The following is a 72,089-nucleotide window of genomic DNA, read 5'->3' as shown; positions in this document are numbered from 1 at the left end:
CTGTCCCTGACAGCAGGCAGACTGTCGCTGACAGCAGGCAGACAGCCAGACAACAGGCAGGCTGTCCCTGACAACAGGCAGTCTGTCCCTGACAGCAGGCAGACAGCCAGACAACAGGCAGGCTGTCCCTGACAGCAGGCAGACTGTCCCTGACAACAGGCAGACTGTCCCTGACAACAGGTAGTCTGTCCCTGACAGCAGGAAGACACCCAGACAACAGACAGACTGTCCCTGACAGCAGGCAGACACCCAGACAACAGGCAGACTGTCCCTGACAGCAGGCAGACTGTCCCTGACAACAGGCAGTCTGTCCCTGACAGCAGGCAGTCTGTCCCTGACAGCAGGCAGACTATCCTGACAACAGGCAGACACCCTGACAGCAGGCAGACTGTCCCTGATAACAGGCAGACTGTCCCTGACAGCAGGCAGACACCCAGACAGCAGGCAGACTGTCCCTGACAACAGGCAGACACCCTGACAGCAGGCAGCCTGTCCCTGACAGCAGGCAGACTGTCCCTGACAACAGGCAGTCTGTCCCAGACAACAGGCAGACTGTCCCTGACAGCAGATAGACACCCAGACAGCAGGCAGAATGTCCCTGACAGCAGGCAGTCTGTCCCTGACAGCAGGCAGACTGTCCCTGACAACAGGCAGACTGTCCCTGACAACAGGCAGACTGTCCCTGACAGCAGGCAGACACCCAAACAGCAGGCAGTCTGTCCCTGACAGCAGGCAGACTGTCCCTGACAACAGGCAGACACCCGGACAGCAGGCAGTCTGTCACTGACAGCAGGCAGACTGTCCCTGACAATAGGCAAGCTGTCCCTGACAGCAGGCAGACAGCCAGACAACAGGCAGGCTGTCCCTGACAGCAGGAAGACTGTCGCTGAGAACAGGCAGACTGTCCCTGACAGCAGGCAGACAGCCAGGCAACAGGCAGGCTGTCCCTGACAGCAGGCAGACTGTCCCTGAGAACAGGCAGATTATCCCTGACTGCAGGCAGACACCCAGACATCAGGCAGTCTGTCCCTGACATCAGGCCGACTGTCCCTGACAACAGGCAGACTGTCCCTGACAGCAGGCAGACACCCAGATAGCAGGCAGTCTGTCCCTGACAGCAGGCAGACTGTCCCTGACAACAGGCAGACACCCAGACAGCAGGCAGTCTGTCACTGACAGCAGGCAGACTGTACCTGACAACAGGCAAGCTGTCCCTAACAGCAGGCAGACAGCCAGACAACAGGCAGGCTGTCCCTGAGAGCAGGCAGACTGTCCCTGACAACAGGCAGACTGTCCCTGACAGCAGGCAGACAGCCAGACAACAGGCAGGCTGTCCCTGACAGCAGGCAGACTGTCCCTGACAAAAGGCAGACTGTCCCTGACAGCAGGCATACACCCGGACAGCAGGGAGTCTTTGCCTGACAGCAGGCAGACTGTCCCTGACAACAGGCAGACTGTCCCTGACAGCAGGCAGACACCCAGACAGCAGGCAGACTGTCCCTGACAACAGGCAAGCTGTCCCTGACAGCAGGCAGACACCCAGACAGCAGGCAGTCTGTCCCTGACAGCAGGCAGACTGTCCCTGACAACAGGCAGTCTGTCCCTGACAGCATGCAGACAGCCAGACAACAGGCAGGCTGTCCCTGACAGCAGGCAGACTGTCCCTGACAGCAGGCAGACACCCGGACAGCAGGCAGTCTGTCCCTGACAGCAAGCAGACTGTCCCTGACAACAGGCAGACTGACCCTGACAGCAGGCAGACACCCAGACTGCAGGCAGTCTGTCCCTGACAGCAGGCAGACTGTCCCTGACAACAGGCAAGCTGTCCCTGACAGCAGGCAGACACCCAGACAGCAGGCAGACTGTCCCTGACAGCAGGCAGTCTGTCCCTGACAGCAGGCAGTCTGTCCCTGACAGCAGGCAGACTGTCCCTGACAACAGGCAGTCTGTCCCTGACAGCAGGCAGACAGCCAGACAACAGGCAGGCTGTCCCTGACAGCAGGCAGACTGTCCCTGACAACAGGCAGACTGTCCCTGACAACAGGCAGTCTGTCCCTGACAGCAGGCAGACTGTCCCTGACAGCAGGTAGACTGTCCCTGACAGAAGGCAGTCTGTCCCTGACAGCAGGCAGACTGTCCCTGACAGCAGGTAGACTGTCGCTGGCAGCAGGCGGACAGCCAGACAACAGGCAGGCTGTCCCTGACAACAGGCAGTCTGTCCCTGACAGCAGGCAGACACCCAGGCAACAGGCAGACTGTCCCTGACAGCAGGCAGACACCCAGACAACAGGCAGACTGTCCCTGACAGCAGGCAGACTGTCCCTGACAACAGGCAGTCTGTCCCTGACAGCAGGCAGACACCCAGGCAACAGGCAGACTGTCCCTGACAGCAGGCAGACTGTCCCTGACAGCAGGCAGTCTTTCCCTGACAGCAGGCAGACTGTCCCTGACAACAGACAAGCTGTCCCTGACAGCAGGCAGACAGCCAGACAACAGGCAGGCTGTCCCTGACAGCAGGAAGACTGTCCCTGAGAACAGGCAGACACCCTGACAGCAGGCAGATTGTCCCTGATAACAGGCAGACTGTCCCTGACAGCAGGCAGACACCCAGACAGCAGACAGACTGTCCCTGACAACAGGCAGACACCCTGACAGCAGGCAGCCTGTCCCTGACAGCAGGCAGACTGTCCCTGACAACAGGCAGTCTGACACAGACAACAGGCAGACTGTCCCTGACAGCAGATAGACACCCAGACAGCAGGCAGACTGTCCCTGACAGCAGGCAGTCTATCCCTGACAGCAGGCAGACACCCCGACAGCAGGCAGACTGTCCCTGACAACAGGCAGTCTGTCCCTGTCAACAGGCAGTCTGTCCCTGACAGCAGGCAGTCTGTCCCTGACACCAGGCAGTCTGTCCCTGACAACAGGCAGACACCCTGACAGCAGGCAGTCTGTCCCTGACAACAGGCAGACACCCTGACAGCAGGCAGTCTGTCCCTGACAACTGGCAGTCTGTCCCTGACAACAGGCAGTCTGTCCCTGACAGCAGGCAGCCTGTCCCTGACAGCAGGCAGTCTGTCCCTGACAACAGGCAGACTGTCCCTGACAGCAGGCAGCCACCCAGACAGCAGGCAGACACCCTGACAGCAGGCAGTCTGTCCCTGACAGCAGGCAGTCTGTCCCTGACAGCAGGCAGTCTGTCCCTGTCAGCAGGCAGCCACCCAGACAGTAGGGAGACACGCGGACAGCAGGCAGACTGTCCCTGACAACAGGCAGACAACAGGCAGTCTGTCCCTGACAGCAGGCAGTCTGCCCCTGACAACAGGCAGTCTGTCCCTGACAACAGTCAGTCACCCTGACAGCAGGCAGTCTGTCCCTGACAACAGGCAGACTGTCTCTGACAGCAGGCAGCCACCCAGACAGCAGGCAGATACCCTGACAGCAGGCAGTCTGTCCCTGACAGCAGGCAGTCTGTCCCTGACAGCAGGCAGACTGTCCCAGACAGCAGGCAGGCACCCAGACAGCAGGCAGACACCCTGACAGCAGGCAGTCTGTCCCTGACAGCAGGCAGTCTGTCCCTGACAGCAGGCAGCCACCCAGACAGCAGGCAATCACCCTGACAGCAGGCAGTCTGTCCGTGACAGCAGGCAGTCTGTCCCTGACAGCAGGCAGTCTGTCCCTGACAACAGGCAAACTGTCCCTGACAGCAGGCAGACACCCAGACAGCAGGCAGACTGTCCCTGACAGCAGGCAGTATGTCCCTGACAGCAGGCAGACACCCAGACAGCAGGCAGTCTGTCCCTGACAGCAGGCAGACTGTCCCTGACAACAGGCAGACTGTCCCTGACAGCAGGCAGACACCCAGACAGCAGGCAGTCTGTCCCTGACAGCAGGCAGACTGTCCCTGACAACAGGCAGACAGTCCCTGACAGCAGGCAGACACCCAGACAGCAGGCAGTCTGTCCATGACAGCAGGCAGACTGTCCCTGACAACAGGCAGACTGTCCCTGACAGCAGGCAGACACCCAGACAGCAGGCTGTCTGTCCCTGACAGCAGGCAGACTGTCCCTGACAACAGCCAAGCTGTCCCTGACAGCAGGCAGACACCCAGACAGCAGGCAGTCTGTCCCTGACAGCAGGCAGTCTGTCCCTGACAGCAGGCAGTCTGTCCCTGACAGCAGGCAGACAGGCAGGCTGTCCCTGACAGCAGGCAGACTGTCCCTGAAAACAGGCAGACTGTCCCTGACAGCAGGCAGACACCCAGACAACCGGCAGGCTGTCCCTGACAGCAGGCAGACTGTCCCTGACAACAGGCAGACTGTCCCTGACAGCAGGCAGACACCCAGACAGCAGGCAGTCTGTCCCTGACAGCAGGCAGACTGTCCTTGACAACAGGCAAGCTGTCCCTGACAGCAGGCAGACAGCCAGACAACAGGCAGGATGTCCCTGACAGCAGGCAGACTGTCCCTGACAACAGGCAGTCTGTCCCTGACAGCAGGCAGACAGCCAGACAACAGGCAGGCTGTCCCTGACAGCAGGCAGACAGTCCCTGACAACAGGAAGACTGTCCCTGACAGAAGGCAGACAGCCAGACAGCAGGCAGTCTGTCCCTGACAGCAGGCAGACTGTCTCTGACAACAGGCAAGCTGTCCCTGACAGCAGGCAGGCACCCAGGCAGCAGGCAGTCTGTTACTGACAGCAGGCAGTCTGTCCCTGACAGCAGGCAGACTGTCCCTGACAACAGGCAAGCTGTCCCTGACAGCAGGCAGACACCCAGACAGCAGACAATCTGTCCCTGACAGCAAGCAGTCGGTCCCTGACAGCAGGCAGACTGTCCCTGACAACAGGCAGTCTGTCCCTGACAGCAGGCAGACAGCCAGACAACAGGCAGGCTGTCCCTGACAGCAGGCAGACTGTCCCTGACAACAGGCAGACTGTCCCTGACAACAGGCAGTCTGTCCATGACAGCAGGCAGACACCCAGACAACAGGCAGACTGTCCCTGACAGCAGGAAGACACCCAGACAACAGGCAGACTGTCCCTGACAGCAGGCAGACTGTCCATGACAACAGGCAGACTGTCCCTGACAGCAGGCAGACGCCCAGACAGCAGGCAGACTGTCCCTGACAACAGACAGACACCGTGACAGCAGGCAGACTGTCCCTGACAACAGGCAGACTGTCCCTGACAACAGGCAGACTGTCCCTGACTGCAGGCAGACACCCAGACAGCAGGCAGACTGTCCCTGACAACAGGCAGACACCGTGACAGCAGGCAGACTGTCCCTGACAACAGGCAGACTGTCCCTGACAGCAGGCAGTCTGTCCCTGACAGCAGGCAGTCTGTCCCTGACAGCAGGCAGACTGTCCCTGACAGCAGGCAGTCTGTCCCTGACAGCAGGCAGACTGTCCCTGACAGCAGACAGACTGTCCCTGACAGCAGGCAGACAGCCAGACAACAGGCAGGCTGTCCCTGTCAACAGGCAGTCTGTCCCTGACAGCAGGCAGACAGCCAGACAACAGGCAGACTGTCCCTGACAACAGGCAGTCTGTCCCTGACAGCAGGCAGACACCCAGGCAACAGGCAGACTGTCCCTGACAGCAGGCAGACTGTCCCTGACAGCAGGCAGTCTTTCCCTGACAGCAGGCAGACTGTCCCTGACAACAGGCAAGCTGTCCCTGACAGCAGGCAGACAGCCAGACAACAGGCAGGCTGTCCCTGACAGCAGGAAGACTGTCCCTGAGAACAGGCAGACACCCTGACAGCAGGCAGACTGTCCCTGATAACAGGCAGACTGTCCCTGACAGCAGGCAGACTCCCTGACAGCAGACAGACTGTCCCTGACAACAGGCAGACACCCTGACAGCAGGCAGCCTGTCCCTGACAGCAGGCAGACTGTCCCTGACAACAGGCAGTCTGACCCAGACAACAGGCAGACTGTCCCTGACAGCAGATAGACACCCAGACAGCAGGCAGACTGTCCCTGACAGCAGGCAGTCTGTCCCTGACAGCAGGCAGACACCCAGATAGCAGGCAGTCTGTCCCTGACAGCAGGCAGTCTGTCCCTGACAGCAGGCAGTCTGTCCCTGACAGCAGGCAGACACCCAGACAGCAAGCAGACTCTCCCTGACAGCAGTCTATCCCTGACAGCAGGCAGACACCCCGACAGCAGGCAGACTATCCCTGACAGCAGGCAGTCTGTCCCTGTCAACAGGCAGACACCCTGACAGCAGGCAGTCTGTCCCTGACAACAGGCAGTCTGTCCCTGACAACAGGCAGTCTGTCCCTGACAGCGGGCAGTCTGTCCCTGACAGCAGGCAGTCTGTCCCTGACAACAGGCAGTCGGTCCCTGACAACAGGCAGACACCCTGACAGCAGGCAGTCTGTCCCTGACAACAGGCAGACACCCTGACAGCAGGCAGTCTGTCCCTGACAACAGGCAGTCTGTCCCTGACAATAGGCAGTCTGTCCCTGACAGCAGGCAGCCTGTCCCTGACAGCAGGCAGTCTGTCCCTGACAACAGGCAGACAGTCCCTGACAGCAGGCAGCCACCCAGACAGCAGGCAGACACCGTGACAGCAGGCAGTCTGTCCCTGACAGCAGGCAGTCTGTCCCTGACAGCAGGCAGTCTGTCCCTGACAGCAGGCAGCCACCCAGACAGCAGGCAGACACGCGGACAGCAGGCAGACTGGCCCTGACAACAGGCAGACAAGAGGCAGTCTGTCCCTGACAGCAGTCAGTCACCCTGACAGCAGGCAGTCTGTCCCTGACAGCAGGCAGTCTGTCCCTGACAACAGGCAGACTGTCTCTGACAGCAGGCAGCCACCCAGACAGCAGGCAGACACCCTGACAGCAGGCAGTCTGTCCCTGACAGCAGGCAGTCTCTCCCTGACAGCAGGCAGACTTTCCCAGACAGCAGGCAGGCACCCAGACAGCAGGCAGACACCCTGACAGCAGGCAGTCTGTCCCTGACAGCAGGCAGTCTGTCCCTGACAGCAGGCAGCCACCCAGACAGCAGGCAGACACCCTGACAGCAGGCAGTCTGTCCGTGACAGCAGGCAAACTGTCCCTGACAGCAGGCAGACACCCAGACAGCAGGCAGACTGTCCCTGACAGCAGGCAGTATGTCCCTGACAGCAGGCAGACACCCAGACAGCAGGCAGTCTGTCCCTGACAGCAGGCAGACTGTCCCTGACAACAGGCAGACTGTCCCTGACAGCAGGCAGACACCCAGACAGCAGGCAGTCTGTCCCTGACAGCAGGCAGTCTGTCCCTGACAGCAGTCAGACAGTCCCTGACAGCAGGCAGACACCCAGACAGCAGGCAGTCTGTCCATGACAGCAGGCAGACTGTCCCTGACAACAGGCAGACTGTCCCTGACAGCAGGCAGACACCCAGAAAGCAGGCTGTCTGTCCCTGACAGCAGGCAGACTGTCCCTGACAACAGGCAAGCTGTCCCTGACAGCAGGCAGACACCCAGACAGCAGGCAGTCTGTCCCTGACAGCAGGCAGTCTGTCCCTGACAGCAGGCAGACAGGCAGGCTGTCCCTGACAGCAGGCAGACTGTCCCTGACAACAGGCAGACTGTCCCTGACAGCAGGCAGACACCCAGACAACCGGCAGGCTGTCCCTGACAGCAGGCAGACTGTCCCTGACAACAGGCAGACTGTCCCTGACAGCAGGCAGACACCCAGACAGCAGGCAGTCTGTCCCTGACAGCAGGCAGACTGTCCCTGACAACAGGCAGACACCCAGACAGAAGGCAGTCTGTCCCTGACAGCAGGCAGAATGTCCTTGACAACAGGCAAGCTGTCCCTGACAGCAGGCAGACAGCCAGACAACAGGCAGGATGTCCCTGACAGCAGGCAGACTGTCCCTGACAACAGGCAAGCTGTCCCTGACAGCAGGCAGACAGCCAGACAACAGGCAGGCTGTCCCTGAGAACAGGCAGACTGTCCCTGACAACAGGCAGACTGTCCCTGACAGCAGGCAGACAGCCAGACAACAGGCAGGCTGTCCCTGACAGCAGGCAGACTGTCCCTGACAAAAGGCAGACTGTCCCTGACAGCAGGCATACACCCGGACAGCAGGGAGTCTTTGCCTGACAGCAGGCAGACTGTCCCTGACAACAGGCAGACTGTACCTGACAGCAGGCAGACACCCAGACAGCAGGCAGACTGTCCCTGACAACAGGCAAGCTGTCCCTGACAGCAGGCAGACACCCAGACAGCAGGCAGTCTGTCCCTGACAGCAGGCAGACTGTCCCTGACAACAGATAGTCTGTCCCTGACAGCATGCAGACAGCCAGACAACAGGCAGGCTGTCCCTGACAGCAGGCAGACTGTCCGTGACAGCAGGCAGACACCCGGACAGCAGGCAGTCTGTCCCTGACAGCAAGCAGACTGTCCCTGACAACAGGCAGACTGACCCTGACAGCAGGCAGACACCCAGACTGCAGGCAGTCTGTCCCTGGCAGCAGGCAGACTGTCCCTGACAACAGGCAAGCTGTCCCTGACAGCGGGCAGTCTGTCCCTGACAGCAGGCAGTCTGTCCCTGACAACAGGCAGTCGGTCCCTGACAACAGGCAGACACCCTGACAGCAGGCAGTCTGTCCCTGACAACAGGCAGACACCCTGACAGCAGGCAGTCTGTCCCTGACAACAGGCAGTCTGTCCCTGACAACAGGCAGTCTGTCCCTGACAGCAGGCAGCCTGTCCCTGACAGCAGGCAGTCTGTCCCTGACAACAGGCAGACAGTCCCTGACAGCAGGCAGCCACCCAGACAGCAGGCAGACACCGTGACAGCAGGCAGTCTGTCCCTGACAGCAGGCAGACTGTCCCTGACAGCAGGCAGTCTGTCCCTGACAGCAGGCAGCCACCCAGACAGCAGGCAGACACGCGGACAGCAGGCAGACTGGCCCTGACAACAGGCAGACAACAGGCAGTCTGTCCCTGACAGCAGTCAGTCACCCTGACAGCAGGCAGTCTGTCCCTGACAGCAGGCAGTCTGTCCCTGACAACAGGCAGACTGTCTCTGACAGCAGGCAGCCACCCAGACAGCAGGCAGACACCCTGACAGCAGGCAGTCTGTCCCTGACAGCAGGCAGTCTCTCCCTGACAGCAGGCAGACTTTCCCAGACAGCAGGCAGGCACCCAGACAGCAGGCAGACACCCTGACAGCAGGCAGTCTGTCCCTGACAGCAGGCAGTCTGTCCCTGACAGCAGGCAGCCACCCAGACAGCAGGCAGACACCCTGACAGCAGGCAGTCTGTCCGTGACAACAGGCAAGCTGTCCCTGACAGCAGGCAGACAGCCAGACAACAGGCAGGCTGTCCCTGAGAACAGGCAGACTGTCCCTGACAACAGGCAGACTGTCCCTGACAGCAGGCAGACAGCCAGACAACAGGCAGGCTGTCCCTGACAGCAGGCAGACTGTCCCTGACAAAAGGCAGACTGTCCCTGACAGCAGGCATACACCCGGACAGCAGGGAGTCTTTGCCTGACAGCAGGCAGACTGTCCCTGACAACAGGCAGACTGTCCCTGACAGCAGGCAGACACCCAGACAGCAGGCAGACTGTCCCTGACAACAGGCAAGCTGTCCCTGACAGCAGGCAGACACCCAGACAGCAGGCAGTCTGTCCCTGACAGCAGGCAGACTGTCCCTGACAACAGATAGTCTGTCCCTGACAGCATGCAGACAGCCAGACAACAGGCAGGCTGTCCCTGACAGCAGGCAGACTGTCCGTGACAGCAGGCAGACACCCGGACAGCAGGCAGTCTGTCCCTGACAGCAAGCAGACTGTCCCTGACAACAGGCAGACTGACCCTGACAGCAGGCAGACACCCAGACTGCAGGCAGTCTGTCCCTGGCAGCAGGCAGACTGTCCCTGACAACAGGCAAGCTGTCCCTGACAGCAGGCAGACACCCAGACAGCAGGCAGTCTCTCCCTGACAGCAGGAAGTCTGTCCCTGACAGCAGGCAGTCTGTCCCTGACAGCAGGCAGACTGTCCCTGACAACAGGCAGTCTGTCCCTGACAGCAGGCAGACAGCCAGACAACAGGCAGGCTGTCCCTGACAGCAGGCAGACTGTCCCTGACAACAGGCAGACTGTCCCTGACAACAGGCAGTCTGTCCCTGACAGCAGGCAGACTGTCCCTGACAGCAGGTAGACTGTCCCTGACAGAAGGCAGTCTGTCCCTGACAGCAGGCAGACTGTCCCTGACAGCAGGTAGACTGTCGCTGGCAGCAGGCGGACAGCCAGACAACAGGCAGGCTGTCCCTGACAACAGGCAGTCTGTCCCTGACAGCAGGCAGACAGCCAGACAACAGGCTGGCTGTCCCTGACAGCAGGCAGACTGTCCCTGACAACAGGCAGACTGTCCCTGACAACAGGCAGTCTGTCCCTGACAGCAGGCAGACACCCAGACAACAGACAGACTGTCCCTGACAGCAGGCAGACACCCAGACAACAGGCAGACTGTCCCTGACAGCAGGCAGACTGTCCCTGACAACAGGCAGTCTGTCCCTGACAGCAGGCAGACACCCAGGCAACAGGCAGACTGTCCCTGACAGCAGGCAGACTGTCCCTGACAGCAGGCAGTCTTTCCCTGACAGCAGGCAGACTGTCCCTGACAACAGGCAAGCTGTCCCTGACAGCAGGCAGACAGCCAGACAACAGGCAGGCTGTCCCTGACAGCAGGAAGACTGTCCATGAGAACAGGCAGACACCCTGACAGCAGGCAGACTGTCCCTGATAACAGGCAGACTGTCCCTTACAGCAGGCAGACACCCTGACAGCAGACAGACTGTCCCTGACAACAGGCAGACACCCTGACAGCAGGCAGCCTGTCCCTGACAGCAGGCAGACTGTCCCTGACAACAGGCAGTCTGACACAGACAACAGGCAGACTGTCCCTGACAGCAGATAGACACCCAGACAGCAGGCAGACTGTCCCTGACAGCAGGCAGTCTATCCCTGACAGCAGGCAGACACCCCGACAGCAGGCAGACTGTCCCTGACAGCAGACAGTCTGTCCCTGACAACAGGCAGTCTGTCCCTGACAACAGGCAGTCTGTCCCTGACAGCGGGCAGTCTGTCCCTGACAGCAGGCAGTCTGTCCCTGACACCAGGCAGTCTGTCCCTGACAACAGGCAGACACCCTGACAGCAGGCAGTCTGTCCCTGACAACAGGCAGACACCCTGACAGCAGGCAGTCTGTCCCTGACAACAGGCAGTCTGTCCCTGACAACAGGCAGTCTGTCCCTGACAGCAGGCAGCCTGTCCCTGACAGCAGGCAGTCTGTCCCTGACAACAGGCAGACTGTCCCTGACAGCAGGCAGCCACCCAGACAGCAGGCAGACACCCTGACAGCAGGCAGTCTGTCCCTGACAGCAGGCAGTCTGTCCCTGACAGCAGGCAGTCTGTCCCTGTCAGCAGGCAGCCACCCAGACAGTAGGCAGACACGCGGACAGAAGGCAGACTGTCCCTGACAACAGGCAGACAACAGGCAGTCTGTCCCTGACAGCAGGCAGTCTGCCCCTGACAACAGGCAGTCTGTCCCTGACAACAGTCAGTCACCCTGACAGCAGGCAGTCTGTCCCTGACAGCAGGCAGTCTGTCCCTGACAACAGGCAGACTGTCTCTGACAGCAGGCAGCCACCCAGACAGCAGGCAGACACCCTGACAGCAGGCAGTCTGTCCCTGACAGCAGGCAGTCTGTCCCTGACAGCAGGCAGACTGTCCCAGACAGCAGGCAGGCACCCAGACAGCAGGCAGACACCCTGACAGCAGGCAGTCTGTCCCTGACAGCAGGCAGTCTGTCCCTGACAGCAGGCAGCCACCCAGACAGCAGGCAGACACCCTGACAGCAGGCAGTCTGTCCGTGACAGCAGGCAGTCTGTCCCTGACAGCAGGCAGTCTGTCCCTGACAGCAGGCAGTCTGTCCCTGACAACAGGCAAACTGTCCCTGACAGCAGGCAGACACCCAGACAGCAGTCAGACTGTCCCTGACAGCAGGCAGTATGTCCCTGACAGCAGGCAGACACCCAGACAGCAGGCAGTCTGTCCCTGACAGCAGGCAGACTGTCCCTGACAACAGGCAGACTGTCCCTGACAGCAGGCAGACACCCAGACAGCAGGCAGTCTGTCCCTGACAGCAGGCAGACTGTCCCTGACAGCAGGCAGACAGTCCCTGACAGCAGGGAGACACCCAGACAGCAGGCAGTCTGTCCATGACAGCAGGCAGACTGTCCCTGACAACAGGCAGACTGTCCCTGACAGCAGGCAGACACCCAGACAGCAGGCTGTCTGTCCCTGACAGCAGGCAGACTGTCCCTGACAACAGGCAAGCTGCCCCTGACAGCAGGCAGACACCCAGACAGCAGGCAGTCTGTCCCTGACAGCAGGCAGTCTGTCCCTGACAGCAGGCAGTCTGTCCCTGACAGCAGGCAGACAGGCAGGCTGTCCCTGACAGCAGGCAGACTGTCCCTGAAAACAGGCAGACTGTCCCTGACAGCAGGCAGACACCCAGACAACCGGCAGGCTGTCCCTGACAGCAGGCAGACTGTCCCTGACAACAGGCAGACTGTCCCTGACAGCAGGCAGACACCCAGACAGCAGGCAGTCTGTCCCTGACAGCAGGCAGACTGTCCTTGACAACAGGCAAGCTGTCCCTGACAGCAGGCAGACAGCCAGACAACAGGCAGGATGTCCCTGACAGCAGGCAGACTGTCCCTGACAACAGGCAGACTGTCCCTGACAGCAGGCAGACAGCCAGACAACAGGCAGGCTGTCCCTGACAGCAGGCAGACAGTCCCTGACAACAGGAAGACTGTCCCTGACAGAAGGCAGACAGCCAGACAGCAGGCAGTCTGTCCCTGACAGCAGGCAGACTGTCTCTGACAACAGGCAAGCTGTCCCTGACAGCAGGCAGGCACCCAGGCAGCAGGCAGTCTGTTACTGACAGCAGGCAGTCTGTCCCTGACAGCAGGCAGACTGTCCCTGACAACAGGCAAGCTGTCCCTGACAGCAGGCAGACACCCAGACAGCAGACAATCTGTCCCTGACAGCAAGCAGTCGGTCCCTGACAGCAGGCAGACTGTCCCTGACAACAGGCAGTCTGTCCCTGACAGCAGGCAGACAGCCAGACAACAGGCAGGCTGTCCCTGACAGCAGGCAGACTGTCCCTGACAACACGCAGTCTGTCCCTGACAGCAGGCAGACACCCAGACAACAGGCAGACTGTTCCTGACAGCAGGAAGACACCCAGACAACAGGCAGACTGTCCCTGACAGCAGGCAGACTGTCCATGACAACAGGCAGTCTGTCCCTGACAGCAGGCAGACACCCAGACAACAGGCAGACTGTCCCTGACAGCAGGCAGACTGTCCCTGACAACAGGCAGACTGTCCCTGACAGCAGGCAGACGCCCAGACAGCAGGCAGACTGTCCCTGACAACAGGCAGACACCGTGACAGCAGGCAGACTGTCCCTGACAACAGGCAGACTGTCCCTGACAACAGGCAGACTGTCCCTGACAGCAGGCAGACACCCAGACAGCAGGCAGACTGTCCCTGACAACAGGCAGACACCGTGACAGCAGGCAGACTGTCCCTGACAACAGGCAGACTGTCCCTGACAGAAGGCAGACTGTCCCTGACAACAGGCAGTCTGTCCCAGACAACAGGCAGACTGTTCCTGACAGCAGGCAGACACCCAGACAGCAGGCAGTCTGTCCCTGACAGCAGGCAGTCTGTCCCTGACAGCAGGCAGACTGTCACTGACAGCAGGCAGACTGTCCCTGACAGCAGGCAGACTGTCCCTGACAGCAGGCAGTCTGTCCCTGACAGCAGGCAGACTGTCCCTGACAGCAGACAGACTGTCCCTGACAGCAGGCAGACAGCCAGACAACAGGCAGGCTGTCCCTGTCAACAAGCAGTCTGTCCCTGACAGCAGGCAGACAGCCAGACAACAGGCAGACTGTCCCTGACAACAGGCAGTCTGTCCCTGACAGCAGGCAGACACCCAGGCAACAGGCAGACTGTCCCTGACAGCAGGCAGACTGTCCCTGACAGCAGGCAGTCTTTCCCTGACAGCAGGCAGACTGTCCCTGACAACAGGCAAGCTGTCCCTGACAGCAGGCAGACAGCCAGACAACAGGCAGGCTGTCCCTGACAGCAGGAAGACTGTCCCTGAGAACAGGCAGACACCCTGACAGCAGGCAGACTGTCCCTGATAACAGGCAGACTGTCCCTGACAGCAGGCAGACTCCCTGACAGCAGACAGACTGTCCCTGACAACAGGCAGACACCCTGACAGCAGGCAGCCTGTCCCTGACAGCAGGCAGACTGTCCCTGACAACAGGCAGTCTGACCCAGACAACAGGCAGACTGTCCCTGACAGCAGATAGACACCCAGACAGCAGGCAGACTGTCCCTGACAGCAGGCAGTCTGTCCCTGACAGCAGGCAGACACCCAGATAGCAGGCAGTCTGTCCCTGACAGCAGGCAGACAGGCAGGCTGTCCCTGACAGCAGGCAGACTGTCCCTGAAAACAGGCAGACTGTCCCTGACAGCAGGCAGACACCCAGACAACCGGCAGGCTGTCCCTGACAGCAGGCAGACTGTCCCTGACAACAGGCAGACTGTCCCTGACAGCAGGCAGACACCCAGACAGCAGGCAGTCTGTCCCTGACAGCAGGCAGACTGTCCTTGACAACAGGCAAGCTGTCCCTGACAGCAGGCAGACAGCCAGACAACAGGCAGGATGTCCCTGACAGCAGGCAGACTGTCCCTGACAACAGGCAGACTGTCCCTGACAGCAGGCAGACAGCCAGACAACAGGCAGGCTGTCCCTGACAGCAGGCAGACAGTCCCTGACAACAGGAAGACTGTCCCTGACAGAAGGCAGACAGCCAGACAGCAGGCAGTCTGTCCCTGACAGCAGGCAGACTGTCCCTGACAACAGGCAAGCTGTCCCTGACAGCAGGCAGACACCCAGACAGCAGACAATCTGTCCCTGACAGCAAGCAGTCGGTCCCTGACAGCAGGCAGACTGTCCCTGACAACAGGCAGTCTGTCCCTGACAGCAGGCAGACAGCCAGACAACAGGCAGGCTGTCCCTGACAGCAGGCAGACTGTCCCTGACAACACGCAGTCTGTCCCTGACAGCAGGCAGACACCCAGACAACAGGCAGACTGTTCCTGACAGCAGGAAGACACCCAGACAACAGGCAGACTGTCCCTGACAGCAGGCAGACTGTCCATGACAACAGGCAGTCTGTCCCTGACAGCAGGCAGACACCCAGACAACAGGCAGACTGTCCCTGACAGCAGGCAGACTGTCCCTGACAACAGGCAGACTGTCCCTGACAGCAGGCAGACGCCCAGACAGCAGGCAGACTGTCCCTGACAACAGGCAGACACCGTGACAGCAGGCAGACTGTCCCTGACAACAGGCAGACTGTCCCTGACAACAGGCAGACTGTCCCTGACAGCAGGCAGACACCCAGACAGCAGGCAGACTGTCCCTGACAACAGGCAGACACCGTGACAGCAGGCAGACTGTCCCTGACAACAGGCAGACTGTCCCTGACAGAAGGCAGACTGTCCCTGACAACAGGCAGTCTGTCCCAGACAACAGGCAGACTGTTCCTGACAGCAGGCAGACACCCAGACAGCAGGCAGTCTGTCCCTGACAGCAGGCAGTCTGTCCCTGACAGCAGGCAGACTGTCACTGACAGCAGGCAGACTGTCCCTGACAGCAGGCAGACTGTCCCTGACAGCAGGCAGTCTGTCCCTGACAGCAGGCAGACTGTCCCTGACAGCAGACAGACTGTCCCTGACAGCAGGCAGACAGCCAGACAACAGGCAGGCTGTCCCTGTCAACAGGCAGTCTGTCCCTGACAGCAGGCAGACAGCCAGACAACAGGCAGACTGTCCCTGACAACAGGCAGTCTGTCCCTGACAGCAGGCAGACACCCAGGCAACAGGCAGACTGTCCCTGACAGCAGGCAGACTGTCCCTGACAGCAGGCAGTCTTTCCCTGACAGCAGGCAGACTGTCCCTGACAACAGGCAAGCTGTCCCTGACAGCAGGCAGACAGCCAGACAACAGGCAGGCTGTCCCTGACAGCAGGAAGACTGTCCCTGAGAACAGGCAGACACCCTGACAGCAGGCAGACTGTCCCTGATAACAGGCAGACTGTCCCTGACAGCAGGCAGACTCCCTGACAGCAGACAGACTGTCCCTGACAACAGGCAGACACCCTGACAGCAGGCAGCCTGTCCCTGACAGCAGGCAGACTGTCCCTGACAACAGGCAGTCTGACCCAGACAACAGGCAGACTGTCCCTGACAGCAGATAGACACCCAGACAGCAGGCAGACTGTCCCTGACAGCAGGCAGTCTGTCCCTGACAGCAGGCAGACACCCAGATAGCAGGCAGTCTGTCCCTGACAGCAGGCAGTCTGTCCCTGACAGCAGGCAGTCTGTCCCTGACAGCAGGCAGACACCCAGACAGCAAGCAGACTGTCCCTGACAGCAGTCTATCCCTGACAGCAGGCAGACACCCCGACAGCAGGCAGACTATCCCTGACAGCAGGCAGTCTGTCCCTGTCAACAGGCAGACACCCTGACAGCAGGCAGTCTGTCCCTGACAACAGGCAGTCTGTCCCTGACAACAGGCAGTCTGTCCCTGACAGCGGGCAGTCTGTCCCTGACAGCAGGCAGTCTGTCCCTGACAACAGGCAGTCTGTCCCTGACAACAGGCAGACACCCTGACAGCAGGCAGACACGCGGACAGCAGGCAGACTGGCCCTGACAACAGGCAGACAACAGGCAGTCTGTCCCTGACAGCAGTCAGTCACCCTGACAGCAGGCAGTCTGTCCCTGACAGCAGGCAGTCTGTCCCTGACAACAGGCAGACTGTCTCTGACAGCAGGCAGCCACCCAGACAGCAGGCAGACACCCTGACAGCAGGCAGTCTGTCCCTGACAGCAGTCAGTCTCTCCCTGACAGCAGGCAGACTTTTCCAGACAGCAGGCAGGCACCCAGACAGCAGGCAGACACCCTGACAGCAGGCAGTCTGTCCCTGACAGCAGGCAGTCTGTCCCTGACAGCAGGCAGCCACCCAGACAGCAGGCAGACACCCTGACAGCAGGCAGTCTGTCCGTGACAGCAGGCAAACTGTCCCTGACAGCAGGCAGACACCCAGACAGCAGGCAGACTGTCCCTGACAGCAGGCAGTATGTCCCTGACAGCAGGCAGACACCCAGACAGCAGGCAGTCTGTCCCTGACAGCAGGCAGACTGTCCCTGACAACAGGCAGACTGTCCCTGACAGCAGGCAGACACCCAGACAGCAGGCAGTCTGTCCCTGACAGCAGGCAGTCTGTCCCTGACAGCAGTCAGACAGTCCCTGACAGCAGGCAGACACCCAGACAGCAGGCAGTCTGTCCATGACAGCAGGCAGACTGTCCCTGACAACAGGCAGACTGTCCCTGACAGCAGGCAGACACCCAGAAAGCAGGCTGTCTGTCCCTGACAGCAGGCAGACTGTCGCTGACAACAGGCAAGCTGTCCCTGACAGCAGGCAGACACCCAGACAGCAGGCAGTCTGTCCCTGACAGCAGGCAGTCTGTCCCTGACAGCAGGCAGTCTGTCCCTGACAGCAGGCAGACAGGCAGGCTGTCCCTGACAGCAGGCAGACTGTCCCTGACAACAGGCAGACACCCAGACAACCGGCAGGCTGTCCCTGACAGCAGGCAGACTGTCCCTGACAACAGGCAGACTGTCCCTGACAGCAGGCAGACACCCAGACAGCAGGCAGTCTGTCCCTGACAGCAGGCAGACTGTCCCTGACAACAGGCAGACACCCTGACAGCAGGCAGACTGTCCCTGAAAACAGGCAGACTGTCCCTGACAGCAGGCAGACACCCAGACAACCGGCAGGCTGTCCCTGACAGCAGGCAGACTGTCCCTGACAACAGGCAGACTGTCCCTGACAGCAGGCAGACACCCAGACAGCAGGCAGTCTGTCCCTGACAGCAGGCAGACTGTCCTTGACAACAGGCAGTCTGTCCCTGACAGCAGGCAGACACCCAGACAGCAAGCAGACTGTCCCTGACAGCAGTCTATCCCTGACAGCAGGCAGACACCCCGACAGCAGGCAGACTATCCCTGACAGCAGGCAGTCTGTCCCTGTCAACAGGCAGACACCCTGACAGCAGGCAGTCTGCCCCTGACAACAGGCAGTCTGTCCCTGACAACAGGCAGTCTGTCCCTGACAGCGGGCAGTCTGTCCCTGACAGCAGGCAGTCTGTCCCTGACAACAGGCAGTCTGTCCCTGACAACAGGCAGACACCCTGACAGCAGGCAGTCTGTCCCTGACAACAGGCAGACACCCTGACAGCAGGCAGTCTGTCCCTGACAACAGGCAGTCTGTCCCTGACAACAGGCAGTCTGTCCCTGACAGCTGGCAGCCTGTTCCTGACAGCAGGCAGTCTGTCCCTGACAACAGGCAGACAGTCCCTGACAGCAGGCAGCCACCCAGACAGCAGGCAGACACCGTGACAGCAGGCAGTCTGTCCCTGACAGCAGGCAGTCTGTCCCTGACAGCAGGCAGTCTGTCCCTGACAGCAGGCAGCCGCCCAGACAGCAGGCAGACACGCGGACAGCATGCAGACTGGCCCTGACAACAGGCAGACAACAGGCAGTCTGTCCCTGACAGCAGTCAGTCACCCTGACAGCAGGCAGTCTGTCCCTGACAGCAGGCAGTCTGTCCCTGACAACAGGCAGACTGTCTCTGACAGCAGGCAGCCACCCAGACAGCAGGCAGACACCCTGACAGCAGGCAGTCTGTCCCTGACAGCAGGCAGTCTCTCCCTGACAGCAGGCAGACTTTCCCAGACAGCAGGCAGGCACCCAGACAGCAGGCAGACACCCTGACAGCAGGCAGTCTGTCCCTGACAGCAGGCAGTCTGTCCCTGACAGCAGGCAGCCACCCAGACAGCAGGCAGACACCCTGACAGCAGGCAGTCTGTCCGTGACAGCAGGCAAACTGTCCCTGACAGCAGGCAGACACCCAGACAGCAGGCAGACTGTCCCTGACAGCAGGCAGTATGTCCCTGACAGCAGGCAGACACCCAGACAGCAGGCAGTCTGTCCCTGACAGCAGGCAGGCTGTCCCTGACAACAGGCAGACTGTCCCTGACAGCAGGCAGACACCCAGACAGCAGGCAGTCTGTCCCTGACAGCAGGCAGTCTGTCCCTGACAGCAGTCAGACAGTCCCTGACAGCAGGCAGACACCCAGACAGCAGGCAGTCTGTCCATGACAGCAGGCAGACTGTCCCTGACAACAGGCAGACTGTCCCTGACAGCAGGCAGACACCCAGAAAGCAGGCTGTCTGTCCCTGACAGCAGGCAGACTGTCCCTGACAACAGGCAAGCTGTCCCTGACAGCAGGCAGACACCCAGACAGCAGGCAGTCTGTCCTTGACAGCAGGCAGTCTGTCCCTGACAGCAGGCAATCTGTCCCTGACAGCAGGCAGACAGGCAGGCTGTCCCTGACAGCAGGCAGACTGTCCCTGACAACAGGCAGACACCCAGACAACCGGCAGGCTGTCCCTGACAGCAGGCAGACTGTCCCTGACAACAGGCAGACTGTCCCTGACAGCAGGCAGACACCCAGACAGCAGGCAGTCTGTCCCTGACAGCAGGCAGACTGTCCCTGACAACAGGCAGACACCCAGACAGCAGGCAGTCTGTCCCTGACAGCAGGCACAATGTCCTTGACAACAGGCAAGCTGTCCCTGACAGCAGGCAGACAGCCAGACAACAGGCAGGATGTCCCTGACAGCAGGCAGACTGTCCCTGACAACAGGCAGACTGTCCCTGACAGCAGGCAGACAGCCAGACAACAGGCAGGCTGTCCCTGACAGCAGGCAGACAGTCCCTGACAACAGGAAGACTGTCCCTGAAAGAAGGCAGACACCAAGACAGCAGGCAGTCTGTCCCTGACAGCAGGCAGACTGTCCCTGACAACAGGCAGACTGTCCCTGACAGCAGACAGACTGTCGCTGACAGCAGGCAGACACCCAGACAACAGGCAGACTGTCCCTGACAGCAGGCAGACTGTCCCTGACAACAGGCAGACTGTCCCTGACAGCAGGCAGACGCCCAGACAGCAGGCAGACTGTCCCTGACAACAGGCAGACACCGTGACAGCAGGCAGACTGTCCCTGACAACAGGCAGACTGTCCCTGACAGCAGGCAGACACCCAGACAACAGGCAGACTGTCCCTGACAGCAGGCAGACTGTCCCTGACAACAGGCAGACTGTCCCTGACAGCAGGCAGACGCCCAGACAGCAAGCAGACTGTCCCTGACAGCAGTCTATCCCTGACAGCAGGCAGACACCCCGACAGCAGGCAGACTATCCCTGACAGCAGGCAGTCTGTCCCTGTCAACAGGCAGACACCCTGACAGCAGGCAGTCTGTCCCTGACAACAGGCAGTCTGTCCCTGACAACAGGCAGTCTGTCCCTGACAGCGGGCAGTCTGTCCCTGACAGCAGGCAGTCTGTCCCTGACAACAGGCAGTCTGTCCCTGACAACAGGCAGACACCCTGACAGCAGGCAGACACGCGGACAGCAGGCAGACTGGCCCTGACAACAGGCAGACAACAGGCAGTCTGTCCCTGACAGCAGTCAGTCACCCTGACAGCAGGCAGTCTGTCCCTGACAGCAGGCAGTCTGTCCCTGACAACAGGCAGACTGTCTCTGACAGCAGGCAGCCACCCAGACAGCAGGCAGACACCCTGACAGCAGGCAGTCTGTCCCTGACAGCAGTCAGTCTCTCCCTGACAGCAGGCAGACTTTTCCAGACAGCAGGCAGGCACCCAGACAGCAGGCAGACACCCTGACAGCAGGCAGTCTGTCCCTGACAGCAGGCAGTCTGTCCCTGACAGCAGGCAGCCACCCAGACAGCAGGCAGACACCCTGACAGCAGGCAGTCTGTCCGTGACAGCAGGCAAACTGTCCCTGACAGCAGGCAGACACCCAGACAGCAGGCAGACTGTCCCTGACAGCAGGCAGTATGTCCCTGACAGCAGGCAGACACCCAGACAGCAGGCAGTCTGTCCCTGACAGCAGGCAGACTGTCCCTGACAACAGGCAGACTGTCCCTGACAGCAGGCAGACACCCAGACAGCAGGCAGTCTGTCCCTGACAGCAGGCAGTCTGTCCCTGACAGCAGTCAGACAGTCCCTGACAGCAGGCAGACACCCAGACAGCAGGCAGTCTGTCCATGACAGCAGGCAGACTGTCCCTGACAACAGGCAGACTGTCCCTGACAGCAGGCAGACACCCAGAAAGCAGGCTGTCTGTCCCTGACAGCAGGCAGACTGTCCCTGACAACAGGCAAGCTGTCCCTGACAGCAGGCAGACACCCAGACAGCAGGCAGTCTGTCCCTGACAGCAGGCAGTCTGTCCCTGACAGCAGGCAGTCTGTCCCTGACAGCAGGCAGACAGGCAGGCTGTCCCTGACAGCAGGCAGACTGTCCCTGACAACAGGCAGACACCCAGACAACCGGCAGGCTGTCCCTGACAGCAGGCAGACTGTCCCTGACAACAGGCAGACTGTCCCTGACAGCAGGCAGACACCCAGACAGCAGGCAGTCTGTCCCTGACAGCAGGCAGACTGTCCCTGACAACAGGCAGACACCCTGACAGCAGGCAGACTGTCCCTGAAAACAGGCAGACTGTCCCTGACAGCAGGCAGACACCCAGACAACCGGCAGGCTGTCCCTGACAGCAGGCAGACTGTCCCTGACAACAGGCAGACTGTCCCTGACAGCAGGCAGACACCCAGACAGCAGGCAGTCTGTCCCTGACAGCAGGCAGACTGTCCTTGACAACAGGCAGTCTGTCCCTGACAGCAGGCAGACACCCAGACAGCAAGCAGACTGTCCCTGACAGCAGTCTATCCCTGACAGCAGGCAGACACCCCGACAGCAGGCAGACTATCCCTGACAGCAGGCAGTCTGTCCCTGTCAACAGGCAGACACCCTGACAGCAGGCAGTCTGCCCCTGACAACAGGCAGTCTGTCCCTGACAACAGGCAGTCTGTCCCTGACAGCGGGCAGTCTGTCCCTGACAGCAGGCAGTCTGTCCCTGACAACAGGCAGTCTGTCCCTGACAACAGGCAGACACCCTGACAGCAGGCAGTCTGTCCCTGACAACAGGCAGACACCCTGACAGCAGGCAGTCTGTCCCTGACAACAGGCAGTCTGTCCCTGACAACAGGCAGTCTGTCCCTGACAGCTGGCAGCCTGTTCCTGACAGCAGGCAGTCTGTCCCTGACAACAGGCAGACAGTCCCTGACAGCAGGCAGCCACCCAGACAGCAGGCAGACACCGTGACAGCAGGCAGTCTGTCCCTGACAGCAGGCAGTCTGTCCCTGACAGCAGGCAGTCTGTCCCTGACAGCAGGCAGCCGCCCAGACAGCAGGCAGACACGCGGACAGCATGCAGACTGGCCCTGACAACAGGCAGACAACAGGCAGTCTGTCCCTGACAGCAGTCAGTCACCCTGACAGCAGGCAGTCTGTCCCTGACAGCAGGCAGTCTGTCCCTGACAACAGGCAGACTGTCTCTGACAGCAGGCAGCCACCCAGACAGCAGGCAGACACCCTGACAGCAGGCAGTCTGTCCCTGACAGCAGGCAGTCTCTCCCTGACAGCAGGCAGACTTTCCCAGACAGCAGGCAGGCACCCAGACAGCAGGCAGACACCCTGACAGCAGGCAGTCTGTCCCTGACAGCAGGCAGTCTGTCCCTGACAGCAGGCAGCCACCCAGACAGCAGGCAGACACCCTGACAGCAGGCAGTCTGTCCGTGACAGCAGGCAAACTGTCCCTGACAGCAGGCAGACACCCAGACAGCAGGCAGACTGTCCCTGACAGCAGGCAGTATGTCCCTGACAGCAGGCAGACACCCAGACAGCAGGCAGTCTGTCCCTGACAGCAGGCAGGCTGTCCCTGACAACAGGCAGACTGTCCCTGACAGCAGGCAGACACCCAGACAGCAGGCAGTCTGTCCCTGACAGCAGGCAGTCTGTCCCTGACAGCAGTCAGACAGTCCCTGACAGCAGGCAGACACCCAGACAGCAGGCAGTCTGTCCATGACAGCAGGCAGACTGTCCCTGACAACAGGCAGACTGTCCCTGACAGCAGGCAGACACCCAGAAAGCAGGCTGTCTGTCCCTGACAGCAGGCAGACTGTCCGTGACAACAGGCAAGCTGTCCCTGACAGCAGGCAGACACCCAGACAGCAGGCAGTCTGTCCTTGACAGCAGGCAGTCTGTCCCTGACAGCAGGCAATCTGTCCCTGACAGCAGGCAGACAGGCAGGCTGTCCCTGACAGCAGGCAGACTGTCCCTGACAACAGGCAGACACCCAGACAACCGGCAGGCTGTCCCTGACAGCAGGCAGACTGTCCCTGACAACAGGCAGACTGTCCCTGACAGCAGGCAGACACCCAGACAGCAGGCAGTCTGTCCCTGACAGCAGGCAGACTGTCCCTGACAACAGGCAGACACCCAGACAGCAGGCAGTCTGTCCCTGACAGCAGGCACAATGTCCTTGACAACAGGCAAGCTGTCCCTGACAGCAGGCAGACAGCCAGACAACAGGCAGGATGTCCCTGACAGCAGGCAGACTGTCCCTGACAACAGGCAGACTGTCCCTGACAGCAGGCAGACAGCCAGACAACAGGCAGGCTGTCCCTGACAGCAGGCAGACAGTCCCTGACAACAGGAAGACTGTCCCTGAAAGAAGGCAGACACCAAGACAGCAGGCAGTCTGTCCCTGACAGCAGGCAGACTGTCCCTGACAACAGGCAGACTGTCCCTGACAGCAGACAGACTGTCGCTGACAGCAGGCAGACACCCAGACAACAGGCAGACTGTCCCTGACAGCAGGCAGACTGTCCCTGACAACAGGCAGACTGTCCCTGACAGCAGGCAGACGCCCAGACAGCAGGCAGACTGTCCCTGACAACAGGCAGACACCGTGACAGCAGGCAGACTGTCCCTGACAACAGGCAGACTGTCCCTGACAGCAGGTAGACTGTCCCTGACAACAGGCAGACTGTCCCTGACAACAGGCAGACTGTCCCTGACAGCAGGCAGACACCCAGACAGCAGCAGACTGTCCCTGACAACAGGCAGACACCGTGACAGCAGGCAGACTGTCCCTGACAACAGGCAGACTGTCCCTGACAGAAGGCAGACTGTCCCTGACAACAGGCAGTCTGTCCCAGACAACAGGCAGACTGTTCCTGACAGCAGGCAGACACCCAGACAGCAGGCAGACTGTCACTGACAGCAGGCAGACTGTCCCTGACAGCAGGCAGTCTGTCCCTGACAGCAGGCAGACTGTCCCTGACAGCAGACAGACTGTCCCTGACAGCAGGCAGACAGCCAGACAACAGGCAGGCTGTCCCTGTCAACAGGCAGTCTGTCCCTGACAGCAGGCAGACAGCCAGACAACAGGCAGACTGTCCCTGACAACAGCCAGTCTGTCCCTGACAGCAGGCAGACACCCAGGCAACAGGCAGACTGTCCCTGACAGCAGGCAGACTGTCCCTGACAGCAGGCAGTCTTTCACTGACAGCAGGCAGACTGTCCCTGACAACAGGCAAGCTGTCCCTGACAGCAGACAGACAGCCAGACAACAGGCAGGCTGTCCCTGACAGCAGGAAGACTGTCCCTGAGAACAGGCAGACACCCTGACAGCAGGCAGACTGTCCCTGATAACAGGCAGACTGTCCCTGACAGCAGGCAGACACCCTGACAGCAGACAGACTGTCCCTGACAACAGGCAGACACCCTGACAGCAGGCAGCCTGTCCCTGACAGCAGGCAGACTGTCCCTGACAACAGGCAGTCTGACCCAGACAACAGGCAGACTGTCCCTGACAGCAGATAGACACCCAGACAGCAGGCAGACTGTCCCTGACAGCAGGCAGTCTGTCCCTGACAGCAGGCAGACACCCAGATAGCAGGCAGTCTGTCCCTGACAGCAGGCAGTCTGTCCCTGACAGCAGGCAGTCTGTCCCTGACAGCAGGCAGACACCCAGACAGCAAGCAGACTGTCCCTGACAGCAGTCTATCCCTGACAGCAGGCAGACACCCCGACAGCAGGCAGACTATCCCTGACAGCAGGCATTCTGTCCCTGTCAACAGGCAGACACCCTGACAGCAGGCAGTCTGTCCCTGACAACAGGCAGTCTGTCCCTGACAACAGGCAGTCTGTCCCTGACAGCGGGCAGTCTGTCCCTGACAACAGGCAGTCTGTCCCTGACAACAGGCAGACACCCTGACAGCAGGCAGTCTGTCCCTGACAACAGGCAGACACCCTGACAGCAGGCAGTCTGTCCCTGACAACAGGCAGTCTGTCCCTGACAACAGGCAGTCTGTCCCTGACAGCAGGCAGCCTGTCCCTGACAGCAGGCAGTCTGTCCCTGACAACAGGCAGACAGTCCCTGACAGCAGGCAGCCACCCAGACAGCAGGCAGACACCGTGACAGCAGGCAGTCTGTCCCTGACAGCAGGCAGTCTGTCCCTGACAGCAGGCAGTCTGTCCCTGACAGCAGGCAGCCACCCAGACAGCAGGCAGACACGCGGACAGCAGGCAGACTGTCCCTGACAACAGGCAGACAACAGGCAGTCTGTCCCTGACAGCAGTCAGTCACCCTGACAGCAGGCAGTCTGTCCCTGACAACAGGCAGACTGTCTCTGACAGCAGGCAGCCACCCAGACAGCAGGCAGACACCCTGACAGCAGGCAGTCTGTCCCTGACAGCAGGCAGTCTGTCCCTGACAGCAGGCAGACTGTCCCAGACAGCAGGCAGGCACCCAGACAGCAGGCAGACACCCTGACAGCAGGCAGTCTGTCCCTGACAGCAGGCAGTCTGTCCCTGACAGCAGGCAGCCACCCAGACAGCAGGCAGACACCCTGACAGCAGGCAGTCTGTCCGTGACAGCAGGCAGTCTGTCCCTGACAGCAGGCAGTCTGTCCCTGACAACAGGCAAACTGACCCTGACAGCAGGCAGACACCCAGACAGCAGGCAGACTGTCCCTGACAGCAGGCAGTATGTCCCTGACAGTAGGCAGACACCCAGACAGCAGGCAGTCTGTCCCTGACAGCAGGCAGACTGTCCCTGACAACAGGCAGACTGTCCCTGACAGCAGGCAGACACCCAGACAGCAGGCAGTCTTTCCCTGACAGCAGGCAGTCTGTCCCTGACAGCAGTCAGACAGTCCCTGACAGCAGGCAGACACCCAGACAGCAGGCAGTCTGTCCATGACAGCAGGCAGACTGTCCCTGACAACAGGCAGACTGTCCCTGACAGCAGGCAGACACCCAGAAAGCAGGCTGTCTGTCCCTGACAGCAGGCAGACTGTCCCTGACAACAGGCAAGCTGTCCCTGACAGCAGGCAGACACCCAGACAGCAGGCAGTCTGTCCCTGACAGCAGGCAGTCTGTCCCTGACAGCAGGCAGTCTGTCCCTGACAGCAGGCAGACAGGCAGGCTGTCCCTGACAGCAGGCAGACTGTCCCTGACAACAGGCAGACTGTCCCTGACAGCAGGCAGACACCCAGACAACCGGCAGGCTGTCCCTGACAGCAGGCAGACTGTCCCTGACAACAGGCAGACTGTCCCTGACAGCAGGCAGACACCCAGACAGCAGGCAGTCTGTCCCTGACAGCAGGCAGACTGTCCCTGACAACAGGCAGACACCCAGACAGCAGGCAGTCTGTCCCTGACAGCAGGCAGAATGTCCTTGACAACAGGCAAGCTGTGCCTGACAGCAGGCAGACAGCCAGACAACAGGCAGGATGTCCCTGACAGCAGGCAGACTGTCCCTGACAACAGGCAGACTGTCCCTGACAGCAGGCAGACAGCCAGACAACAGGCAGGCTGTCCCTGACAGCAGGCAGACAGTCCCTGACAACAGGAAGACTGTCCCTGAAAGAAGGCAGACACCAAGACAGCAGGCAGTCTGTCCCTGACAGCAGGCAGACTGTCCCTGACAACAGGCAGACTGTTCCTGACAGCAGGCAGACTGTCGCTGACAGCAGGCAGAGAGCCAGACAACAGGCAGGCTGTCCCTGACAACAGGCAGTCTGTCCCTGACAGCAGGCAGACAGCCAGACAACAGGCAGGCTGTCCCTGACAGCAGGCAGACTGTCCCTGACAACAGGCAGACTGTCCCTGACAACAGGTAGTCTGTCCCTCACAGCAGGCAGACACCCAGACAACAGACAGACTGTCTCTGACAGCAGGCAGACACCCAGACAACAGGCAGACTGTCCCTGACTGCAGACAGACTGTCCCTGACAACAGGCAGTCTGTCCCTGACAGCAGGCAGTCTGTCCCTGACAGCAGGCAGTCTGTCCCTGACAGCAGGCAGACAGGCAGGCTGTCCCTGACAGCAGGCAGACTGTCCCTGACAACAGGCAGACTGTCCCTGACAGCAGGCAGACACCCAGACAACCGGCAGGCAGTCCCTGACAGCAGGCAGACTGTCCCTGACAACAGGCAGACTGTCCCTGACAGCAGGCAGACACCCAGACAGCAGGCAGTCTGTCCCTGACAGCAGGCAGACTGTCCCTGACAACAGGCAGACACCCAGACAGCAGGCAGTCTGTCCCTGACTGAAGGCAGACTGTCCTTGACAACAGGCAAGCTATCCCGGCCAGCAGGCAGACAGCCAGACAACAGGCAGGATGTCCCTGACAGCAGGCAGACTGTCCCTGACAACAGGCAGACTGTCCCTGACAGCAGGCAGACAGCCAGACAACAGGCAGGCTGTCCCTGACAGCAGGAAGACAGTCCCTGACAACAGGAAGACTGTCCCTGACAACAGGCAGACTGTCCCTGACAGGAGGCAGACTGTCGCTGACAGCAGGCAGACAGCCAGACAACAGGCAGGCTGTCCCTGACAACAGCCAGTCTGTCCCTGACAGCAGGCAGACAGCCAGACAACAGGCAGGCTGTCCCTGACAGCAGGCAGACTGTCCCTGACAACAGGCAGACTGTCCCTGACAACAGGCAGACAGTCCCTGACAGCAGGCAGCCACCCAGACAGCAGGCAGACACCCTGACAGCAGGCAGTCTGTCCCTGACAGCAGGCAGTCTGTCCCTGACAGCAGGCAGCCACCGAGACAGCAGGCAGACACGTGGACAGCAGGCAGACTGTCCCTGACAACAGGCAGACAACAGGCAGTCTGTCCCTGACAGCAGGCAGTCTGTCCCTGACAACAGGCAGTCTGTCCCTGACAACAGTCAGTCACCCTGACAGCAGGCAGTCTGTCCCTGACAGCAGGCAGTCTGTCCCTGACAACAGGCAGACTGTCTCTGACAGCAGGCAGCCACCCAGACAGCAGGCAGACACCCTGACAGCAGGCAGTCTGTCCCTGACAGCAGGCAGTCTGTCCCTGACAGCAGGCAGACTGTCCCAGACAGCAGGCAGGCACCCAGACAGCATGCAGACACCCTGACAGCAGACAGTCTGTCCCTGACAGCAGGCAGTCTGTCCCTGACAGCAGGCAGCCACCTAGACAGCAGGCAGGCACCCTGACAGAAGGCAGTCTGTCCGTGACAGCAGGCAGTCTGTCCCTGACAGCAGGCAGTCTGTCCCTGACAACAGGCAAACTGTCCCTGACAGCAGGCAGACACCCAGACAGCAGGCAGACTGTCCCTGACAGCAGGCAGTATGTCCCTGACAGCAGGCAGACACCCAGACAGCAGGCAGTCTGTCCCTGACAGCAGGCAGACTGTCCCTGACAACAGGCAGACTGTCCCTGACAGCAGGCAGACACCCAGACAGCAGGCAGTCTGTCCCTGACAGCAGGCAGACTGTCCCTGACAACAGGCAGACAGTCCCTGACAGCAGGCAGACACCCAGACAGCAGGCAGTCTGTCCATGACAGCAGGCAGACTGTCCCTGACAACAGGCAGACTGTCCCTGACAGCAGGCAGACACCCAGACAGCAGGCTGTCTGTCCCTGACAGCAGGCAGACTGTCCCTGACAACAGGCAAGCTGTCCCTGACAGCACGCAGACACCCAGACAGCAGGCAGTCTGTCCCTGACAGCAGGCAGTCTGTCCCTGACAGCAGGCAGTCTGTCCCTGACAGCAGGCAGACAGGCAGGCTGTCCCTGACAGCAGGCAGACTGTCCCTGACAACAGGCACACTGTCCATGACAGCAGGCAGACACCCAGACAACCGGCAGGCTGTCCCTGACAGCAGGCAGACTGTCCCTGACAACAGGCAGACTGTCCCTGACAGCAGGCAGACACCCAGACAGCAGGCAGTCTGTCCCTGACAGCAGGCAGACTGTCCCTGACAACAGGCAGACACCCAGACAGCAGGCAGTCTGTCCCTAACAGCAGGCAGACTGTTTTTGACAACAGGCAAGCTGTCCCTGACAGCAGGCAGACAGCCAGACAACAGGCAGGATGTCCCTGACAGCAGGCAGACTGTCCCTGACAACAGGCAGACTGTCCCTGACAGCAGGCAGACAGCCAGACAACAGGCAGGCTGTCCCTGACAGCAGGCAGACAGTCCCTGACAACAGGAAGACTGTCCCTGACAGAAGGCAGACACCAAGACAGCAGGCAGTCTGTCCCTGACAGCAGGCAGACTGTCCCTGACAACAGGCAGACTGTCCCTGACAGCAGGCAGACTGTCGCTGACAGCAGGCAGACAGCCAGACAACAGGCAGGCTGTCCCTGACAACAGGCAGTCTGTCCCTGACAGCAGGCAGACAGCCAGACAACAGGCAGGCTGTCCCTGACAGCAGGCATACTGTCCCTGACAACAGGCAGACAGTCCCTGACAACAGGTAGTCTGTCCCTGACAGCAGGCAGACACCCAGACAACAGGCAGACTGTCCCTGACAGCAGGCAGACTGTCCCTGACCACAGGCAGTCTGTCCCTGACAGCAGGCAGTCTGTCCCTGACAGCAGGCAGTCTGTCCCTGACAGCAGGCAGTATGGCAGGCTGTCCCTGACAGCAGGCAGACTGTCCCTGACAACAGGCAAACTGTCCCTGACAGCAGGCAGACACCCAGACAACCGGCAGGCTGTCCCTGACAGCAGGCAGACTGTCCCTGACAACAGGCAGACTGTCCCTGACAGCAGGCAGACACCCAGACAGCAGGCAGTCTGTCCCTGACAGCAGGCAGACTGTCCCTGACAACAGGCAGAAACCCAGACAGCAGGCAGTCTGTCCCTGACAGCAGGCAGACTGTCCTTGACAACAGGCAAGCTGTCCCTGACAGCAGGCAGACAGCCAGACAACAGGCAGGATGTCCCTGACAGCAGGCAGACTGTCCCTGACAACAGGCAGACTGTCCCTGACAGCAGGCAGACAGCCAGACAACAGGCAGGCTGTCCCTGACAGCAGGCAGACAGTCCCTGACAACAGGAAGACTGTCCCTGACAGAAGGCAGACACCCAGACAGCAGGCAGTCTGTCCCTGACAGCAGGCAGACTGTCCCTGACAACGGCAGACTGTCCCTGACAGCAGGCAGACTGTCGCTGACAGCAGGCAGACAGCCAGACAACAGGCAGGCTGTCCCTGACAACAGGCAGTCTGTCCCTGACAGCAGGCAGACAGCCAGACAACAGGCAGGCTGTGCCTAACAGCAGGCAGACTGTCCCTGACAACAGGCAGACTGTCCCTGACAACAGGTAGTCTGTCCCTGACAGCAGGCAGACACCCAGACAACAGACAGACTGTCCCTGACAGCAGGCAGACACCCAGACAACAGGCAGACTGTCCCTGACAGCAGGCAGACTGTCCCTGACAACAGGCAGTCTGTCCCTGACTGCAGGCAGTCTGTCACTGACAGCAGGCAGACTATCCTGACAACAGGCAGACACCCGGACAGCAGGCAGACTGTCCCTGATAACAGGCAGACTGTCCCTGACAGCAGGCAGACACCCAGACAGCAGGCAGACTGTCCCTGACAACAGGCAGACACCCTGACAGCAGGCAGCCTGTCCCTGACAGCAGGCAGACTGTCCCTGACAACAGGCAGTCTGTCCCAGACAACAGGCAGACTGTCCCTGACAGCAGATAGACACCCAGACAGCAGGCAGTCTGTCCCTGACAGCAGGCAGTCTGTCCCTGACAGCAGGCAGACTGTCCCTGACAACAGGCAGACTGTCCCTGACAACAGGCAGACTGTCCCTGACAGCAGGCAGACACCCAGACAGCAGGCAGTCTGTCCCTGACAGCAGGCAGACTGTCCCTGACAACAGGCAGACACCCGGACAGCAGGCAGTCTGTCACTGACAGCAGGCAGACTGTCCCTGACAATAGGCAAGCTGTCCCTGACAGCAGGCAGACAGCCAGGCAACAGGCAGGCTGTCCCTGACAGCAGGAAGACTGTCCCTGAGAACAGGCAGACTGTCCCTGACAGCAGGCAGACAGCCAGGCAACAGGCAGGCTGTCCCTGACAGCAGGCAGACTGTCCCTGACAACAGGCAGATTATCCCTGACAGCAGGCAGACACCCAGACATCAGGCAGCCTGTCCCTGACAGCAGGCAGACTGTCCCTGACAACAGGCAGACTGTCCCTGACAGCAGGCAGACACCCAGATAGCAGGCAGTCTGTCCCTGACAGCAGGCAGACTGTCCCTGACAACAGGCAGACACCCAGACAGCAGGCAGTCTGTCACTGACAGCAGGCAGACTGTCCCTGACAACAGGCAAGCTGTCCCTGACAGCAGGCAGACAGCCAGACAACAGGCAGGCTGTCCCTGACAGCAGGCAGACTGTCCCTGACAACAGGCAGACTGTCCCTGACAGCAGGCAGACAGCCAGACAAAAGGTAGGCTGTCCCTGACAGCAGGCAGACTGTCCCTGACAAAAGGCAGACTGTCCCTGACAGCAGGCATACACCCGGACAGCAGGGAGTCTGTGCCTGACAGCAGGCAGACTGTCCCTGACAACAGGCAGACTGTCCCTGACAGCAGGCAGACACCCAGACAGCAGGCAGACTGTCCCTGACAACAGGCAAGCTGTCCCTGACAGCAGGCAGACACCCTGACAGCAGGCAGTCTGTCCCTGACAGCAGGCAGACTGTCCCTGACAACAGGCAGTCTGTCCCTGACAGCAGGCAGACAGCCAGACAACAGGCAGGCTGTCCCTGACAGCAGGCAGACTGTCCCTGACAGCAGGCAGACACCCGGACAGCAGGCAGTCTGTCCCTGACAGCAGGCAGACTGTCCCTGACAACAGGCAGACTGACCCTGACAGCAGGCAGACACCCAGACAGCAGGCAGTCTCTCCCTGACAGCAGGCAGACTGTCCCTGACAACAGGCAAGCTGTCCCTGACAGCAGGCAGACACCCAGCCAGCAGGCAGTCTCTCCCTTACAGCAGGCAGTCTGTCCCTGACAGCAGGCAGTCTGTCCCTGACAGCAGGCAGACACCCAGACAGCAGGCTGACTGTCCCTGACAACAGGCAGTCTGTCCCTGACAGCAGGCAGACAGCCAGACAACAGGCAGGCTGTCCCTGACAGCAGGCAGACTGTCCCTGACAACAGGCAGACTGTCCCTGACAACAGGCAGTCTGTCCCTGACAGCAGGCAGACACCCAGACAACAGACAGACTGTCCCTGACAGCAGGCAGACTGTCCCTGACAGAAGGCAGTCTGTCCCTGACAGCAGGCAGCCTGTCCCTGACAGCAGGCAGTCTGTCCCTGACAACAGGCAGACTGTCCTTGACAGCAGGCAGCCACCCAGACAGTAGGCAGACACGCGGACAGCAGGCAGACTGTCCCTGACAACAGGCAGACAACAGGCAGTCTGTCCCTGACAGCAGGCAGTCTGCCCCTGACAACAGGCAGTCTGTCACTGACAACAGTCAGTCACCCTGACAGCAGGCAGTCTGTCCCTGACAGCAGGCAGTCTGTCCCTGACAACAGGCAGACTGTCTCTGACAGCAGGCAGCCACCCAGACAGCAGGCAGACAAACTGACAGCAGGCAGTCTGTCCCTGACAGCAGGCAGTCTGTCCCTGACAGCAGGCAGACTGTCCCAGACAGCAGGCAGGCACCCAGACAGCAGGCAGACACCCAGACAGCAGGCAGTCTGTCCCTGACAGCAGGCAGTCTGTCCCTGACAGCAGGCAGTCTGTCCGTGACAGCAGGCAGTCTGTCCCTGACAGCAGGCAGTCTGTCCCTGACAACAGGCAAACTGTCCCTGACAGCAGGCAGACACCCAGACAGCAGGCAGACTGTCCCTGACAGCAGGCAGTATGTCCCTGACAGCAGGCAGACACCCTGACAGCAGGCAGTCTGTCCCTGACAGCAGGCAGACTGTCCCTGACAGCAGGCAGTCTGTCCGTGACAGCAGGCAGTCTGTTCCTGACAGCAGGCAGTCTGTCCCTGACAACAGGCAAACTGTCCCTGACAGCAGGCAGACACCCAGACAGCAGGCAGACTGTCCCTGACAGCAGGCAGTATGTCCCTGACAGCAGGCAGACACCCAGACAGCAGGCAGTCTGTCCCTGACAGCAGGCAGACTGTCCCTGACAACAGGCAGACAGTCCCTGACAGCAGGCAGACACCCAGACAGCAGGCAGTCTGTCCATGACAGCAGGCAGACTGTCCCTGACAACAGGCAGACTGTCCCTGACAGCAGGCAGACACCCAGACAGCAGGCTGTCTGTCCCCGACAGCAGGCAGACTGTCCCTGACAACAGGCAAGCTGTCCCTGACAGCAGGCAGACACCCAGACAGCAGGCAGTCTGTCCCTGACAGCAGGCAGTCTGTCCCTGACAGCAGGCAGTCTGTCCCTGACAGCAGGCAGACAGGCAGGCTGTCCCTGACAGCAGGCAGACTGTCCCTGACAACAGGCAGACTGTCCCTGACAGCAGGCAGACACCCAGACAACCGGCAGGCTGTCCCTGACAGCAGGCAGACTGTCCCTGACAACAGGCAGACTGTCCCTGACAGCAGGCAGACACCCAGACAGCAGGCAGTCTGTCCCTGACAGCAGGCAGACTGTCCCTGACAACAGGCAGACACCCAGACAGCAGGCAGTCTGTCACTGACAGCAGGCAGGCTGTCCTTGACAACAGGCAAGCTGTCCCTGACAGCATGCAGACAGCCAGACAACAGGCAGGATGTCCCTGACAGCAGGCAGACTGTCCCTGACAACAGGCAGACTGTCCCTGACAGCAGGCAGACAGCCAGAGAACAGGCAGGCTGTCCCTGACAGCAGGCAGACAGTCCCTGACAACAGGAAGACTGTCCCTGACAGAAGGCAGACATCCAGACAGCAGGCAGTCTGTCCCTGACAGCAGGCAGACTGTCCCTGACAACAGGCAGACTGTCCCTGACAGCAGGCAGACACCCAGGCAGCAGGCAGTCTGTTACTGACAGCAGGCAGTCTGTCCCTGACAGCAGGCAGACTGTCCCTGACAACAGGCAAGCTGTCCCTGACAGCAGGCAGACACCCAGACAGCAGACAATCTGTCCCTGACAGCAAGCAGTCGGTCCCTGACAGCAGGCAGACTGTCCCTGACAACAGGCAGTCTGTCCCTGACAGCAGGCAGACCCCCAGACAACAGGCAGGCTGTCCCTGACAGCAGGCAGACTGTCCCTGACAACAGGCAGACTGTCCCTGACAACAGGCAGTCTGTCCCTGACAGCAGGCAGACACCCAGACAACAGGCAGACTGTCCCTGACAGCAGGAAGACACCCAGACAACAGGCAGACTGTCCCTGACAGCAGGCAGACTGTCCCTGACAACAGGCAGTCTGTCCCTGACAGCAGGCAGACACCCAGACAACAGGCAGACTGTCCCTGACAGCAGGCAGACTGTCCCTGACAACAGGCAGACTGTCCCTGACAGCAGGCAGACACCCAGACAGCAGGCAGACTGTCCCTGACAACAGGCAGACACCGTGACAGCAGGCAGACTGTCCCTGACAACAGGTAGACACCCAGACAGCAGGCAGTCTGTCCCTGACAGCAGGCAGACTGTCCCTGACAACAGGCAGACACCCAGACAGCAGGCAGTCTGTCACTGACAGCAGGCAGGCTGTCCTTGACAACAGGCAAGCTGTCCCTGACAGCATGCAGACAGCCAGACAACAGGCAGGATGTCCCTGACAGCAGGCAGACTGTCCCTGACAACAGGCAGACTGTCCCTGACAGCAGGCAGACAGCCAGAGAACAGGCAGGCTGTCCCTGACAGCAGGCAGACAGTCCCTGACAACAGGAAGACTGTCCCTGACAGAAGGCAGACATCCAGACAGCAGGCAGTCTGTCCCTGACAGCAGGCAGACTGTCCCTGACAACAGGCAGACTGTCCCTGACAGCAGGCAGACACCCAGGCAGCAGGCAGTCTGTTACTGACAGCAGGCAGTCTGTCCCTGACAGCAGGCAGTCTGTCCCTGACAGCAGGCAGTCTGTCCCTGACAACAGGCAGACTGTCTCTGACAGCAGGCAGCCACCCAGACAGCAGGCAGACAAACTGACAGCAGGCAGTCTGTCCCTGACAGCAGGCAGTCTGTCCCTGACAGCAGGCAGACTGTCCCAGACAGCAGGCAGGCACCCAGACAGCAGGCAGACACCCAGACAGCAGGCAGTCTGTCCCTGACAGCAGGCAGTCTGTCCCTGACAGCAGGCAGACACCCAGACAGCAGGCAGTCTGTCCCTGACAGCAGGCAGTCTGTCCCTGACAGCAGGCAGTCTGTCCATGACAGCAGGCAGTCTGTCCCTGACAGCAGGCAGTCTGTCCCTGACAACAGGCAAACTGTCCCTGACAGCAGGCAGACACCCAGACAGCAGGCAGACTGTCCCTGACAGCAGGCAGTATGTCCCTGACAGCAGGCAGCCACCCAGACAGCAGGCAGACACCCTGACAGCAGGCAGTCTGTCCCTGACAGCAGGCAGACTGTCCCTGACAGCAGGCAGTCTGTCCGTGACAGCAGGCAGTCTGTTCCTGACAGCAGGCAGTCTGTCCCTGACAACAGGCAAACTGTCCCTGACAGCAGGCAGACACCCAGACAGCAGGCAGACTGTCCCTGACAGCAGGCAGTATGTCCCTGACAGCAGGCAGACACCCAGACAGCAGGCAGTCTGTCCCTGACAGCAGGCAGACTGTCCCTGACAACAGGCAGACAGTCCCTGACAGCAGGCAGACACCCAGACAGCAGGCAGTCTGTCCATGACAGCAGGCAGACTGTCCCTGACAACAGGCAGACTGTCCCTGACAGCAGGCAGACACCCAGACAGCAGGCTGTCTGTCCCCGACAGCAGGCAGACTGTCCCTGACAACAGGCAAGCTGTCCCTGACAGCAGGCAGACACCCAGACAGCAGGCAGTCTGTCCCTGACAGCAGGCAGTCTGTCCCTGACAGCAGGCAGTCTGTCCCTGACAGCAGGCAGACAGGCAGGCTGTCCCTGACAGCAGGCAGACTGTCCCTGACAACAGGCAGACTGTCCCTGACAGCAGGCAGACACCCAGACAACCGGCAGGCTGTCCCTGACAGCAGGCAGACTGTCCCTGACAACAGGCAGACTGTCCCTGACAGCAGGCAGACACCCAGACAGCAGGCAGTCTGTCCCTGACAGCAGGCAGACTGTCCCTGACAACAGGCAGACACCCAGACAGCAGGCAGTCTGTCACTGACAGCAGGCAGGCTGTCCTTGACAACAGGCAAGCTGTCCCTGACAGCATGCAGACAGCCAGACAACAGGCAGGATGTCCCTGACAGCAGGCAGACTGTCCCTGACAACAGGCAGACTGTCCCTGACAGCAGGCAGACAGCCAGAGAACAGGCAGGCTGTCCCTGACAGCAGGCAGACAGTCCCTGACAACAGGAAGACTGTCCCTGACAGAAGGCAGACATCCAGACAGCAGGCAGTCTGTCCCTGACAGCAGGCAGACTGTCCCTGACAACAGGCAGACTGTCCCTGACAGCAGGCAGACACCCAGGCAGCAGGCAGTCTGTTACTGACAGCAGGCAGTCTGTCCCTGACAGCAGGCAGACTGTCCCTGACAACAGGCAAGCTGTCCCTGACAGCAGGCAGACACCCAGACAGCAGACAATCTGTCCCTGACAGCAAGCAGTCGGTCCCTGACAGCAGGCAGACTGTCCCTGACAACAGGCAGTCTGTCCCTGACAGCAGGCAGACCCCCAGACAACAGGCAGGCTGTCCCTGACAGCAGGCAGACTGTCCCTGACAACAGGCAGACTGTCCCTGACAACAGGCAGTCTGTCCCTGACAGCAGGCAGACACCCAGACAACAGGCAGACTGTCCCTGACAGCAGGAAGACACCCAGACAACAGGCAGACTGTCCCTGACAGCAGGCAGACTGTCCCTGACAACAGGCAGTCTGTCCCTGACAGCAGGCAGACAACCAGACAACAGGCAGACTGTCCCTGACAGCAGGCAGACTGTCCCTGACAACAGGCAGACTGTCCCTGACAGCAGGCAGACACCCAGACAGCAGGCAGACTGTCCCTGACAACAGGCAGACACCGTGACAGCAGGCAGACTGTCCCTGACAACAGGCAGACACCCAGACAGCAGGCAGTCTGTCCCTGACAGCAGGCAGACTGTCCCTGACAACAGGCAGACACCCAGACAGCAGGCAGTCTGTCACTGACAGCAGGCAGGCTGTCCTTGACAACAGGCAAGCTGTCCCTGACAGCATGCAGACAGCCAGACAACAGGCAGGATGTCCCTGACAGCAGGCAGACTGTCCCTGACAACAGGCAGACTGTCCCTGACAGCAGGCAGACAGCCAGAGAACAGGCAGGCTGTCCCTGACAGCAGGCAGACAGTCCCTGACAACAGGAAGACTGTCCCTGACAGAAGGCAGACATCCAGACAGCAGGCAGTCTGTCCCTGACAGCAGGCAGACTGTCCCTGACAACAGGCAGACTGTCCCTGACAGCAGGCAGACACCCAGGCAGCAGGCAGTCTGTTACTGACAGCAGGCAGTCTGTCCCTGACAGCAGGCAGACTGTCCCTGACAACAGGCAAGCTGTCCCTGACAGCAGGCAGACACCCAGACAGCAGACAATCTGTCCCTGACAGCAAGCAGTCGGTCCCTGACAGCAGGCAGACTGTCCCTGACAACAGGCAGTCTGTCCCTGACAGCAGGCAGACCCCCAGACAACAGACAGGCTGTCCCTGACAGCAGGCAGACTGTCCCTGACAACAGGCAGACTGTCCCTGACAACAGGCAGTCTGTCCCTGACAGCAGGCAGACACCCAGACAACAGGCAGACTGTCCCTGACAGCAGGAAGACACCCAGACAACAGGCAGACTGTCCCTGACAGCAGGCAGACTGTCCCTGACAACAGGCAGTCTGTCCCTGACAGCAGGCAGACACCCAGACAACAGGCAGACTGTCCCTGACAGCAGGCAGACTGTCCCTGACAACAGGCAGACTGTCCCTGACAGCAGGCAGACACCCAGACAGCAGGCAGACTGTCCCTGACAAAAGGCAGACACCGTGACAGCAGGCAGACTGTCCCTGACAACAGGCAGACTGTCCCTGACAGCAGGCAGACTGTCCCTGACAACAGGCAGACTGTCCCTGACAACAGGCAGACTGTCCCTGACAGCAGGCAGACACCCAGACAGCAGGCAGACTGTCCCTGACAACAGGCAGACACCTTGACAGCAGGCAGACTGTCCCTGACAACAGGCAGACTGTCCCTGACAGAAGGCAGACTGTCCCTGACAACAGGCAGTCTGTCCCAGACAACAGGTAGCCTGTCCCTGACAGCAGGCAGACACCCAGAGAGCAGGCAGTCTGTACCTGACAGCAGGCAGTCTGTCCCTGACAGCAGGGAGACTGTCTCTGACAGCAGGCAGTCTGTCCCTGACAGCAGGCAGACTGTCCGTGACAGCAGACAGACTGTCCCTGACAGCAGGCAGACAGCCAGACAACAGGCAGGCTGTCCCTGACAACAGGCAGTCTGTCCCTGACAGCAGGCAGACAGCCAGACAACAGGCAGACTGTCCCTGACAACAGGCAGTCTGTCCCTGACAGCAGGCAGACACCCAGGCAACAGGCAGACTGTCCCTGACAGCAGGCAGACTGTCCCTGACAGCAGGCAGTCTTTCCCTGACAGCAGGCAGACTGTCCCTGACAACAGGCAAGCTGTCCCTGACAGCAGGCAGACAGCCAGACAACAGGCAGGCTGTCCCTGACAGCAGGAAGACTGTCCCTGAGAACAGGCAGACACCCTGACAGCAGGCAGACTGTCCCTGATAACAGGCAGACTGTCCCTGACAGCAGGCAGACACCCAGACAGCAGTGGACTGTCCCTGACAACAGGCAGACACCCTGACAGCAGGCAGCCTGTCCCTGACAGCAGGCAGACTGTCCCTGACAACAGGCAGTCTGACCCAGACAACAGGCAGACTGTCCCTGACAGCAGATAGACACCCAGACAGCAGGCAGACTGTCCCTGACAGCAGGCAGTCTGTCCCTGACAGCAGGCAGACACCCAGACAGCAGGCAGTCTGTCCCTGACAGCAGGCAGACACCCAGACAGCAGGCAGTCTGTCCCTGACAGCAGGCAGTCTGTCCCTGACAGCAGGCAGTCTGTCCCTGACAGCAGATAGACACCCAGACAGCAGGCAGACTGTCCCTGACAGCAGGCAGTCTGTCCCTGACAGCAGGCAGACACCCAGACAGCAGGCAGTCTGTCCCTGACAGCAGGTAGTCTGTCCCTGACAGCAGGCAGTCTGTCCCTGACAGCAGGCAGACACCCAGACAGCAAGCACACTGTCCCTGACAGCAGTCTATCCCTGACAGCAGGCAGACACCCCGACAGCAGGCAGACTGTCCCTGACAGCAGGCAGTCTGTCCCTGTCAACAGGCAGACACCCTGACAGCAGGCAGTCTGTCCCTGACAACAGGCAGTCTGTCCCTGACAACAGGCAGTCTGTTCCTGACAGCGGGCAGTCTGTTCCTGACAGCGGGCAGTCTGTCCCTGACAGCAGGCAGTCTGTCCCTGACAGCAGGCAGACACCCTGACAGCAGATAGACACCCAGACAGCAGGCAGTCTGTCCCTGACAACAGGCAGTCTGTCCCCGACAACAGGCAGACACCCTGACAGCAGGCAGTCTGTCCCTGACAACAGGCAGACACCCTGACAGCAGGCAGTCTGTCCCTGACAACAGGCAGTCTGTCCCTGACAACAGGCAGTCTGTCCCTGACAGCAGGCAGCCTGTCCCTGACAGCAGGCAGTCTGTCCCTGACAACAGGCAGACAGTCCCTGACAGCAGGCAGCCACCCAGACAGCAGGCAGACACCCTGACAGCAGGCAGTCTGTCCCTGACAGCAGGCAGTCTGTCCCTGACAGCAGGCAGTCTGTCCCTGACAGCAGGCAGCCACCCAGACAGCAGGCAGACATGCGGACAGCAGGCAGACTGTCCCTGACAACAGGCAGACAACAGGCAGTCTGTCCCTGACAGCAGGCAGTCTGCCCCTGACAACATGCAGTCTGTCCCTGACAACAGTCAGTCACCCTGACAGCAGGCAGTCTGTCCCTGACAGCAGGCAGACTGTCTCTGACAGCAGGCAGCCACCCAGACAGCAGGCAGACACCCTGACAGCAGGCAGTCTGTCCCTGACAGCAGGCAGTCTGTCCCTGACAGCAGGCAGACTGTCCCAGACAGCAGGCAGGCACCCAGACAGCAGGCAGTCTGTCCCTGACAGCAGGCAGTCAATACCTGACAGCAGGCAGTCTGTCCCTGACAGCAGGCAGTCTGTCCCTGACAACAGGCAAACTGTCCCTGACAGCAGGCAGACACCCAGACAGCAGGCAGACTGTCCCTGACAGCAGCCAGTATGTCCCTGACAGCAGTCAGTCTGTCCCTGACAACAGGCAGACTGTCCCTAACAGCAGGCAGACACCCAGACAGCAGGCTGTCTGTCCCTGACAGCAGGCAGACTGTCCCTGACAACAGGCAGACTGTCCCTGACAGGAGGCAGACACCCAGACAGCAGGCAGTCTGTCCCTGACAGCAGGCAGACTGTCCCTGACAACAGGCAGACAGTCCCTGACAGCAGGCAGACACCCAGACAGCAGGCAGTCTGTCCATGACAGCAGTCAGACTGTCCCTGACAACAGGCAGACTGTCCCTGACAGCAGGCAGACACCCAGACAGCAGGCTGTCTGTCCCTAACAGCAGGCAGACTGTCCCTGACAACAGGCAAGCTGTCCCTGACAGCAGGCAGACACCCAGACAGCAGGCAGTCTGTCCCTGACAGCAGGCAGTCTGTCCCTGACAGCAGGCAGACAGGCAGGCTGTCCCTGACAGCAGGCAGACACCCTGACAGCAGGCAGTCTGTCCCTGACAGCAGGCAGTCTGTCCCTGACAGCAGGCAGACAGGCAGGCTGTCCCTGACAGCAGGCAGACTGTCCCTGACAACAGGCAGACTGTCCCTGACAGCAGGCAGACACCCAGACAACCGGCAGGCTGTCCCTGACAGCATGCAGACTGTCCCTGACAACAGGCAAGCTGTCCCTGACAGCAGGCAGTCTGTCTCTGACATCAGGCATTCTGTCCCTGACAGCAGGCAGTCTGTCCCTGAGAGCAGGCAGACTGTCCTTGACAACAGGCAAGCTGTCCCTGACAGCAGGCAGACAGCCAGACAACAGGCAGGCTGTCCCTGACAGCAGGCAGACTGTCCCTGACAACAGGCAGACTGTCCCTGACAGCAGGCAGACAGCCAGACAACAGGCAGGCTGTCCATGACAGCAGGCAGACAGTCCCTGACAACAGGAAGACTGTCCCTGACAGAAGGCAGACACCCAGACAGCAGGCAGTCTGTACCTGACAGCAGGCAGACTGTCTCTGACAACAGGCAGACTGTCCCTGAAAGCAGGCAGACACCCAGGCAGCAGGCAGTCTGTTACTGACAGCAGGCAGTCTGTCCCTGACAGCAGGCAGACTGTTCCTGACAACAGGCAAGCTGTCCCTGACAGCAGCCAGACACCCAGACAGCAGGCAATCTGTCCCTGACAGCAAGCAGTCGGTCCCTAACAGCAGGCAGACTGTCCCTGACAACAGGCAGTCTGTCCCTGACAGCAGGCAGACAGCCAGACAACAGGCAGGCTGTCCCTGACAGCAGGCAGACTGTCCCTGACAACAGGCAGACTGTCCCTGACAACAGGCAGTCTGTCCCTGACAGCAGGCAGACACCCAGACAACAGGCAGACTGTCCCTGACAGCAGGAAGACACCCAGACAACAGGCAGACTGTCCCTGACAGCAGGCAGACTGTCCCTGACAACAGGCAGTCTGTCCCTGACAGCAGGCAGACACCCAGACAACAGGCAGACTGTCCCTGACAGCAGGCAGACTGTCCCTGACAACAGGCAGACTGTCCCTGACAGCAGGCAGACACCCAGACAGCAGGCAGACTGTCCCTGACAACAGGCAGACACCGTGACATCAGGCAGACTGTCCCTGACAACAGGCAGACTGTCCCTGACAGCAGGCAGACTGTCCCTGACAACAGGCAGACTGTCCCTGACAACAGGCAGACTGTCCCTGACAGCAGGCAGACACCCAGACAGCAGGCAGACTGTCCCTGACAACAGGCAGGCACCGTGACAGCAGGCAGACTGTCCCTGACAACAGGCAGACTGTCACTGACAGCAGGCAGACTGTCCCTGACAACAGGCAGTCTGTCCCAGACAACAGGCAGACTGTCCCTGACAGCAGGCAGACACCCAGACAGCAGGCAGTCTGTCCCTGACAGCAGGCAGACTGTCCCTGACAGCAGGCAGACTGTCACTGACAGCAGGCAGACTGTCCCTGACAGCAGGCAGACTGTCCCTGATAGCAGGCAGTCTGTCCCTGACAGCAGGCAGACTGTCCCTGACAGCAGACAGACTGTCCCTGACAGCAGGCAGACAGCCAGACAACAGTCAGGCTGTCCCTGACAACAGGCATTCTGTCCCTGACAGCAGGCAGACAGCCAGACAACAGGCAGGCTGTCCCTGACAGCAGGCAGACTCTCCCTGACAACAGGCCGTCTGTCCCTGACAGCAGGCAGACAGCCAGACAACAGGCAGACTGTCCCTGACAGCAGGCATACTGTCCCTGTCAGCAGGCAGACTGTCCTGACAACAGGCAGACATCCTGACAGCAGGCAGACTGTCCCTGACAACAGGCAGACACCCTGACAGCAGGAAGACACCCAGACAGCAGGCAGTCTGTCCCTGACAACAGGCAGACACCCTGACAGAAGGCAGACTGTCCCTGACAACAGGCAGTCTGTCCCTGACAGCAGGCAGACTGTCCCTGACAACAGGCAGTCTGTCCCAGACAACAGGCAGACACCCAGACAGCAGGCAGTCTGTCCCTGACAGCAGGTAGACTGTCCCTGACAACAGGCAGACACCCAGACAGCAGGCAGTCTGTCCCTGACAGCAGGCAGACTGTCGCTGACAACAGGCAGACTGTCCCTGACAGCAGGCAGCCACCCAGACAGCAGGCAGTCTGTCCCTGACAGCAGGCAGTCTGTCACTGACAGCAGGCAGACTGTCCCTGACAACAGGCAAGCTGTCCCTGACAGCAGGCAGACAGCCAGACAACAGGCAGGCTGTCCCTGACAGCAGGCAGACTGTCCCTGACAACAGGCAGACTGTCCCTGACAGCAGGCAGACAGCCAGACAACAGGCAGGCTGTCCCTGACAGCAGGCAGACTGTCCCTGACAACAGGCAGTCTGTCCCTGACAGCAAGCAGACTGTCCCTGACAACAGGCAGACTGTCCCTGACAGCAGGCAGACACCCAGACAGCAGGCAGTCTGTCCCTGACAGCAGGCAGACTGTCCCTGACAACAGGCAAGCTGTCCCTGACAGCAGGCAGTCTGTCTCTGACATCAGGCATTCTGTCCCTGACAGCAGGCAGTCTGTCCCTGACAGCAGACAGACTGTCCCTGACAACAGGCAGTCTGTCCCTGACAGCAGGCAGACAGCCAGACAACAGGCTGGCTGTCCCTGACAGCAGGCAGACTGTCCCTGCCAACAGGTAGACGGTCCCTGATAACAGGCAGTCTGTCCCTGACAGCAGGCAGACACCCAGACAACAGGCAGACTGCCCCTGACAACAGGCAGACACCGTGACAGCAGGCAGACTGTCCCTGACAACAGGCAGACTGTCCCTGACAGCAGGCAGACTGTCCCTGACAACAGGCAGTCTGTCCCAGACAACATGCAGACTGTCCCTGACAGCAGGCAGACAGCCAGACAGCAGGCAGTCTGTCCCTGACAGCAGGCAGTCTGTCCCTGACAGCAGGCAGTCTGTCCCTGACAGCAGGCAGACTGTCCCTGACAGCAGGCAGACTGTCCCTGACAGCAGGCAGTCTGTCCCTGACAGCAGGCAGACTGTCCCTGACAGCAGACAGACTGTCCCTGACAGCAGGCAGACAGCCAGACAACAGGCAGGCTGTCCCTGACAACAGGCAGTCTGTCCCTGACAGCAGGCAGACAGCCAGACAACAGGCAGGATGTCCCTGACAGCAGGCAGACTGTCCCTGACAACAGGCAGTCTGTCCCTGACAGCAGGCAGACACCCAGACAACAGGCAGACTGTCCCTGACAGCAGGCAGACAGTCCCTGTCAGCAGGCAGACTGTCCTGACAACAGGCAGACATCCTGACAGCAAGCAGACTGTCCCTGACAACAGGAAGACACCCTGACAGCAGGCAGAAACCCAGACAGCAGGCAGTCTGTCCCTGACAACAGGCAGACACCCTGACAGCAGGCAGACTGTCCCTGACAGCAGGCAGACTGTCCCTGACAGCAGGCACACTGTCCCTGACAACAGACAGACTGTGCCTGACAGCAGGCAGACACCCAGACAGCAGGCAGTCTGTCCCTGACAGCTGGCAGACTGTCCCTGACAACAGGCAGACACCCAGACAGCAGGAAGTCTGTCCCTGACAGCAGGCAGACTGTCCCTGACAACAGGCAGACAGCCAGACAACAGACAGACTGTCCCTGACAACAGGCAGACAGTCCCTGACAGCAGGCAGACACCCAGACAGCAGGCAGTCTGTCCATGACAGCAGGCAGACTGTCCCTGACAACAGGCAGACTGTCCCTGACAGCAGGCAGACACCCAGACAGCAGGCTGTCTGTCCCTGACAGCAGGCAGACTGTCCCTGACAACAGGCAAGCTGTCCCTGACAGCAGGCAGACACCCAGACAGCAGGCAGTCTGTCCCTGACAGCAGGCAGTCTGTCCCTGACAGCAGGCAGACAGGCAGGCTGTCCCTGACAGCAGGCAGACACCCTGACAGCAGGCAGTCTGTCCCTGACAGCAGGCAGTCTGTCCCTGACAGCAGGCAGACAGGCAGGCTGTCCCTGACAGCAGGCAGACTGTCCCTGACAACAGGCAGACTGTCCCTGACAGCAGGCAGACACCCAGACAACCGGCAGGCTGTCCCTGACAGCATGCAGACTGTCCCTGACAACAGGCAAGCTGTCCCTGACAGCAGGCAGTCTGTCTCTGACATCAGGCATTCTGTCCCTGACAGCAGGCAGTCTGTCCCTGAGAGCAGGCAGACTGTCCTTGACAACAGGTAAGCTGTCCCTGACAGCAGGCAGACAGCCAGACAACAGGCAGGATGTCCCTGACAGCAGGCAGACTGTCCCTGACAACAGGCAGACTGTCCCTGACAGCAGGCAGACAGCCAGACAACAGGCAGGCTGTCCATGACAGCAGGCAGACAGTCCCTGACAACAGGAAGACTGTCCCTGACAGAAGGCAGACACCCAGACAGCAGGCAGTCTGTACCTGACAGCAGGCAGACTGTCTCTGACAACAGGCAGACTGTCCCTGAAAGCAGGCAGACACCCAGGCAGCAGGCAGTCTGTTACTGACAGCAGGCAGTCTGTCCCTGACAGCAGCCAGACACCCAGACAGCAGGCAATCTGTCCCTGACAGCAAGCAGTCGGTCCCTGACAGCAGGCAGACTGTCCCTGACAACAGGCAGTCTGTCCCTGACAGCAGGCAGACAGCCAGACAACAGGCAGGCTGTCCCTGACAGCAGGCAGACTGTCCCTGACAACAGGCAGACTGTCCCTGACAACAGGCAGTCTGTCCCTGACAGCAGGCAGACACCCAGACAACAGGCAGACTGTCCCTGACAGCAGGAAGACACCCAGACAACAGGCAGACTGTCCCTGACAGCAGGCAGACTGTCCCTGACAACAGGCAGTCTGTCCCTGACAGCAGGCAGACACCCAGACAACAGGCAGACTGTCCCTGACAGCAGGCAGACTGTCCCTGACAACAGGCAGACTGTCCCTGACAGCAGGCAGACACCCAGACAGCAGGCAGACTGTCCCTGACAACAGGCAGACACCGTGACATCAGGCAGACTGTCCCTGACAACAGGCAGACTGTCCCTGACAGCAGGCAGACTGTCCCTGACAACAGGCAGACTGTCCCTGACAACAGGCAGACTGTCCCTGACAGTAGGCAGACACCCAGACAGCAGGCAGACTGTCCCTGACAACAGGCAGGCACCGTGACAGCAGGCAGACTGTCCCTGACAACAGGCAGACTGTCCCTGACAGCAGGCAGACTGTCCCTGACAACAGGCAGTCTGTCCCAGACAACAGGCAGACTGTCCCTGACAGCAGGCAGACACCCAGACAGCAGGCAATCTGTCCCTGACAGCAGGCAGACTGTCCCTGACAGCAGGCAGACTGTCACTGACAGCAGGCAGACTGTCCCTGACAGCAGGCAGACTGTCCCTGATAGCAGGCAGTCTGTCCCTGACAGCAGGCAGACTGTCCCTGACAGCAGACAGACTGTCCCTGACAGCAGGCAGACAGCCAGACAACAGTCAGGCTGTCCCTGACAACAGGCATTCTGTCCCTGACAGCAGGCAGACAGCCAGACAACAGGCAGGCTGTCCCTGACAGCAGGCAGACTGTCCCTGACAACAGGCCGTCTGTCCCTGACAGCAGGCAGACAGCCAGACAACAGGCAGACTGTCCCTGACAGCAGGCATACTGTCCCTGTCAGCAGGCAGACTGTCCTGACAACAGGCAGACATCCTGACAGCAGGCAGACTGTCCCTGACAACAGGCAGACACCCTGACAGCAGGCAGACACCCAGACAGCAGGCAGTCTGTCCCTGACAACAGGCAGACACCCTGACAGAAGGCAGACTGTCCCTGACAACAGGCAGTCTGTCCCTGACAGCAGGCAGACTGTCCCTGACAACAGGCAGTCTGTCCCAGACAACAGGCAGACACCCAGACAGCAGGCAGTCTGTCCCTGACAGCAGGTAGACTGTCCCTGACAACAGGCAGACACCCAGACAGCAGGCAGTCTGTCCCTGACAGCAGGCAGACTGTCGCTGACAACAGGCAGACTGTCCCTGACAGCAGGCAGCCACCCAGACAGCAGGCAGTCTGTCCCTGACAGCAGGCAGTCTGTCACTGACAGCAGGCAGACTGTCCCTGACAACAGGCAAGCTGTCCCTGACAGCAGGCAGACAGCCAGACAACAGGCAGGCTGTCCCTGACAGCAGGCAGACTGTCCCTGACAACAGGCAGACTGTCCCTGACAGCAGGCAGACAGCCAGACAACAGGCAGGCTGTCCCTGACAGCAGGCAGACTGTCCCTGACAACAGGCAGTCTGTCCCTGACAGCAAGCAGACACCCAGACAGCAGGCAGTCTGTCCCTGACAGCAGGCAGACTGTCCCTGACAACAGGCAAGCTGTCCCTGACAGCAGGCAGTCTGTCTCTGACATCAGGCATTCTGTCCCTGACAGCAGGCAGTCTGTCCCTGACAGCAGACAGACTGTCCCTGACAACAGGCAGTCTGTCCCTGACAGCAGGCAGACAGCCAGACAACAGGCTGGCTGTCCCTGACAGCAGGCAGACTGTCCCTGCCAACAGGTAGACGGTCCCTGATAACAGGCAGTCTGTCCCTGACAGCAGGCAGACACCCAGACAACAGGCAGACTGCCCCTGACAGTAGGCAGACACCCAGACAACAGGCAGACTGTCCCTGACAGCATGCATACTGTCCCTGACAACAGGCAGTCTGTCCCTGACAGCAGGCAGACACCCAGACAACAGGCAGACTGTCCCTGACAGCAGGCAGACTGTCCCTGACAACAGGCACTCTGTCCCAGACAACAGGCAGACTGTCCCTGACAGCAGGCAGACACCCAGACAGCAGGCATACTGTCCCTGACAACAGGCAGACACCGTGACAGCAGGCAGACTGTCCCTGACAACAGGCAGACTGTCCCTGACAGCAGGCAGACTTTCCCTGACAACAGGCAGTCTGTCCCAGACAACATGCAGACTGTCCCTGACAGCAGGCAGACAGCCAGACAGCAGGCAGTCTGTCCCTGACAGCAGGCAGTCTGTCCCTGACAGCAGGCAGACTGTCCCTGACAGCAGGCAGACTGTCCCTGACAGCAGGCAGTCTGTCCCTGACAGCAGGCAGACTGTCCCTGACAGCAGACAGACTGTCCCTGACAGCAGGCAGACAGTCCCTGTCAGCAGGCAGACTGTCCTGACAACAGGCAGACATCCTGACAGCAAGCAGACTGTCCCTGACAACAGGAAGACACCCTGACAGCAGGCAGAAACCCAGACAGCAGGCAGTCTGTCCCTGACAACAGGCAGACACCCTGACAGCAGGCAGACTGTCCCTGACAGCAGGCAGACTGTCCCTGACAGCAGGCAGACTGTCCCTGACAACAGACAGACTGTGCCTGACAGCAGGCAGACTGTCCCTGACAACAGGCAGACTGTCCCTGACAGCAGGCAGACACCCAGACAACCGGCAGGCTGTCCCTGACAGCATGCAGACTGTCCCTGACAACAGGCAAGCTGTCCCTGACAGCAGGCAGTCTGTCTCTGACATCAGGCATTCTGTCCCTGACAGCAGGCAGTCTGTCCCTGAGAGCAGGCAGACTGTCCTTGACAACAGGTAAGCTGTCCCTGACAGCAGGCAGACAGCCAGACAACAGGCAGGATGTCCCTGACAGCAGGCAGACTGTCCCTGACAACAGGCAGACTGTCCCTGACAGCAGGCAGACAGCCAGACAACAGGCAGGCTGTCCATGACAGCAGGCAGACAGTCCCTGACAACAGGAAGACTGTCCCTGACAGAAGGCAGACACCCAGACAGCAGGCAGTCTGTACCTGACAGCAGGCAGACTGTCTCTGACAACAGGCAGACTGTCCCTGAAAGCAGGCAGACACCCAGGCAGCAGGCAGTCTGTTACTGACGGCAGGCAGTCTGTCCCTGACAGCAGGCAGACTGTCCCTGACAACAGGCAAGCTGTCCCTGACAGCAGCCAGACACCCAGACAGCAGGCAATCTGTCCCTGACAGCAAGCAGTCGGTCCCTGACAGCAGGCAGACTGTCCCTGACAACAGGCAGTCTGTCCCTGACAGCAGGCAGACAGCCAGACAACAGGCAGGCTGTCCCTGACAGCAGGCAGACTGTCCCTGACAACAGGCAGACTGTCCCTGACAACAGGCAGTCTGTCCCTGACAGCAGGCAGACACCCAGACAACAGGCAGACTGTCCCTGACAGCAGGAAGACACCCAGACAACAGGCAGACTGTCCCTGACAGCAGGCAGACTGTCCCTGACAACAGGCAGTCTGTCCCTGACAGCAGGCAGACACCCAGACAACAGGCAGACTGTCCCTGACAGCAGGCAGACTGTCCCTGACAACAGGCAGACTGTCCCTGACAGCAGGCAGACACCCAGACAGCAGGCAGACTGTCCCTGACAACAGGCAGACACCGTGACATCAGGCAGACTGTCCCTGACAACAGGCAGACTGTCCCTGACAGCAGGCAGACTGTCCCTGACAACAGGCAGACTGTCCCTGACAACAGGCAGACTGTCCCTGACAGTAGGCAGACACCCAGACAGCAGGCAGACTGTCCCTGACAACAGGCAGGCACCGTGACAGCAGGCAGACTGTCCCTGACAACAGGCAGACTGTCCCTGACAGCAGGCAGACTGTCCCTGACAACAGGCAGTCTGTCCCAGACAACAGGCAGACTGTCCCTGACAGCAGGCAGACACCCAGACAGCAGGCAGTCTGTCCCTGACAGCAGGCAGACTGTCCCTGACAGCAGGCAGACTGTCACTGACAGCAGGCAGACTGTCCCTGACAGCAGGCAGACTGTCCCTGATAGCAGGCAGTCTGTCCCTGACAGCAGGCAGACTGTCCCTGACAGCAGACAGACTGTCCCTGACAGCAGGCAGACAGCCAGACAACAGTCACGCTGTCCCTGACAACAGGCATTCTGTCCCTGACAGCAGGCAGACAGCCAGACAACAGGCAGGCTGTCCCTGACAGCAGGCAGACTGTCCCTGACAACAGGCCGTCTGTCCCTGACAGCAGGCAGACAGCCAGACAACAGGCAGACTGTCCCTGACAGCAGGCATACTGTCCCTGTCAGCAGGCAGACTGTCCTGACAACAGGCAGACATCCTGACAGCAGGCAGACTGTCCCTGACAACAGGCAGACACCCTGACAGCAGGCAGACACCCAGACAGCAGGCAGTCTGTCCCTGACAACAGGCAGACACCCTGACAGAAGGCAGACTGTCCCTGACAACAGGCAGTCTGTCCCTGACAGCAGGCAGACTGTCCCTGACAACAGGCAGTCTGTCCCAGACAACAGGCAGACACCCAGACAGCAGGCAGTCTGTCCCTGACAGCAGGTAGACTGTCCCTGACAACAGGCAGACACCCAGACAGCAGGCAGTCTGTCCCTGACAGCAGGCAGACTGTCGCTGACAACAGGCAGACTGTCCCTGACAGCAGGCAGCCACCCAGACAGCAGGCAGTCTGTCCCTGACAGCAGGCAGTCTGTCACTGACAGCAGGCAGACTGTCCCTGACAACAGGCAAGCTGTCCCTGACAGCAGGCAGACAGCCAGACAACAGGCAGGCTGTCCCTGACAGCAGGCAGACTGTCCCTGACAACAGGCAGACTGTCCCTGACAGCAGGCAGACAGCCAGACAACAGGCAGGCTGTCCCTGACAGCAGGCAGACTGTCCCTGACAACAGGCAGTCTGTCCCTGACAGCAAGCAGACACCCAGACAGCAGGCAGTCTGTCCCTGACAGCAGGCAGACTGTCCCTGACAACAGGCAAGCTGTCCCTGACAGCAGGCAGTCTGTCTCTGACATCAGGCATTCTGTCCCTGACAGCAGGCAGTCTGTCCCTGACAGCAGACAGACTGTCCCTGACAACAGGCAGTCTGTCCCTGACAGCAGGCAGACAGCCAGACAACAGGCTGGCTGTCCCTGACAGCAGGCAGACTGTCCCTGCCAACAGGTAGACGGTCCCTGATAACAGGCAGTCTGTCCCTGACAGCAGGCAGACACCCAGACAACAGGCAGACTGCCCCTGACAGTAGGCAGACACCCAGACAACAGGCAGACTGTCCCTGACAGCAAGCAGACTGTCCCTGACAACAGGCAGTCTGTCCCTGACAGCAGGCAGACACCCAGACAACAGGCAGACTGTCCCTGACAGCAGGCAGACTGTCCCTGACAACAGGCACTCTGTCCCAGACAACAGGCAGACTGTCCCTGACAGCAGGCAGACACCCAGACAGCAGGCATACTGTCCCTGACAACAGGCAGACACCGTGACAGCAGGCAGACTGTCCCTGACAACAGGCAGACTGTCCCTGACAGCAGGCAGACTGTCCCTGACAACAGGCAGTCTGTCCCAGACAACATGCAGACTGTCCCTGACAGCAGGCAGACAGCCAGACAGCAGGCAGTCTGTCCCTGACAGCAGGCAGTCTGTCCCTGACAGCAGGCAGACTGTCCCTGACAGCAGGCAGACTGTCCCTGACAGCAGGCAGTCTGTCCCTGACAGCAGGCAGACTGTCCCTGACAGCAGACAGACTGTCCCTGACAGCAGGCAGACAGTCCCTGTCAGCAGGCAGACTGTCCTGACAACAGGCAGACATCCTGACAGCAAGCAGACTGTCCCTGACAACAGGAAGACACCCTGACAGCAGGCAGAAACCCAGACAGCAGGCAGTCTGTCCCTGACAACAGGCAGACACCCTGACAGCAGGCAGACTGTCCCTGACAGCAGGCAGACTGTCCCTGACAGCAGGCAGGCTGTCCCTGACAACAGACAGACTGTGCCTGACAGCAGGCAGACACCCAGACAGCAGGCAGTCTGTCCCTGACAGCTGGCAGACTGTCCCTGACAACAGGCAGACACCCAGACAGCAGGAAGTCTGTCCCTGACAGCAGGCAGACTGTCCCTGACAACAGGCAGACAGCCAGACAACAGGCAGGCTGTCCCTGACAGCAGGCAGACTTTCCCTGACAACAGGCAGACTGTCCCTGACAGCAGGCAGAGAGCCAGACAACAGGCAGACTGTCCCTGACAACAGGCAAGCTGTCCCTGACAGCAGGCAGACACCCAGACAGCAGGCAGTCTGTCCCTGACAGCTGGCAGACTGTCCCTGACAACAGGCAGATACCCAGACAGCAGGAAGTCTGTCCCTGACAGCAGGCAGACTGTCCCTGACAACAGGCAGACTGTCCCTGACAGCAGGCAGACACACAGACAGCAGGCAGTCTGTCCCTGACAGCAGGCAGACTGTCCCTGACAACAGGCAGTCTGTCCCTGACAGCAAGCAGACTGTCCCTGACAACAGGCAGACTGTCCCTGACAGCAGGCAGACACCCAGACAGCAGGCAGTCTGTCCCTGACAGCAGACAGACGGTCCCTGACAACAGGCAGTCTGTCCCTGACAGCAGGCAGACACCCAGACTACAGGCAGACTGCCCCTGACAGTAGGCAGACACCCAGACAACAGGCAGACTGTCCCTGACAGCAAGCAGACTGTCCCTGACAACAGGCAGTCTGTCCCTGACAGCAGGCAGACACCCAGACAACAGGCAGACTGTCCCTGACAGCAGGCAGACTGTCCCTGACAACGGGCACTCTGTCCCAGACAACAGGCAGACTGTCCCTGACAGCAGGCAGACACCCAGACAGCAGGCAGACTGTCCCTGACAACAGGCAGACACCGTGACAGCAGGCAGACTGTCCCTGACAACAGGCAGACTGTCCCTGACAGCTGGCAGACTGTCCCTGACAACAGGCAGTCTGTCCCAGACAACATGCAGACTGTCCCTGACAGCAGGCAGACAGCCAGACAGCAGGCAGTCTGTCCCTGACAGCAGGCAGTCTGTCCCTGACAGCAGGCAGTCTGTCCCTGACAACAGGCAGACTGTCCCTGACAGCAGGCAGAGAGCCAGACAACAGGCAGTCTGTCCCTGACAGCAGGCAGACTGTCCCTGACAGCAGACAGACTGTCCCTGACAGCAGGCAGACGGCCAGACAACAGGCAGGCTGTCCCTGACAACAGGCAGTCTGTCCCTGACAGCAGGCAGACAGCCAGACAACAGGCAGGATGTCCCTGACAGCAGGCAGACTGTCCCTGACAACAGGCAGTCTGTCCCTGACAGCAGGCAGACACCCAGACAACAGGCAGACTGTCCCTGACAGCAGGCAGACAGTCCCTGTCAGCAGGCAGACTGTCCTGACAACAGGCAGACATCCTGACAGCAAGCAGACTGTCCCTGACAACAGGAAGACACCCTGACAGCAGGCAGAAACCCAGACAGCAGGCAGTCTGTCCCTGACAACAGGCAGACACCCTGACAGCAGGCAGACTGTCCCTGACAGCAGGCAGACTGTCCCTGACAGCAGGCAGACTGTCCCTGACAACAGACAGACTGTGCCTGACAGCAGGCAGACTGTCCCTGACAACAGGCAGACTGTCCCTGACAGCAGGCAGACACCCAGACAACCGGCAGGCTGTCCCTGACAGCATGCAGACTGTCCCTGACAACAGGCAAGCTGTCCCTGACAGCAGGCAGTCTGTCTCTGACATCAGGCATTCTGTCCCTGACAGCAGGCAGTCTGTCCCTGAGAGCAGGCAGACTGTCCTTGACAACAGGTAAGCTGTCCCTGACAGCAGGCAGACAGCCAGACAACAGGCAGGATGTCCCTGACAGCAGGCAGACTGTCCCTGACAACAGGCAGACTGTCCCTGACAGCAGGCAGACAGCCAGACAACAGGCAGGCTGTCCATGACAGCAGGCAGACAGTCCCTGACAACAGGAAGACTGTCCCTGACAGAAGGCAGACACCCAGACAGCAGGCAGTCTGTACCTGACAGCAGGCAGACTGTCTCTGACAACAGGCAGACTGTCCCTGAAAGCAGGCAGACACCCAGGCAGCAGGCAGTCTGTTACTGACGGCAGGCAGTCTGTCCCTGACAGCAGGCAGACTGTCCCTGACAACAGGCAAGCTGTCCCTGACAGCAGCCAGACACCCAGACAGCAGGCAATCTGTCCCTGACAGCAAGCAGTCGGTCCCTGACAGCAGGCAGACTGTCCCTGACAACAGGCAGTCTGTCCCTGACAGCAGGCAGACAGCCAGACAACAGGCAGGCTGTCCCTGACAGCAGGCAGACTGTCCCTGACAACAGGCAGACTGTCCCTGACAACAGGCAGTCTGTCCCTGACAGCAGGCAGACACCCAGACAACAGGCAGACTGTCCCTGACAGCAGGAAGACACCCAGACAACAGGCAGACTGTCCCTGACAGCAGGCAGACTGTCCCTGACAACAGGCAGTCTGTCCCTGACAGCAGGCAGACACCCAGACAACAGGCAGACTGTCCCTGACAGCAGGCAGACTGTCCCTGACAACAGGCAGACTGTCCCTGACAGCAGGCAGACACCCAGACAGCAGGCAGACTGTCCCTGACAACAGGCAGACACCGTGACATCAGGCAGACTGTCCCTGACAACAGGCAGACTGTCCCTGACAGCAGGCAGACTGTCCCTGACAACAGGCAGACTGTCCCTGACAACAGGCAGACTGTCCCTGACAGTAGGCAGACACCCAGACAGCAGGCAGACTGTCCCTGACAACAGGCAGGCACCGTGACAGCAGGCAGACTGTCCCTGACAACAGGCAGACTGTCCCTGACAGCAGGCAGACTGTCCCTGACAACAGGCAGTCTGTCCCAGACAACAGGCAGACTGTCCCTGACAGCAGGCAGACACCCAGACAGCAGGCAGTCTGTCCCTGACAGCAGGCAGACTGTCCCTGACAGCAGGCAGACTGTCACTGACAGCAGGCAGACTGTCCCTGACAGCAGGCAGACTGTCCCTGATAGCAGGCAGTCTGTCCCTGACAGCAGGCAGACTGTCCCTGACAGCAGACAGACTGTCCCTGACAGCAGGCAGACAGCCAGACAACAGTCACGCTGTCCCTGACAACAGGCATTCTGTCCCTGACAGCAGGCAGACAGCCAGACAACAGGCAGGCTGTCCCTGACAGCAGGCAGACTGTCCCTGACAACAGGCCGTCTGTCCCTGACAGCAGGCAGACAGCCAGACAACAGGCAGACTGTCCCTGACAGCAGGCATACTGTCCCTGTCAGCAGGCAGACTGTCCTGACAACAGGCAGACATCCTGACAGCAGGCAGACTGTCCCTGACAACAGGCAGACACCCTGACAGCAGGCAGACACCCAGACAGCAGGCAGTCTGTCCCTGACAACAGGCAGACACCCTGACAGAAGGCAGACTGTCCCTGACAACAGGCAGTCTGTCCCTGACAGCAGGCAGACTGTCCCTGACAACAGGCAGTCTGTCCCAGACAACAGGCAGACACCCAGACAGCAGGCAGTCTGTCCCTGACAGCAGGTAGACTGTCCCTGACAACAGGCAGACACCCAGACAGCAGGCAGTCTGTCCCTGACAGCAGGCAGACTGTCGCTGACAACAGGCAGACTGTCCCTGACAGCAGGCAGCCACCCAGACAGCAGGCAGTCTGTCCCTGACAGCAGGCAGTCTGTCACTGACAGCAGGCAGACTGTCCCTGACAACAGGCAAGCTGTCCCTGACAGCAGGCAGACAGCCAGACAACAGGCAGGCTGTCCCTGACAGCAGGCAGACTGTCCCTGACAACAGGCAGACTGTCCCTGACAGCAGGCAGACAGCCAGACAACAGGCAGGCTGTCCCTGACAGCAGGCAGACTGTCCCTGACAACAGGCAGTCTGTCCCTGACAGCAAGCAGACACCCAGACAGCAGGCAGTCTGTCCCTGACAGCAGGCAGACTGTCCCTGACAACAGGCAAGCTGTCCCTGACAGCAGGCAGTCTGTCTCTGACATCAGGCATTCTGTCCCTGACAGCAGGCAGTCTGTCCCTGACAGCAGACAGACTGTCCCTGACAACAGGCAGTCTGTCCCTGACAGCAGGCAGACAGCCAGACAACAGGCTGGCTGTCCCTGACAGCAGGCAGACTGTCCCTGCCAACAGGTAGACGGTCCCTGATAACAGGCAGTCTGTCCCTGACAGCAGGCAGACACCCAGACAACAGGCAGACTGCCCCTGACAGTAGGCAGACACCCAGACAACAGGCAGACTGTCCCTGACAGCAAGCAGACTGTCCCTGACAACAGGCAGTCTGTCCCTGACAGCAGGCAGACACCCAGACAACAGGCAGACTGTCCCTGACAGCAGGCAGACTGTCCCTGACAACAGGCACTCTGTCCCAGACAACAGGCAGACTGTCCCTGACAGCAGGCAGACACCCAGACAGCAGGCATACTGTCCCTGACAACAGGCAGACACCGTGACAGCAGGCAGACTGTCCCTGACAACAGGCAGACTGTCCCTGACAGCAGGCAGACTGTCCCTGACAACAGGCAGTCTGTCCCAGACAACATGCAGACTGTCCCTGACAGCAGGCAGACAGCCAGACAGCAGGCAGTCTGTCCCTGACAGCAGGCAGTCTGTCCCTGACAGCAGGCAGACTGTCCCTGACAGCAGGCAGACTGTCCCTGACAGCAGGCAGTCTGTCCCTGACAGCAGGCAGACTGTCCCTGACAGCAGACAGACTGTCCCTGACAGCAGGCAGACAGTCCCTGTCAGCAGGCAGACTGTCCTGACAACAGGCAGACATCCTGACAGCAAGCAGACTGTCCCTGACAACAGGAAGACACCCTGACAGCAGGCAGAAACCCAGACAGCAGGCAGTCTGTCCCTGACAACAGGCAGACACCCTGACAGCAGGCAGACTGTCCCTGACAGCAGGCAGACTGTCCCTGACAGCAGGCAGGCTGTCCCTGACAACAGACAGACTGTGCCTGACAGCAGGCAGACACCCAGACAGCAGGCAGTCTGTCCCTGACAGCTGGCAGACTGTCCCTGACAACAGGCAGACACCCAGACAGCAGGAAGTCTGTCCCTGACAGCAGGCAGACTGTCCCTGACAACAGGCAGACAGCCAGACAACAGGCAGGCTGTCCCTGACAGCAGGCAGACTTTCCCTGACAACAGGCAGACTGTCCCTGACAGCAGGCAGAGAGCCAGACAACAGGCAGACTGTCCCTGACAACAGGCAAGCTGTCCCTGACAGCAGGCAGACACCCAGACAGCAGGCAGTCTGTCCCTGACAGCTGGCAGACTGTCCCTGACAACAGGCAGATACCCAGACAGCAGGAAGTCTGTCCCTGACAGCAGGCAGACTGTCCCTGACAACAGGCAGACTGTCCCTGACAGCAGGCAGACACACAGACAGCAGGCAGTCTGTCCCTGACAGCAGGCAGACTGTCCCTGACAACAGGCAGTCTGTCCCTGACAGCAAGCAGACTGTCCCTGACAACAGGCAGACTGTCCCTGACAGCAGGCAGACACCCAGACAGCAGGCAGTCTGTCCCTGACAGCAGACAGACGGTCCCTGACAACAGGCAGTCTGTCCCTGACAGCAGGCAGACACCCAGACTACAGGCAGACTGCCCCTGACAGTAGGCAGACACCCAGACAACAGGCAGACTGTCCCTGACAGCAAGCAGACTGTCCCTGACAACAGGCAGTCTGTCCCTGACAGCAGGCAGACACCCAGACAACAGGCAGACTGTCCCTGACAGCAGGCAGACTATCCCTGACAACAGGCACTCTGTCCCAGACAACAGGCAGACTGTCCCTGACAGCAGGCAGACACCCAGACAGCAGGCAGACTGTCCCTGACAACAGGCAGACACCGTGACAGCAGGCAGACTGTCCCTGACAACAGGCAGACTGTCCCTGACAGCAGGCAGACTGTCCCTGACAACAGGCAGTCTGTCCCAGACAACATGCAGACTGTCCCTGACAGCAGGCAGACAGCCAGACAGCAGGCAGTCTGTCCCTGACAGCAGGCAGTCTGTCCCTGACAGCAGGCAGTCTGTCCCTGACAGCAGGCAGACTGTCCCTGACAGCAGGCAGACTGTCCCTGACAGCAGGCAGTCTGTCCCTGACAGCAGGCAGACTGTCCCTGACAGCAGACAGACTGTCCCTGACAGCAGGCAGACAGCCAGACAACAGGCAGGCTGTCCCTGACAACAGGCAGTCTGTCCCTGACAGCAGGCAGACAGCCAGACAACAGGCAGGATGTCCCTGACAGCAGGCAGACTGTCCCTGACAACAGGCAGTCTGTCCCTGACAGCAGGCAGACACCCAGACAACAGGCAGACTGTCCCTGACAGCAGGCAGACTGTCCTGACAACAGGCAGACATCCTGACAGCAAGCAGACTGTCCCTGACAACAGGAAGACACCCTGACAGCAGGCAGAAACCCAGACAGCAGGCAGTCTGTCCCTGACAACAGGCAGACACCCTGACAGCAGGCCGACTGTCCCTGACAGCAGGCAGACTGTCCCTGACAGCAGGCAGACTGTCCCTGACAACAGACAGACTGTGCCTGACAGCAGGCAGACACCCAGACAGCAGGCAGTCTGTCCCTGACAGCTGGCAGACTGTCCCTGACAACAGGCAGACACCCAGACAGCAGGAAGTCTGTCCCTGACAGCAGGCAGACTGTCCCTGACAACAGGCAGACAGCCAGACAACAGGCAGGCTGTCCCTGACAGCAGGCAGACTGTCCCTGACAACAGGCAGACTGTCCCTGACAGCAGGCAGAGAGCCAGACAACAGGCAGACTGTCCCTGACAACAGGCAAGCTGTCCCTGACAGCAGGCAGACACCCAGACAGCAGGCAGTCTGTCCCTGACAGCTGGCAGACTGTCCCTGACAACAGGCAGATACCCAGACAGCAGGAAGTCTGTCCCTGACAGCAGGCAGACTGTCCCTGACAACAGGCAGACTGTCCCTGACAGCAGGCAGACACCCAGACAGCAGGCAGTCTGTCCCTGACAGCAGGCAGTCTGTCCCTGACAACAGGCAGTCTGTCCCTGACAGCAAGCAGACTGTCCCTGACAACAGGCAGACTGTCCCTGACAGCAGGCAGACACCCAGACAGCAGGCAGTCTGTCCCTGACAGCAGGCAGACGGTCCCTGACAACAGGCAGTCTGTCCCTGACAGCAGGCAGACACCCAGACTACAGGCAGACTGCCCCTGACAGTAGGCAGACACCCAGACAACAGGCAGACTGTCCCTGACAGCAAGCAGACTGTCCCTGACAACAGGCAGTCTGTCCCTGACAGCAGGCAGACACCCAGACAACAGGCAGACTGTCCCTGACACCAGGCAGACTGTCCCTGACAACAGGCACTCTGTCCCAGACAACAGGCAGACTGTCCCTGACAGCAGGCAGACACCCAGACAGCAGGCAGACTGTCCCTGACAACAGGCAGACACCGTGACTGCAGGCAGACTGTCCCTGACAACAGGCAGACTGTCCCTGACAGCAGGCAGACTGTCCCTGACAACAGGCAGTCTGTCCCAGACAACATGCAGACTGTCCCTGACAGCAGGCAGACAGCCAGACAGCAGGCAGTCTGTCCCTGACAGCAGGCAGTCTGTCCCTGACAGCAGGCAGTCTGTCCCTGACAGCAGGCAGACTGTCCCTGACAGCAGGCAGACTGTCCCTGACAGCAGGCAGTCTGTCCCTGACAGCAGGCAGACTGTCCCTGACAGCAGACAGACTGTCCCTGACAGCAGGCAGACAGCCAGACAACAGGCAGGCTGTCCCTGACAACAGGCAGTCTGTCCCTGACAGCAGGCAGACAGCCAGACAACAGGCAGGATGTCCCTGACAGCAGGCAGACTGTCCCTGACAACAGGCAGTCTGTCCCTGACAGCAGGCAGACACCCAGACAACAGGCAGACTGTCCCTGACAGCAGGCAGACAGTCCCTGTCAGCAGGCAGACTGTCCTGACAACAGGCAGACATCCTGACAGCAAGCAGACTGTCCCTGACAACAGGAAGACACCCTGACAGCAGGCAGAAACCCAGACAGCAGGCAGTCTGTCCCTGACAACAGGCAGACACCCTGACAGCAGGCAGACTGTCCCTGACAGCAGGCAGACTGTCCCTGACAGCAGGCAGACTGTCCCTGACAACAGGCAGACTGTGCCTGACAGCAGGCAGACACCCAGACAGCAGGCAGTCTGTCCCTGACAGCTGGCAGACTGTCCCTGACAACAGGCAGACACCCAGACAGCAGGAAGTCTGTCCCTGACAGCAGGCAGACTGTCCCTGACAACAGGCAGACAGCCAGACAACAGGCAGGCTGTCCCTGACAGCAGGCAGACTGTCCCTGACAACAGGCAGACTGTCCCTGACAGCAGGCAGAGAGCCAGACAACAGGTAGACTGTCCCTGACAACAGGCAAGCTGTCCCTGACAGCAGGCAGACACCCAGACAGCAGGCAGTCTGTCCCTGACAGCTGGCAGACTGTCCCTGACAACAGGCAGATACCCAGACAGCAGGAAGTCTGTCCCTGACAGCAGGCAGACTGTCCCTGACAACAGGCAGACTGTCCCTGACAGCAGGCAGACACCCAGACAGCAGGCAGTCTGTCCCTGACAGCAGGCAGACTGTCCCTGACAACAGGCAGTCTGTCCCTGACAGCAAGCAGACTGTCCCTGACAACAGGCAGACTGTCCCTGACAGCAGGCAGACACCCAGACAGCAGGCAGTCTGTCCCTGACAGCAGGCAGACGGTCCCTGACAACAGGCAGTCTGTCCCTGACAGCAGGCAGACACCCAGACTACAGGCAGACTGCCCCTGACAGTAGGCAGACACCCAGACAACAGGCAGACTGTCCCTGACAGCAAGCAGACTGTCCCTGACAACAGGCAGTCTGTCCCTGACAGCAGGCAGACACCCAGACAACAGGCAGACTGTCCCTGACAGCAGGCAGACTATCCCTGACAACAGGCACTCTGTCCCAGACAACAGGCAGACTGTCCCTGACAGCAGGCAGACACCCAGACAGCAGGCAGACTGTCCCTGACAACAGGCAGACACCGTGACAGCAGGCAGACTGTCCCTGACAACAGGCAGACTGTCCCTGACAGCAGGCAGACTGTCCCTGACAACAGGCAGTCTGTCCCAGACAACATGCAGACTGTCCCTGACAGCAGGCAGACAGCCAGACAGCAGGCAGTCTGTCCCTGACAGCAGGCAGTCTGTCCCTGACAGCAGGCAGTCTGTCCCTGACAGCAGGCAGACTGTCCCTGACAGCAGGCAGACTGTCCCTGACAGCAGGCAGTCTGTCCCTGACAGCAGGCAGACTGTCCCTGACAGCAGACAGACTGTCCCTGACAGCAGGCAGACAGCCAGACAACAGGCAGGCTGTCCCTGACAACAGGCAGTCTGTCCCTGACAGCAGGCAGACAGCCAGACAACAGGCAGGATGTCCCTGACAGCAGGCAGACTGTCCCTGACAACAGGCAGTCTGTCCCTGACAGCAGGCAGACACCCAGACAACAGGCAGACTGTCCCTGACAGCAGGCAGACTGTCCTGACAACAGGCAGACATCCTGACAGCAAGCAGACTGTCCCTGACAACAGGAAGACACCCTGACAGCAGGCAGAAACCCAGACAGCAGGCAGTCTGTCCCTGACAACAGGCAGACACCCTGACAGCAGGCCGACTGTCCCTGACAGCAGGCAGACTGTCCCTGACAGCAGGCAGACTGTCCCTGACAACAGACAGACTGTGCCTGACAGCAGGCAGACACCCAGACAGCAGGCAGTCTGTCCCTGACAGCTGGCAGACTGTCCCTGACAACAGGCAGACACCCAGACAGCAGGAAGTCTGTCCCTGACAGCAGGCAGACTGTCCCTGACAACAGGCAGACAGCCAGACAACAGGCAGGCTGTCCCTGACAGCAGGCAGACTGTCCCTGACAACAGGCAGACTGTCCCTGACAGCAGGCAGAGAGCCAGACAACAGGCAGACTGTCCCTGACAACAGGCAAGCTGTCCCTGACAGCAGGCAGACACCCAGACAGCAGGCAGTCTGTCCCTGACAGCTGGCAGACTGTCCCTGACAACAGGCAGATACCCAGACAGCAGGAAGTCTGTCCCTGACAGCAGGCAGACTGTCCCTGACAACAGGCAGACTGTCCCTGACAGCAGGCAGACACCCAGACAGCAGGCAGTCTGTCCCTGACAGCAGGCAGACTGTCCCTGACAACAGGCAGTCTGTCCCTGACAGCAAGCAGACTGTCCCTGACAACAGGCAGATTGTCCCTGACAGCAGGCAGACACCCAGACAGCAGGCAGTCTGTCCCTGACAGCAGGCAGACGGTCCCTGACAACAGGCAGTCTGTCCCTGACAGCAGGCAGACACCCAGACTACAGGCAGACTGCCCCTGACAGTAGGCAGACACCCAGACAACAGGCAGACTGTCCCTGACAGCAAGCAGACTGTCCCTGACAACAGGCAGTCTGTCCCTGACAGCAGGCAGACACCCAGACAACAGGCAGACTGTCCCTGACACCAGGCAGACTGTCCCTGACAACAGGCACTCTGTCCCAGACAACAGGCCGACTGTCCCTGACAGCAGGCAGACACCCAGACAGCAGGCAGACTGTCCCTGACAACAGGCAGACACCGTGACTGCAGGCAGACTGTCCCTGACAACAGGCAGACTGTCCCTGACAGCAGGCAGACTGTCCCTGACAACAGGCAGTCTGTCCCAGACAACATGCAGACTGTCCCTGACAGCAGGCAGACAGCCAGACAGCAGGCAGTCTGTCCCTGACAGCAGGCAGTCTGTCCCTGACAGCAGGCAGTCTGTCCCTGACAGCAGGCAGACTGTCCCTGACAGCAGGCAGACTGTCCCTGACAGCAGGCAGTCTGTCCCTGACAGCAGGCAGACTGTCCCTGACAGCAGACAGACTGTCCCTGACAGCAGGCAGACAGCCAGACAACAGGCAGGCTGTCCCTGACAACAGGCAGTCTGTCTCTGACAGCAGGCAGACAGCCAGACAACAGGCAGGATGTCCCTGACAGCAGGCAGACTGTCCCTGACAACAGGCAGTCTGTCCCTGACAGCAGGCAGACACCCAGACAACAGGCAGACTGTCCCTGACAGCAGGCAGACAGTCCCTGTCAGCAGGCAGACTGTCCTGACAACAGGCAGACATCCTGACAGCAAGCAGACTGTCCCTGACAACAGGAAGACACCCTGACAGCAGGCAGAAACCCAGACAGCAGGCAGTCTGTCCCTGACAACAGGCAGACACCCTGACAGCAGGCAGACTGTCCCTGACAGCAGGCAGACTGTCCCTGACAGCAGGCAGACTGTCCCTGACAACAGGCAGACTGTGCCTGACAGCAGGCAGACACCCAGACAGCAGGCAGTCTGTCCCTGACAGCTGGCAGACTGTCCCTGACAACAGGCAGACACCCAGACAGCAGGAAGTCTGTCCCTGACAGCAGGCAGACTGTCCCTGACAACAGGCAGACAGCCAGACAACAGGCAGGCTGTCCCTGACAGCAGGCAGACTGTCCCTGACAACAGGCAGACTGTCCCTGACAGCAGGCAGAGAGCCAGACAACAGGTAGACTGTCCCTGACAACAGGCAAGCTGTCCCTGACAGCAGGCAGACACCCAGACAGCAGGCAGTCTGTCCCTGACAGCTGGCAGACTGTCCCTGACAACAGGCAGATACCCAGACAGCAGGAAGTCTGTCCCTGACAGCAGGCAGACTGTCCCTGACAACAGGCAGACTGTCCCTGACAGCAGGCAGACACCCAGACAGCAGGCAGTCTGTCCCTGACAGCAGGCAGACTGTCCCTGACAACAGGCAGTCTGTCCCTGACAGCAAGCAGACTGTCCCTGACAACAGGCAGACTGTCCCTGACAGCAGGCAGACACCCAGACAGCAGGCAGTCTGTCCCTGACAGCAGGCAGACTGTCGCTGACAACAGGCAAGCTGTCCCTGACAGCAGGCAGACACCCAGACAGCAGGCAGTCTGTTCCCGACAGCAGGCAGTCTGTCCCTGACAGCAGGCAGTCTGTCCCTGACAGCAGGCAGACTGTCCCTGACAACAGGCAGTCTGTCCCTGACAGCAGGCAGACAGCCAGACAACAGGCAGGCTGTCCCTGACAGCAGGCAGACTGTCCCTGACAACAGGCAGACTGTCCCTGACAACAGGCAGTCTGTCCCTGACAGCAGGCAGACACCCAGACAACAGGCAGACTGTCCCTGACAGCAGGCAGACACCCAGACAACAGGCAGACTGTCCCTGACAGCAGGCTACTGTCCCTGACAACAGGCAGTCTGTCCCTGACAGCAGGCAGACACCCAGACAACAGGCAGACTGTCCCTGACAGCAGGCAGACTGTCCCTGACAACAGGCAGACTGTCCCTAACAGCAGGCAGACACCCAGACAGCAGACAGACTGTCCCTGACAACAGGCAGACACCGTGACAGCAGGCAGACTGTCCCTGACAACAGGCAGACTGCCCCTGACAGCAGGCAGACTGTCCCTGACAACAGGCAGTCTGTCCCAGACAACAGGCAGACTGTCCCTGACAGCAGGCAGACAGCCAGACAGCAGTCAGTATGTCCCAGACAGCAGGCAGTCTGTCCCTGACAGCTGGCAGACTGTCCCTGACAACAGGCAGATACCCAGACAGCAGGAAGTCTGTCCCTGACAGCAGGCAGACTGTCCCTGACAACAGGCAGACTGTCCCTGACAGCAGGCAGACACCCAGACAGCAGGCAGTCTGTCCCCGACAGCAGGCAGACTGTCCCTGACAGCAGGCAGTCTGTCCCTGACAGCAGGCAGACTGTCCCTGACAACAGGCAGTCTGTCCCTGACAGCAGGCAGACTGTCCCTGACAACAGGCAAGCTGTCCCTGGCAGCAGGCAGACACCCAGACAGCAGGCAGTGTGTCCCCGACAGCAGGCAGTCTGTCCCTGACAGCAGGCAGTCTGTCCCTGACAGCAGGCAGACTGTCCCTGACAACAGGCAGACTGTCCCTGACAGCAGGCAAGCTGTCCCTGACAACAGGCAAGCTGTCCCTGACAACAGGCAGTCTGTCCCTGACAGCAGGCAGACAGCCAGACAACAGGCAGGCTGTCCCTGACAGCAGGCAGACTGTCCCTGACAACAGGCAGTCTGTCCCTGACAGCAGGCAGACAGCCAGACAACAGGCAGACTGTCCATGACAGCAGGCATACTGTCCCTGTCAGCAGGCAGACTGTCCTGACAAAAGCAGACATCCTGACAGCAGGCAGACTGTCCCTGACAACAGGCAGACACCCTGACAGCAGGCAGACACCCAGACAGCAGGCAGTCTGTCCCTGACAACAGGCAGACACCATGACAGAAGGCAGACTGCCCCTGACAACAGGCAGACTGTCCCTGACAGCAGGCAGACTGTCCCTGACAACAGGCAGTCTGTCCCAGACAACAGGCAGACACCCAGACAGCAGGCAGTCTGTCCCTGACAGCAGGTAGACTGTCCCTGACAACAGGCAGGCACCCAGACAGCAGGCAGTCTGTCCCTGACAGCAGGCAGACTGTCGCTGACAACAGGCAGACTGTCCCTGACAGCAGGCAGACACCCAGACAGCAGGCAGTCTGTCCCTGACAGCAGGCAGTCTGTCACTGACAGCAGGCAGACTGTCCCTGACAACAGGCAAGCTGTCCCTGACAGCAGGCAGACAGCCAGACAACAGGCAGGCTGTCCCTGACAGCAGGCAGACTGTCCCTGACAACAGGCAGACTGTCCCTGACAGCAGGCAGACAGCCAGACAACAGGCAGGCTGTCCCTGACAGCAGGCAGACTGTCCCTGACAACAGGCAGTCTGTCCCTGACAGCAAGCAGACTCTCCCTGACAACAGGCAGACTGTCCCTGACAGCAGGCAGACACCCAGACAGCAGGCAGTCTGTCCCTGACAGCAGGCAGACTGTCCCTGACAACAGGCAAGCTGTCCCTGACAGCAGGCAGTCTGTCCCTGACATCAGGCATTCTGTCCCTGACAGCAGGCAGTCTGTCCCTGACAGCAGACAGACTGTCCCTGACAACAGGCAGTCTGACCCTGACAGCAGGCAGACAGCCAGACAACAGGCAGGCTGTCCCTGACAGCAGGCAGACTGTCCCTGCCAACAGGCAGACGGTCCCTGACAACAGGCAGTCTGTCCCTGACAGCAGGCAGACACCCAGACAACAGGCAGACTGCCCCTGACAGTAGGCAGACACCCAGACAACAGGCAGACTGTCCCTGACAGCAAGCAGACTGTCCCTGACAACAGGCAGTCTGTCCCTGACAGCAGGCAGACACCCAGACAACAGGCAGACTGTCCCTGACAGCAGGCAGACTGTCCCTGACAACGGGCACTCTGTCCCAGACAACAGGCAGACTGTCCCTGACAGCAGGCAGACACCCAGACAGCAGGCAGACTGTCCCTGACAACAGGCAGACACCGTGACAGCAGGCAGACTGTCCCTGACAACAGGCAGACTGTCCCTGACAGCTGGCAGACTGTCCCTGACAACAGGCAGTCTGTCCCAGACAACATGCAGACTGTCCCTGACAGCAGGCAGACAGCCAGACAGCAGGCAGTCTGTCCCTGACAGCAGGCAGTCTGTCCCTGACAGCAGGCAGTCTGTCCCTGACAACAGGCAGACTGTCCCTGACAGCAGGCAGAGAGCCAGACAACAGGCAGTCTGTCCCTGACAGCAGGCAGACTGTCCCTGACAGCAGACAGACTGTCCCTGACAGCAGGCAGACGGCCAGACAACAGGCAGGCTGTCCCTGACAACAGGCAGTCTGTCCCTGACAGCAGGCAGACAGCCAGACAACAGGCAGGATGTCCCTGACAGCAGGCAGACTGTCCCTGACAACAGGCAGTCTGTCCCTGACAGCAGGCAGACACCCAGACAACAGGCAGACTGTCCCTGACAGCAGGCAGACAGTCCCTGTCAGCAGGCAGACTGTCCTGACAACAGGCAGACATCCTGACAGCAAGCAGACTGTCCCTGACAACAGGAAGACACCCTGACAGCAGGCAGAAACCCAGACAGCAGGCAGTCTGTCCCTGACAACAGGCAGACACCCTGACAGCAGGCAGACTGTCCCTGACAGCAGGCAGACTGTCCCTGACAGCAGGCAGACTGTCCCTGACAACAGGCAGACTGTGCCTGACAGCAGGCAGACACCCAGACAGCAGGCAGTCTGTCCCTGACAGCTGGCAGACTGTCCCTGACAACAGGAAGACACCCAGACAGCAGGAAGTCTGTCCCTGACAGCAGGCAGACTGTCCCTGACAACAGGCAGACAGCCAGACAACAGGCAGGCTGTCCCTGACAGCAGGCAGACTGTCCCTGACAACAGGCAGACTGTCCCTGACAGCAGGCAGAGAGCCAGACAACAGGCAGACTGTCCCTGACAACAGGCAAGCTGTCCCTGACAGCAGGCAGACACCCAGCCAGCAGGCAGTCTGTCCCTGACAGCTGGCAGACTGTCCCTGACAACAGGCAGATACCCAGACAGCAGGAAGTCTGTCCCTGACAGCAGGCAGACTGTCCCTGACAACAGGCAGACTGTCCCTGACAGCAGGCAGACACCCAGACAGCAGGCAGTCTGTCCCTGACAGCAGGCAGACTGTCCCTGACAACAGGCAGTCTGTCCCTGACAGCAAGCAGACTGTCCCTGACAACAGGCAGACTGTCCCTGACAGCAGGCAGACACCCAGACAGCAGGCAGTCTGTCCCTGACAGCAGGCAGACTGTCCCTGACAACAGGCAAGCTGTCCCTGACAGCAGGCAGACACCCAGACAGCAGGCAGTCTGTCCCCGACAGCAGGCAGTCTGTCCCTGACAGCAGGCAGTCTGTCCCTGACAGCAGGCAGACTGTCCCTGACAACAGGCAGTCTGTCCCTGACAGCAGGCAGACAGCCAGACAACAGGCAGACTGTCCCTGACAACAGGCAGACACCGTGACAGCAGGCAGACTGTCCCTGACAACAGGCAGACTGTCCCTGACAGCAGGCAGACTGTCCCTGACAACAGGCAGACAGCCAGACAACAGGCAGGCTGTCCCTGACAACAGGCAGACACCGTGACAGCAGTCAGACTGTCCCTGAAAACAGGCAGACTGTCCCTGACAGCAGGCAGACTGTCCCTGACAACAGGCAGACAGCCAGACAACAGGCAGGCTGTCCCTGACAACAGGCAGTCTGTCCCTGACAGCAGGCAGACAGCCAGACAACAGGCAGGATGTCCCTGACAGCAGGCAGACTGTCCCTGACAACAGGCAGTCTGTCCCTGACAGCAGGCAGACACCCAGACAACAGGCAGACTGTCCCTGACAGCAGGCAGACAGTCCCTGTCAGCAGGCAGACTGTCCTGACAACAGGCAGACATCCTGACAGCAAGCAGACTGTCCCTGACAACAGGAAGACACCCTGACAGCAGGCAGAAACCCAGACAGCAGGCAGTCTGTCCCTGACAACAGGCAGACACCCTGACAGCAGGCAGACTGTCCCTGACAGCAGGCAGACTGTCCCTGACAGCAGGCAGACTGTCCCTGACAACAGGCAGACTGTGCCTGACAGCAGGCAGACACCCAGACAGCAGGCAGTCTGTCCCTGACAGCTGACAGACTGTCCCTGACAACAGGCAGACACCCAGACAGCAGGAAGTCTGTCCCTGACAGCAGGCAGACTGTCCCTGACAACAGGCAGACAGCCAGACAACAGGCAGGCTGTCCCTGACAGCAGGCAGACTGTCCCTGACAACAGGCAGACTGTCCCTGACAGCAGGCAGAGAGCCAGACAACAGGCAGACTGTCCCTGACAACAGGCAAGCTGTCCCTGACAGCAGGCAGACACCCAGCCAGCAGGCAGTCTGTCCCTGACAGCTGGCAGACTGTCCCTGACAACAGGCAGATACCCAGACAGCAGGAAGTCTGTCCCTGACAGCAGGCAGACTGTCCCTGACAACAGGCAGACTGTCCCTGACAGCAGGCAGACACCCAGACAGCAGGCAGTCTGTCCCTGACAGCAGGCAGACTGTCCCTGACAACAGGCAGTCTGTCCCTGACAGCAAGCAGACTGTCCCTGACAACAGGCAGACTGTCCCTGACAGCAGGCAGACACCCAGACAGCAGGCAGTCTGTCCCTGATAGCAGGCAGACTGTCCCTGACAACAGGCAAGCTGTCCCTGACAGCAGGCAGACACCCAGACAGCAGGCAGTCTGTCCCTGACAGCAGGCAGTCTGTCCCTGACAGCAGGCAGACTGTCCCTGACAACAGGCAGTCTGTCCCTGACAGCAGGCAGACAGCCAGACAACAGGCAGACTGTCCCTGACAACAGGCAGACACCGTGACAGCAGGCAGACTGTCCCTGACAACAGGCAGACTGTCCCTGACAGCAGGCAGACTGTCCCTGACAACAGGCAGTCTGTCCCAGACAACATGCAGACTATCCCTGACAGCAGGCAGACAGCCAGACAGCAGGCAGTCTGTCCCTGACAGCAGGCAGTCTGTCCCTGACAGCAGGCAGTCTGTCCCTGACAGCAGGCAGACTGTCCCTGACAGCAGGCAGACTGTCCCTGACAGCAGGCAGTCTGTCCCTGACAGCAGGCAGACTGTCCCTGACAGCAGACAGACTGTCCCTGACAGCAGGCAGACAGCCAGACAACAGGCAGGCTGTCCCTGACAACAGGCAGTCTGTCCCTGACAGCAGGCAGACAGCCAGACAACAGGCAGGATGTCCCTGACAGCAGGCAGACTGTCCCTGACAACAGGCAGTCTGTCCCTGACAGCAGGCAGACACCCAGACAACAGGCAGACTGTCCCTGACAGCAGGCAGACAGTCCCTGTCAGCAGGCAGACTGTCCTGACAACAGGCAGAGATCCTGACAGCAAGCAGACTGTCCCTGACAACAGGAAGACACCCTGACAGCAGGCAGAAACCCAGACAGCAGGCAGTCTGTCCCTGACAACAGGCAGACACCCTGACAGCAGGCAGACTGTCCCTGAAAGCAGGCAGACTGTCCCTGACAGCAGGCAGACTGTCCCTGACAACAGGCAGACTGTGCCTGACAGCAGGCAGACACCCAGACAGCAGGCAGTCTGTCCCTGACAGTTGGCAGACTGTCCCTGACAACAGGCAGACACCCAGACAGCAGGAAGTCTGTCCCTGACAGCAGGCAGACTGTCCCTGACAACAGGCAGACAGCCAGACAACAGGCAGGCTGTCCCTGACAGCAGGCAGACTGTCCCTGACAGCAGGCAGAGAGCCAGACAACAGGCAGACTGTCCCTGACAACAGGCAAGCTGTCCCTGACAGCAGGCAGACACCCAGCCAGCAGGCAGTCTGTCCCTGACAGCTGGCAGACTGTCCCTGACAACAGGCAGATACCCAGACAGCAGGAAGTCTGTCCCTGACAGCAGGCAGACTGTCCCTGACAACAGGCAGACTGTCCCTGACAGCAGGCAGACACCCAGACAGCAGGCAGTCTGTCCCTGACAGCAGGCAGACTGTCCCTGACAACAGGCAGTCTGTCCCTGACAGCAAGCAGACTGTCCCTGACAACAGGCAGACTGTCCCTGACAGCAGGCAGACACCCAGACAGCAGGCAATCTGTCCCTGACAGCAGGCAGACTGTCCCTGACAACAGGCAGTCTGTCCCAGACAACATGCAGACTGTCCCTGACAGCAGGCAGACAGCCAGACAGCAGGCAGTCTGTCCCTGACAGCAGGCAGTCTGTCCCTGACAGCAGGCAGTCTGTCCCTGACAGCAGGCAGACTGTCCCTGACAGCAGGCAGACTGTCCCTGACAGCAGGCAGTCTGTCCCTGACAGCAGGCAGACTGTCCCTGACAGCAGACAGACTGTCCCTGACAGCAGGCAGACAGCCAGACAACAGGCAGGCTGTCCCTGACAACAGGCAGTCTGTCCCTGACAGCAGGCAGACAGCCAGACAACAGGCAGGATGTCCCTGACAGCAGGCAGACTGTCCCTGACAACAGGCAGTCTGTCCCTGACAGCAGGCAGACACCCAGACAACAGGCAGACTGTCCCTGACAGCAGGCAGACAGTCCCTGTCAGCAGGCAGACTGTCCTGACAACAGGCAGACATCCTGACAGCAAGCAGACTGTCCCTGACAACAGGAAGACACCCTGACAGCAGGCAGAAACCCAGACAGCAGGCAGTCTGTCCCTGACAACAGGCAGACTCCCTGACAGCAGGCAGACTGTCCCTGACAGCAGGCAGACTGTCCCTGACATCAGGCAGACTGTCCCTGACAACAGACAGACTGTGCCTGACAGCAGGCAGACACCCAGACAGCAGGCAGTCTGTCCCTGACAGCTGGCAGACTGTCCCTGACAACAGGCAGACACCCAGACAGCAGGAAGTCTGTCCCTGACAGCAGGCAGACTGTCCCTGACAACAGGCAGACAGCCAGACAACAGGCAGGCTGTCCCTGACAGCAGGCAGACTGTCCCTGACAACAGGCAGACTGTCCCTGACAGCAGGCAGAGAGCCAGACAACAGGCAGACTGTCCCTGACAACAGGCAAGCTGTCCCTGACAGCAGGCAGACACCCAGACAGCAGGCAGTCTGTCCCTGACAGCTGGCAGACTGTCCCTGACAACAGGCAGATACCCAGACAGCAGGAAGTCTGTCCCTGACAGCAGGCAGACTGTCCCTGACAACAGGCAAGCTGTCCCTGACAGCA

Source organism: Scyliorhinus torazame, chromosome 5, assembly GCF_047496885.1.
Source record: "Scyliorhinus torazame isolate Kashiwa2021f chromosome 5, sScyTor2.1, whole genome shotgun sequence".
Taxonomy (NCBI): domain Eukaryota; kingdom Metazoa; phylum Chordata; class Chondrichthyes; order Carcharhiniformes; family Scyliorhinidae; genus Scyliorhinus; species Scyliorhinus torazame.
This window is presented reverse-complemented; position numbering follows the sequence as displayed.